This window comes from Pan paniscus, chromosome 1 (assembly GCF_029289425.2).
Source record: "Pan paniscus chromosome 1, NHGRI_mPanPan1-v2.0_pri, whole genome shotgun sequence".
NCBI lineage: Eukaryota > Metazoa > Chordata > Mammalia > Primates > Hominidae > Pan > Pan paniscus.
The window spans coordinates 166,905,970-166,966,917 of record NC_073249.2 but is presented as its reverse complement, the minus strand read 5'-3'; the positions used below and the strand labels follow the sequence as shown (position 1 = coordinate 166,966,917).

Here is a 60,948-nt window from a genome sequence, read left to right as displayed (position 1 = left end):
AACTGTTTTTGTCACCCTTACAGCCCATTGCCTACATTGAGGACTAATGGAAGAGGCAGAGAGGCTTCTGTGGTGAGGAGTGACAAAGACTTAGCTCCTCTAAACCCTCTAGGCATTGACCTTGGCATCTGTCCATGTTGGGCCTAATGGCCCAGTTGCAGCAAGTCAGTTTAGAGGCAACCCCTGACCCCTCGATATCTGATCCAAATATTCATCCCCCACCCTTGGTACCTGATCACTTGGGTTTGCCTTCAGCAAGAATCCTGTCCAGTGGATTTAGCCAGAATCTGTCCTTACCCCACAAATTTCCTCTTAGGTTTTCCATCCCCAACCCAGCTTCTTGGCTATAAATACCCACTTGTCGTCCATACTGTATTTGGAATTGAGCCCAGTTCTATACTGAAATCTCCTTTCCCCTATTGCAATAGTTCCTGACTAAAATTTGTTTTTACTGCTTTAAATGCAGTTCAGCTCTGGTTTTCATTGACAGGCAGATCCTCCTGACCTCCCACCCGTCTCCCACAAAGCAGGAGAGGTACATGGTTTCCCCTCACCAGCTGAGAGGCTTCAAGCCAAAAGGGAGTTACCTGTGCTCTATATTTCTCTGGGGACGCAAGAATCAGTGGCACACAGACACCTGAAAATTCCTCTAGGCAAGAGGTTGGGTGAGGCTCCAGTGGTAGCTAAGGAGTGGAGGCTCTGTTGGAGGAGACCGCACTGCTTCTCACACGGAGACAAGGGTGTGGGACTACATGTGGGCCCCATGGCACAGCCGGCGTGGGGTTGTCTTGGATCCCAACAAGAGGAGTCCTGGAGGGATAACGTATCCTGAAGAGGAGCTGCACTGGCAGATGCCCCAGAGTGGGAGAGCAACGTTAAGCTAAGGAAAAAACACTGTCCACGTCAAAGGCGCTGCACATGAAGGGCCCTGGTAGGATGGGGTGGGTGGTGGGTGAGGTAGGAATGCCCATGAAGGAGGGAGCACTGGACCAGAGAGAAGGGCTGGGGAGCCCCTGCCCACCCAGCCTGGAAACCTTCCAGTTCTAAAACTGAGTTGAAGGAAGCTAAATCAGTGAACATATGGAGTTATATGTTGCGGGAAGTCAGGGACCCCGAATGGAGGGACCGGCTGAAGCCATGGCAGAAGAACATAAATTGTGAAGATTTCATGGACACTTTATTACTTCCCCAATCAATACCCTTGTGATTTCCTATGCCTGTCTTTACTTTAATCTCTTAATCCCATCATCTTCATAAGCTGAGGAGGATGTATGTCGCCTCAGGACCTTGTGATGATTGCGTTAACTGAACAAATTGTTTGTAAAGCATGTGTGTTTGAACAATATGAAATCTGGGCACCTTGAAAAAAGAACAGCATAACAGCAATGTTCAGGAAACAAGAGAGATAACCTTAAATTCTGACCACCGGTGAGCCGGGCGGAACAGAGCCATATTTCTCTTCTTTCAAAAGCAAATGGGAGAAATATCACTGAATTCTTTTTCTCAGCAAGGAACATCCCTGAGAAAGAGAATACACCCCTGAGGGTAGGCCTTTAAAATGGCCGCTTCAGGGGGCAGCCATCTTTTATGGTTGGGCTGTAGGGATGAAATAAGCCCCAGTCTCCTGTAGCACTCCCAGGCTTATTAGGACAAGGAAATTCCTGCCTAATAAATTTTTGGTCAGACCAGTTGTCTGCTCTCAAACCCTGTCTCCTGATAAGATGTTATCAATGACAATGCATGCCCGAAACTTCCTTAGCAATTTTAATTTCGCCCCAGTCCTGTGGTCCTGTGATCTCGCTCTGCCTCCATTTGCCTTGTGATATTCTATTACCTTGTGAAGCACGTGATCTCTGTGACCCACACCCTATTCGTACACTCCCTCCCCTTTTGAAATCACTAATAAAAACTTGCTGGTTTTGTGGCTTGTGGGGCATCACGGAACCTGCCAACATGTGATGTCTCCCCCGGACACCCAGCTTTAAAATTTATCTCTTTTGTACTCTGTCCCTTTATTTCTCAGACTGGCAGACACTTAAGGAAAATAGAAAAGAACCTACATGAAATATCGGGGGTGAATTTCGCCCAATATCTGGCTGAATTTCCCCCAATAGTTATATAAATTGTATATTTATTGGACTGCAAATTGTAAGGACCAAAATGACACATGAAGGAGTATGAGGACATGGACGTTTGTCATATCAGAAATGTAATGAGCCTTGCCTGAAATTTGATTCAGAGGCAAAACAGACATAGTTTACAGACTGTGGTGGCAGGATGGGGTAGAAATAAAGCCACTTTTGTCTTGCACTCTAATGAGCCTTATTCCCCTTCATTCTGTTACACAGACAAAATTTCATGTTTTCATATTTACCCTTATTACCACGTAGTGAGGTACTGTTTTAGAGGAAGAAATTGGAGGCTTGAAGGTTTACATATCTTGCTCAAAGTCACAGTAAGGGGCTGTGGAGTGACAAATCAGGATAACCCTGGACACTCATACCTAATACCCTATCTCTTTCCTTTTGATGGCTGAGAAAAAACTTGGCTCAGCAGGCTTGATTGAGCTCAAGGGATGTACAGCTTGACACTAGGGGTGTCCAAAGTTTCCCCATTCTAACAAAGCCGCTTCTTCACCCAGGAAGCTGTTCTTGCTACTTAGTCACCTAGTCAGCCCTGCCTCCTGTCTATAAATATGTAGGGCACTGTATTAGTCCATTTTCATGCTGCTGATAAAGACATTCCTAGGAATGTGCAATTTACAAAAAGAAAGAAGTTTAATGGACTCACAGTTCCAAGTGGCTGGGGAGGTCTCACAATCATGGCAGAAGGCAAAAGGCACATCTCACATGGCGGCAGACAAGAGAAGAGAGCTTGTGCAGGGAAACTCCCCTTTATGAAATAATCAGATCTTGTGAGAACTCACTATCAAAAGAATAGCACAGGAAAGACCCACCCCCATAATTCAATTATCTCACACTCGGTCCCTCCCACAACACGTAGAAATTGTGGGAGCTACTATTCAAGATGAGATTTGGGTGGGGACACAGCCAAACCATATCATTCTGCCCCAGCCCCTCCAAAATCTCACATCCTCACATTTCAAAACCAATCATGCCTTCCCAACAGTCCTTCAAAGTCTTAACTCATTTCAGCATTAACTCAAAAGTCCACAGTCCAAAGTCTCATTTAAGACAAGCCAAGTCCCTTCTGCCTATGAGCCTGTAAAATGAAAAGCAAGTTAGTTACTTCCTAGGTACAATGCAGGTACAGGCATGGAGTAAATACCGATGTTCCAAATGGGAGAAATTGGCCAAAACAAAGTGGCTATAAGCCCCATGCCAGTCCAGAATCCAGCAGAGCAGTCAAATCTTAAAGCTACAAAATGATCTCCCTTGACTCCATGTCTTACATCCAGGTCATACTAATGCAAGAGGTGGGTTCCCATGGTCTTGGGCAGCTCCACCCCTGTGGCTTTGCAGGGAATAGCTTCCTTCTTGGCTGCTTTCACAGGCTGGCATTGAGTGCCTGCAGCTTTTCCAGGCACACGGTGCAAGCTGTCAGTGGATCTACCATTCTGGGGTCTGGAGGACAGTGGCCCTCTTCTCACAGGTCCACTAGCCAGTGCCCCAGTGGAGATTCTCTGTGGGGTCTTCAACCCCACATTGCTCTTCCACACTGCCCTGGCAGAGGTTCTCCATGAGCACCCCACTTTTGCAGCAAACTTCTGCCTGGGCATCCAGGTATTTCCATACATCCTGTGAAATCTAGGCAGAGGTTCCCAAACCTCAGTTCTTGACTTCTGTGCACCCACAGGCTCAACTCCATGTGGAAGCTGTGAAGATTTGGGGCTTGCACCCTCTGAAGCCATGGCCTGAGCTGTACCTTGACCCCTTTCAGTCATGGCTGGAGCAGCTGGAATTCAGGGCACCAAGTCCCTAGGCTGCACATAGCAGAGGTACCCTGGGCCCAGCCCAGGAAACCATCTTTTCTTCCTATGCCTCCAGGCCTGTGATGGGAGGGACTGCTGTGAAGACCTCTGACAGTCCCTAGAGACATTTTCCCCATTGTCAGCTCCTTGTTACTTATGCAAATTTCTGCAGTCAATTGAATTTCTCCTCAGAAAATGGGATTTTCATTTCTGTCACATTGTCAGACTGGAAATTTTCCAAACTTTTATGATCTGCTTCCCTTATAAAACTGAATGCCTGTAACAGCACTCAAGTTACATCTTGAATGCTTTGCTGCTTAGAAATTTCTTCTGCCAGATATCCTAAATCATCTCTCTCAAGTTCAAAGTTCCACGAATCTCTATGGCAGGGGCAAAATGCTGCCAGTCTCGTTGCTAAAACATAACAAGAGTCACCTTTTCTCCAGTTCCAAACAAGTTCCTCATCTCCATCTGAGACCACCTCAGCCTGGAATTCATTGTCCATATCATTATCAGCACTTTGGTCAAAGCCATTCAACAAGTCTCTAGAAGGTTTCAAACTGTCCCACATTTTCCTGTCTTCTGAGCCCTCCAAACTGTTTCCACATCTGCCTGTTACCTAGTTTGAAATTTACTTCTACATTTTCGGGTATTTTTTCAGCAGCACCCCACTCTACTGGTAGCAATTTACTGTATTAGTCCATTTTCATACTGCTGACAAAGACATTCCTGAGAATGGGCAATTTACAAAAGAAGAGGTTTCATGGACTCACACAGTTCTAAGGGGCTGGGGAAGCCTCACAATTGTAGTGGAAGGTGAAAGGCACATCTCATATGGCAGCAGGCAAGAGAAGAGAACTTGTGCAGGGAAACTCCCCTTTATAAACCCATCAGATCACCTGAGACTTATTCACTATCATGAGAGTAGCATGAGAAAGACCTGCCCCCATGATTCAATTACCTCCCACCAGGTCCCTCCCACAACACATAGGATTTGTGGGAGCTAAAATTCAAGAAGAGATTTGGATGGGGACACAGCCAAACCATATCAGGCACTGTGAGGTCAGTCTCCCTCCTGGACCTCTCCTGGGTGCATGCAGCCCCACTATGCCTGACCCAGGCACACTTCCCTAACAACTCAGGGAATCCTGTGTGTCCTGCTCTTCCTCTGCTTTAAGCCCTGCAACCTCCAACCTGGTTTTAAATTTACACTGCAGCATGCATGTGTCTGCATCTCTTTGTAGGAGAGTAGTGGAGAGAAGATCCACAGCCTGAGTGCCTCTTGGTAAATCCATGCTTCATCCACAATACCACAGATCATGTTATGTTGCTTGCACACCATATGTCATCAGACCCCCTGATACAAGAGAAGGGGGTCAGGGGCCCTGGAGCTTCCAAAATAGATGGGGGAAAAAGAGAATTACAAACGTGCATATAGAACAAAATCTTTGTGTGGGACAGGAAGTGCTTGGACAAAACAGGGGCTCATATTTTAGAGCCTCTCCATGGGCTTTGAGAAAAAAGATATTTTATATGGCCAGAAAATTCAGTTACTCACAGTCATCTATTCCCCAAGGTTTCTGGTTAATTGTGCTCACATCCTATTTGGCCCTGGGTTCCATTGCATTTATCAGGTCAGGATGAGTTCCCAGTGGTTTTACACTTATTCCCCCAAGTAACAGGTATGTACTGCCCATCTAGAATCACAGAAAATGCACAGCAGAGTAGAAATGGAACTCAGAGATGACTTCAACAAAGTCCTTCATTTTACAAATGAGGAAACTGAGACACATGATGTATTTTGGCCAGTGTCCATTTGAGTCTCCTACTTGGGTGATCTGATTGGGGAAAAATGGAAGTCCTGGATGTTTGAGAAGTTCAAATTCAGGGCCTGATTTGATTGGTTTTATTCTCAGAATACCACATGGCCTGTTTTCTAGAGATGCAAATTTCTGGTGGGTTACCAAAAAAAAAAAAAAAAAAATGGGCATAGGTGGGGCTCTCACTTCTATTCTTTCTTTTACTAGGGAAGAAACAAAACCTCCTCCCACACATTAAAAACCCAACCATGCCTTCCAGACATACTCTTTTCTTGGCTCCCCAGCTAGATTAGCAGCAGTCAAACATTCCTCCCATCCTTTTCTGTTTCCCTTTCTCACAGTGTCAATTTAATTGGCTTTTCTCTGAATCCCAAACAGCAGGAAGAAAGAGCCCCGTGATTTCACGGCCCATTTTGTTTTAAGGTATTTAAATTATTTAGGTCTAACTGCTTTCTATGGTTTGGGTGTTTGTCCTCTCCAAAACTTATTTTGAAACTTGGTCCCCAATGTTGCAGTGTTGGAACATGGGGCCTAATGAAAGGTGATTGGGTTGTGAGGGCATGGCCCTCGTGAATGGATGGATGGCATTGTTATGGCAGTGGGTTCATTGTTGTGACAGTGGGCTGATATAAAGTGAGCCTGGCACCTCCTGCTTTCTGTCTTTTGCATGCACCTGCTTGTCCTTCTGCTTTTCTGTCATGTGATGACACAGTATGGAAGCCCTCACCAGAAGCTGCCACCATGCCCTTGGACATCCCAGCCTACAGAAATGTGAGACAAATAAACTCCTTTTCTTTATAAATACCCAGTCTCAGGTATTCTATTACAGCAACAGAAAACAGACTAAGACACCACCTTAGGAAAAAGGATCTTTTTATAAGGCTTAGCCCAGGTTCCCTGGGAGTTCATTTGTTTGCATTGGTATTGGGGTCAAAACTTCGTGTACTATCAGTGTTACCTGACCTTCTATTTCATAATCCTTATCTTCCTTCAGCAGCCACACCTAGAGTGAGTGAGCAGGATTTTGGCATTTCTGTTTTCCTGCTATAAAATACCAAGGTCGGCCAGGCACAGTGCCTCATGCCTGTAATCCCAGCACTTATGGAGGCCGAGGTGGGTGGATCACCTGAGTCTGGAGTTCTAGACCAGCCTGGCCAAAATGGTGAAACCCTATCTTTACTAAAAATACAAAAATTAGTGAGGTATGGTGGCATGTGCCTATAATCCCAGCTACTAGGGAAGCTGAGGCAGGTGAATCACTGGAACCCAGGAAGTGGATCACACCACTGCACTCCAGCCTGGGCAACGGAGCAAGACACTACCTCAAAAACAAACAAACAAACAAACAAAACAGGGCCCAGGGAGTTTAGGCTGGCAATAGCCACAAAAAGCTTACAGTCTAGTTGCAAGAAAAGATCACACCCACCATCGTTAAAGCCAGTGTGAAACAACATGGGAATAAGTGTCTGATGGAGGATTAAAGGCAAGAAGGTATTGTTAAGGATGAAAAATATTTCCACATTTGTTCCTGAAACCTGTTTCCCAGGTTGGTTAATTGTGGTCACATTCCACTTGGCCTTGGGTGTGTGCTTATGTAAACTACAGAAACTGTTTCAATGACACCTGCTTTCCCTGTCTCTAAATGAGGAATAAAACCTGCCCTGCTGACTTCTCAGAGGATCAGTCTGAGACAGAAACAAGATAAAGCATGCACAGTGCTACCAAACTGGGGAGTCTTCATAGCTCACTTCTGTGGCTGCTCCTAGGGCCCACTTTTAACTCTTATCAACTATTTTGCACCACTTTGACTTGAGCTTCTCAACAGGTCAGAAGCAAATACATATCTCACAAAGGAAGCAGGAAGGAGGCACACTACAGATAGAACTTTTATGATGTGTTTTATGGTTTACAAACCACTTAAAGCTCACCATTTCTTTTGATTCTTACAAGAACTTTCTTTATGGAAGGAATCATTATCCTCTTTTCATCTCCTAGATAAAAAGGTAAATTGTTTAGCATATAAATGATTTTCCCAAGGCTAATTTGGACGAGACAGTAGAGCTGGGATTTGGATCTAGTTTTCTCTGAGTCAAATTCCTCTGATCTTTCTTGAAAGTCACTTTCATTTTGTCCCAACACATCTGAGCAGACACCAGTGGTTTCAGAACACATGCCATGTCTTCTTACTTTCCTTGCCCCTTTCTTTCTTAACAATATTACACCCGAGGAACAGCGCAGAGGCGGTGACTGACTGGGGAAATGGTGATACCCATTCTAAACTTCAGGCTCAGCTTCTCATTGTTTGGGGGCCTGAAGGTAAATTTTTGCATAAGGGAAGTGAAGAAAATAAACAGCTCAGTCCTGGCCAACTGTTCTCCGAGGCATGCCCGCTTTCCTGTAAGACAAAATCAAAAGACGGGTTATCTTCTCAGGTGGCATTTGTGCCTAGCAGAGATTGCTATCCTCAATCATATCCCAAAAAAACTGGAGCAGAGGAAGGGCCTGTAGGCCCCAGGGTGTTATGGCCAGCAGCTTATTTAAGTCTGATAACCACTTGGGTTCATCAATGCATAGAAAGCAGAAGTCCAGGAACACGAAGTCAAATGCCATCAGGGGTCCGGCAGGCGAGCTTCCAGAATGAAGTTGCAGGGTGTAGGACCATAGAAGCGGAAGGCGTGGGCTGAGCTAGAAAGGGGATGTTTAGCCTAAGAGCTTTAAAAAAATCATTTAACAAACATGACAAAAAAAGACAACAAAAACAACCAAATATGTTCACTTTTTTAATCCTTAAAAAAATTGTTGAAAATATAAGGAATTAAATGTCAGAGCAGAGTTCCTAAGGTATAAGTCATCTTTTCCCTGTGCCACTTTTCCTCCTTAATCATGGGGGACCTACTGGCATGGGTGGCCCTCTGTATTGTGACTGCTTTGGCCTTCCTCCTTCAATGGTTCTTGTTATGCACAGTGGCCCTTTCCCTTTGCAGGCATTTCTTCTGAAGTGTGGCCCGAGGCTGGGTCCTGGTCTCCACAGCTGACACCTAGCACTGCCCTGACCTTGTCCCACTCCCTGTTATGTGTGGGTGAACTGGAGGCAGAAGGGCAGAGATTCAATTCAGCTTCTCCCACCTCCTAACCACGTGATTGGGGCAAATTAAACAACCTCTCTAGGAATCAGTGAAAATGTACATTGTGCATATTAGTGAAAATGAATATGTGTTTAACATGAGAACTTTATATATTGTGTGAGCTACATGCTGAATCCAAATAAGCTAAATAATTTAATAATTTATACCTCAAAACAAAGTATTTTAAAATGTCACCTAGGTAATAATAAACATAGCTGTACAATTGCTTATTATTAACTTGATCTGGTTAATTCTCAAAAAGCAGGAGAATACAATTTAAAAGATGACCTTTAAAGAAAATCTTTTGGGTGGTAGCATTACTCAAACAGCTTTCTGTATATTACAATTCTTTACTGTGATACTTTCCATAACAAGCCTTTTATTCTGAAATAATTTCAAATGTACAAAAAACTTGCAGAGATAGACAAAGAACTTGGCTCTTCTAAGTTGTTTGGAAGTAAATTGTCTACATTACCCATGAAATCTTCAGTATGTATTTTCTAAAAAGAAGGACATTCTCCAACATAGTCAAAATGCAACCATCCAAGCCAGGAAATTAACACTGATGCATGACCAACATCTTCTCCCGAGGTCCCACTCAGGGTTACCAGTTGTCCCAAAGTCCTTCATTAGAAAAGGGTCCAGTACAGCCAGTACATGATCATGGATTGCATTTAGCTGTCATGTCGCCTTAGTTCTTCAGTCTGGAATAAGTCCTCACTCTTTATACAACTTTCACGGCTTTGGCCTTTTTAAAGATTACAGACCAGTTGTTTTGTAAATGCCTCTCATGCTTCCTCATGATTGGATTCAGGCTGTGGAGTTTTCCATTTTGGGTAGGAATATCACCAAAGTGATACTGTATTCTTCTCATTTTATCCTATCAAGTGCTATACAATTGTGATGTGTTACATTATTGGTAATCACTTGATTAAGGTGGTGTCTACCAAGTTCTCTTGTAAAATTATTCTTTTTCTCTGTAACTAATAAGTACTTTGAGACTATGTCAACAAACCATTCTCATTAAACTGTGATCCACTCTTTTCCATTGCTATTTCTTGACCATATATATATATTTTTTTGATTTCTTTTTTAAATTTTTATTTATTATTATTATACTTTAAGTTTTAGGGTACATGTGCACAATGTGCAGGTTAGTTACTTATGTATATATGTGCCATGCTGGTGCACTGCACCCACTAACTCGTCATCTAGCATTAGGTATATCTCTTGACCATATTATTAATTGCTGATGGCTACCAAATCACGATTTTTAAAATTCTGTCATTTCTTCCACATTTATTAGTTAACACTTTACTAAGGGAAATGCTTGCTCCCCTCCCCATTTATTTATTCACTCATTTATTGATATCAGTTAAATGCATGGGATTCCTGTTTTTATTCAAAGGGTTATAATCTGTTACTATCATTACTTGTTCTGATGCTCAAAATATTCCAGATTTGACCATTAGATGCCCATTCAAGCTGATATTTCCTGACTTTTGGCACAGCAATCTATTCCAGGTTTATAATACTTTCCCTTCCCCAGCCCTGGAATCAGCCATTTTTTCCCAAAAGTCCTGGTTTCTTTTAGTGGATAATAATATGTAGAAATCAAGATCTGGGCATTAGGCATGCTCATTGCTCTCCAGATGTTGTTGCCCCTAGCTTATATCAGTGGGCAGAGCTAAGAAATATATGTATGTATATAATGTGGGTATATGTCCAAAAGTGTGTGTGTGTACATATATAAAATATATATATATACACACCAAGTATATATATATATATACGCCAAATATATATACCCATATTTACATCTACATTTCTACATTTATTGATTCACCTATTGAAAATCTGAGTTCATTGTAGATTACATCGGATTCCAATCCAACACCACAAAGTTCGATTTTCTCCCTTTCTTTATTTGCAACTTCCTCTCATTATCCTCAATATATTTACTTATTGGATCAGTATCCCTTGTATATAACTTACCTCTCATCACTGCCACAGCCACCCTGTGCAGACTCCACCTCATACCATTTGTGCTCTGAGACCAGCTCTCAGCTTCCACCACCCCCTCCCCTATGTGAATGTCCTCCTCACCCCACTTGGGCTACATTACCCCACACAAGTCACTACCACCGTCTCTATTGTGTGTATTTTTAGTAGCTTACTTTCTCCCTAAGTGGTACCTATTCACAGCAATAATTTTAAAAAGCATGAAAAAGAAAGTTATAAAGACAAAACCATAAAATGTTTGTAATCCCATAATCTAGACAAAACCATTGTCAACATTTTAACATATTTCCTCATTGTCCTTGTGGAGATTATCTGTACATCATAACAGATACTATTCCCTATAGTCAATTCTATTTGCCGCTTTTACTGCTTTATATTTTCCCATGTAATTTAATATTCGTGGAAATGTATGCATGCCTAAGTTTTGTCCTTTGTCTGTAACAGGTTGTTAAGGAAATAAAGTTAGATCATATATGCAAAAATGCTTAGTAAAGGCAAACATGCTTCATGGTTATGTTGTTATATTATTTGTGCCTGTGTTTCCCAACAGTGTGTGTCTAATTCATCTCGGTTCCCCTCACCTTTATCTCTTTATCCATCGCAAATAGTACAATTAGCAACATGCTAAAATGATACCAAGTCAGTTTATTGTAAATACCCAAGATTATCCTAAAAGAATCCATATATCATGACAAACTGGACCTAGCAAGTCAGGAACCAGGGTTAAAGAACTGGCTTCATCAGTAACCAACTGTATGACTATTAGTAAACCATTCATTCTCGCAAAACTAAACTTATCTCATTTGTCACATACATGAAATAACTTCTCTCCTAACCATGTTACACGGCTAGGCAAGGATCCCAATGCAATGGCAGATATGAATTTGCTTTTAAAAGCATGGAAACTAGGACTGTTAGGTGTCAAAGCTTTGGCCTGGAAGAAAGGATACTTGGCTCCCCTCCCTGGTGCTTCCACAAACTGACTATCACTAACCAACCAGGCCAGTTACCTCAGTAGTAAAATGAGAGAACTGACTTACAATTTTGGCAAAGTTCTTTCCAGCCCTATCTCCTAGAATCTAATGATTTTAACTGGAAAGAGAGGAACTGGGCTCATGTATTTCATAAAGCTGCTTGCTGCTTTGATGGATCAAACAGGAAGAATTTAAATGAGGAAAAGTAAATATAAATTTGCAATAAAAACTTTGAAACCTGTCTTGATTATGCACACTTTAGAAGCTGTTACATCTTCTAAAGTGAGGACTTCGGAAGAGTCCTCTAGAAGACTCTTTACCAAGAGTAAAGGAACAGCAAGGAAAAGCAACTGCATGCCAAAAAATGGGCATGTGATGAAAAAAACAGACAGTTGTGTTGATGTTTTGTCAACCCTTTGGATTCTTCAGATTTCTATCTCCTGATCCATTTAAATGGTCCTCATCCTATCACATCTTCTTTGGGACATCCCAGATAAATTGTTTGCCTTCTATGAATTTCATTCTTCTCAGTCAGAAAGAGAGATGGTAAGAACAAAGCAGCCTCAATTTTCCCCTCTCCTTGGATCCACATCATTTGCAATGCGATGTCATAGCTCTTCTCATCAAAAATTGTAGTAATATCCCCTCCCCTTAAACTGGGGCTGGCCTTATGATTGGTGTTGGAAAACATAATGCAATGGAAGTGATGGTGTGTCAGTTCCCAGTCTGGACCTTAAGAGGCCTGTGTGCTTCCATTCTCCCTCTTTTGACCTTATCACCACCATGTAACTAAGCCAGGACAGCTTGCTGGAGGATGAGGGATAATGTGAGAAGGGCCCCACTGTCCCAGGTGAAGATATCCTAGATCAGCCATCAGCCTGTTGACCACTGGCCAAGATCAGAGATATCCAGGGGGCCGAGCCAAGATGGGCAGAGCCACATATCTGACTTATAGACTTGTGAGCAATAACATGCTTACTGTTTTAAGCTGCAGAGTTTTGGACTGTTTGTTATGTAGCAATATGCTAACTGATGCATATGTTATGAAATTAGTGAATCTTAGGCCTTTAAATGGGGAAGTAAGCTACATTCTAGTCGTACTAGAGAGAACACTAGACTAGAAGTATAAAATCTTGAGTTTTAGGACCAGTTCTGCAAATTCCTTGAGCATATGATCTTGGATAAGAAAGAACTCTCTCTTATTTTTAGTTATCTTAAATTAAAAGGAGATACCTATCCATTTTCTGCCTAACTATTAATAACTGGGCTGTTGTAATGATTAAATTAGACAATTTTCTTGCAAATGAAGTCTCTAAGAGGGTGCAATACAACTCTCAATAGCAAAGCAGCAGTGAGTCACCATGCATAGTTTTTAAAAAGACTACTGCTAATTCAGATAATTTTTTTTAAAACAGGAGACATGAAGGAACTATGAGAAAGAGGCTTCTGTGATGTGAAGAAATGGTATCCAGGCATCACTTAGCCCAGAGGATCCCTTTTCCTTTTAAAACCACGGACTTCTAATAAGATTCCTCTCATCACAGTTGCAGCTGGCATTAGGTGAAGCATTTTTTGTGGAATGCAGAGGTCACATTTCTAGCATTTCCACATGGATGTTGTGCAAGAGCCAAAGAACAGGAATAATTAATTATAATAACTGGAACATAACAGCCGAAACTTTGTGCTATAATACAAAATTTCAAACTCTTGTAGACAGGAAGACTGGAAGACAGTCCTACATCCTATATCAGCTTTCATATTCTAAGTGAACTGTCCAGTGTGAGCGGAGGTGACAGAATTAGATGAAGAAAGATAAAGACAGCATCGATCATCAGAATCAGCCCAGAGACACCTAAGGCAACACAGCACAGGGGGAGAGCATGGGCTTTGGAGTCACACCAACATGGGTCATTCCGTTTCTGCCCTTTCTGAGCCTCAGTGTCATTCTCAGCAAAATGATCTTGTCTCGGAACATCAATACATATTTTAAATTAACAATAAGCAAACTATCGTGCATTCCACAGCGTGGGTCTGTGTAGTATTTAGTTATTTTCAGTAGATAGTGTTAGCAAGAACACCCACTTTAGTTTTTGATTAATCTGGTTGACATTGATCCTACCTCTGCCAGATGAGTTTTATGACTTTAGTTTCTATACTTGGTTAAGCCTCAGTTTCCTCATCACTAAAGTGGTTATAGTAATATAAACTTTATATGATTACACTAGAACATATGCACCATGGGAGCAGTTTTGTTTTGTTTTGGTTTCTGTTTCACTCATTCATTGTCATATCACTAGGGCTGAATGCTTGACACATAATAGATGCTCAATAAATATTGATGGAATTAAAGAATTGTGAAATTATTTGAAATAATCTATGCAACATATCTAACTCAAAACCTGGAACATACTAAGAAGTTTTGTTATTGATTTTTCAATGTCGTGAGTTAAAAATATATTTTTGGACCTGGCTATCTTAAAAACAAGAGAAAAAAAGAGAGTTTTCACTGCCTCTTCTTTCTTAATTTTCAAGTTACATATTATATAAATGTATTAATTAGATTTTAAAAAATGAATTAAAATTTACAAAGGCCAAATAACCTTTTCAAGGGAGTACTTAGAGAGTAGAATCCAATCAAGTTAAGCCACTGACTGATGCCCATGTGGCAAATAAGTTTCTCCTTCCCCTTGTCCCTCTCTATCTCCTTATTATAAATCAGCTCTATTTCTGTGTGAGTGGGCAGCCCTTAAAAAGAACTGAGGACATTTTAACATTTAGTAAGGATTGCAGCACCCGACCGGGTGCGGTGGCTCACATCTGTATCCCAGCACTTTGGCTTTGGGAGGCCGAGGCGGGTGGATCACCTGAGGTCAGGAGTTCGAGACCAGCCTGGCCAACATGGTGAAACCTCATCTCTACTAAAAATACAAAAAATTAGCCTGGCATGGTGGTGCATGCCTGTAATCCCAGCTACTAGGGAGGCTGAGGCAGGAGAATCGCTTGAACCTGGGAGGTGGAGGTTGCAGTGAGCTGAGATCATGGCATTGCATTCCAGCCTTGTGCAATAAGAGTGAAACTTCGTATCAAAAAAAGAAAAAAAATGGCAGCACCTAATCCTCTTTGTGAGCTGGTGGTGGAGTCTGGATCTCTGTCACCAGTTTTCCAGAGGACAGAACACAGGAAAGCTGAAATCTCTAGCAGAGGCAATGAATGGAGGGCTTAGGAAGTAAGGGCAGGCTGAAGCAATGCCCAGCCTTGGAAATCCCAGGGCTGCCCCCTACAGCAAGATGGAGTGAGTCGCACTGGCCATGCTGTCTGGAGACATTCCAATGAAAACAAGGGAAAACAGGAGAGAGCAGGGGAGGGCTGGGAGAGGGGCCCTGGACTCCCACACACCTGTTTACTACAACTTACCTATTGAGAAAGGCATAAAGGCTTCCCTTTTCTTAAACTGTCCATTCTCCAGAAAATGGTCCGGATTGAATGTGTCAGGGGTGGCCCACTCTGTGGGGTCCCTGTGCAGCGCCGTCAAATTGGTCAGGATCATGGTACCCTAGAGAAGGCAGCAGAGACTCAGGCAAGGCTTGACCCATGAAAAAGCACACCTATGCAGAGGGGTGGTCATCCTCAGGCTTCCATGCCGGGGGCCTGAACATACTGCCCCACCCTCCCCAATTGTGGTACACAGTCTCCTGTGTCCCCCAACCCAGGACCCTTCTCTTTGTCTGGGACAGCTTTCAAATTAGATTGGATTTCCCTGCTGGGAATTTTAACAAGGATGTCTGGCTACTCTTGACTGCAGGATCGAGCTTCCTTACAGGGACAGGTCAGTTTCGGTAGGGCTTGGAAGGAGGGGGCATGAATGCACTGATGAGAGAATAATCCAACAGTCAGTCTGCACTGTACCAAAACCAGCCCAGCTGCTCAGTGAAGCTATAAGGATGGCAGCTCTACAAAGGTAAAAGACATCTCATTCATCTTGGTTTCGCCATTCTCTTTCCTCCAATGTCTAGTACACGGCACCCCACTCCCCACGGTAGGTTTAGTAATAGAATCAGGTAGACCCATGCAAGGAGCCCCTGTCCATCCAGGTACATGCTAAGAAACACAGGAGTTCCCAGAGGGAGCTTTTCCTTTACTCTGTCGTTATCCAACCCATCAGTGAGACTGGTCAATTTTACTTTCACCTCCATTCCATGTCCACCAATGCTCACTTAGTCCAGACTTCTTCCTGGCTTGCCTGGACCCCTGTTATAGTTTCCTAACTGTGCCCCAAATCCTGTCACCCCTTTCAATCTGCTTCACACTCTGGAAGAGAGTGAGCTTCTAGCATGATTTAGTCATGTCATTCCCCACCTCCACAGCCCCCACTGCTCATACCTAGGACTTGACACACTTCAATAGTTACCCATTGCTCTCAGGGCAAAGACTCTTCACCTGGTCCTGGTCTGCACCACTCTCCCCCTCTGCCTGTACTCCCACTACAGGGCTCTTCTTTCAGTTTCTCAAACATGCCATTTTCCTACTTATTTCAACACCCTTTTTAAATGCTATTTGCCTTGCCAGGAATGTTCTTCCTCCCCACTTTGTCATCAAGCTAACTCTTGAAGCTAATCCTCAGCTCAAACATCACTTCCTTTTGGAAGCCTTCCCTGACCACTCCTGCTAGTCTGTGTTTTTGTAGACCACAGTGAGTTTTTTCCTTTGGGCAGTTATCATGTTTCTAAATATGTACTTGCATGACTACTTTTCTCAGGGTTGTTTTGCCAGACCTGAGCATTTCAGGTATGTAGTGTTTGTTGAATTCATTCAAATATTAATATATTAATATAATATTACTTCAAGGAATTAATATCAATGATTGTCAATATTAGTAATAACTTTTTTTTTTTAATACAGAATCTCACTCTGTCACCGAGGCTGGAGTGCAGTGTGTCGGCTCACTGCAACCTCCGTCTCCTGGGTTCAAGCAATTCTCCTGCCTCAGCCTCCCAAGTAGCTGGGATTACAGGTGCCCACCACCACGCCTGGCTAGTTTTTATATTTTTAGTAGAGACGGTTTTCACCATGTTGCCCAGGCTGATCTCGAACTCCTGACCTCAGGTGATCCACCCGCCTCAGCCTCCCAAAGTGCTGAGATTACGGATGTGAGCCACCATGCCCAGCCAATAATTGCTATTTTAAGCACTTTCTGTACTAAGTACTGGGTTAAATGCCCTACATGCATGATCTCATTTTACCTCCATGTGGATCTTGTTAAGTAGGTTTAAATGCATTTTTCAGATGAAGAAATTGAAGCTTTGAGAGGTAAAATAATGGGCCCAGAGTCAAAGAGTGGGAGGAGGCAGAGCCATGATTTGAATTAGGTCTATTTGATGTCAAAGTCATAGCTCGCAGACTGTGTAACACACGGTTATTTCAATTTGTCGGTGCCCAAGATGATTTTTAAAGCTGACAAAAATCAGCAGCAGAAGAAGTCAAGCTGGTTTCCTTGAGTTAAATAAATTGCTAGAAAAATGCAAATGGCACCTGGGGAATTTAGACCTCAGCCTTTATCCACTAGATGTTCAATCAGTAAGGAAATAGTAAATGTAACAGCTGCTTTTCCTGGCTCTGCAGGGATAGTAACCAAGTAGTGCCCAATGGGTAAGCTCTTCTGATTCTACTTCTCGAGATTTTCCCCAGGTATGACACACTCAGAGGTACTTAGACAGACTGGAATTGATCCACAGAGGCTGACCAAAGTGGTTAGAAAGCAAGGAAAGGAACTGAAAATGTGCAATGTGAGGAGAGGGCACTAGAGGGCACAGGATAGTTGTCTGCAGAGATCCTAAGAGTGGCGAGTGGAGTGACATCAGAATTCTGTTTGTCGCAGAAACAGAAAATGAAATACTGCATGTTCTTACTTATAATGGGAGGTAAACATCGGATAGACATGGACATAAAGATAGGAACAATAGACACTGGGGATTATTGGAGGAGAGAGCGGGGCAAGGGTTGAAAAATTACTAATTGGATACTATGCCAGTCACCTGGGTAATGGTTCAATCATACTCCAAACTTCAGCATCGTGCAATGTACCCTTGTAACGAGCCTACACATGTACTCCCTGAATCTAAAACAAAAGTTGAAAGAAAAAGAAAGAGTTCCACTTATGAGTACAGGGAAGTTAACTTAGACCAATTGAAAAAATAATAGGGAGATGCCTTTAAAGTCAAAGTAAAGCAACTCCTGTGAAGGGAGCATGGTGTCTCACAAAGAAACAGAACAGATCTGCTTCCAGATCCCAACTCTTCATAGTTGAGAGATCTCATGCAAACCTAATTTTTCTGAGCCTTGACTTCGCAATCCATAACATGGAAATAACAAGCCTCTTCTGAGTAAACTTACTCTGAGAATTGAATAAGATATTTTGAAAGAGACCACATTGTCCACAACCCATAATCATTGCTTAATACATGTTCGCTCCTTTCTTTCCCTTCCCAGTAATGAATATTGCACACGCTTAGATTGGCTTTCTTATAAGATAATAAATTATACATCTGTCAGAAGCAGTGGCTCACACCTGTAATCCCAGCACTTTGGGAGGCCGAGATGGGTGGATCACGAGGTCAAGAGATCGAGACCATCCTGGCCAACCAACATGGTGAAACCCCATCTCCACTAAAAATACAAAAATTAGCTGGGCATAGTGGCGCATGCTTGTAGTCCCAGCTACTTGGAAGCAACAGAGCGAGACTCCGTCTCAAATAAATAAATACATACATTAATTAATAAATTTTACATCACGGGACTATAAGAAATAACTGGAAAAATACCTGTGGGGATATTATGTTAAAAACACCAGCATTAATATGATGTTGTCCCAGGTGGTCTTAAATGTCCTTTCACATTTTAGCATTCTAGAACCCCAGGTTCATGAAGCAGAATTTCCCAAAGTTTGGCAGATCCCTAGTCTGGTGAGATGTTCTACCAAAACAAAGAAAAGTGTTCTGTGATAAAGTCTGACCTAGAACTGCTGCCTGCCACGTGCCCACAGACTCACAATGCACATTAGCATAGTAAAAACACTGAGAGGCCCCACAGGAAAGAAAAGCCAGTCTTTATCTAAACATATTTAACGTAGGGATCCTTCCTGCTCCCCTCCCCACAATACCTATTTATCTAGTTGAAGACTACACATGGAGAAAATCTAGTATTATATCAGGTATAAGACATCTTTTTCTTCCGTTTAAATGATTCCTCAGGACAAGAATAAATGTCACTTCTCAAGTTCAAGTTTCTACCCCATCTAAAAGATGGGCTTGAAGATCTGCTTAATTACCTTGGGCAGGTGGTACCCAGCCAAAGTGGTATCAACTGTCACTTCCCTGGGAACGTTCAGGGGGATGATGTTGCCCATTCTCTGCACCTCATGGATGACAGCATTGGTGTAGGGCATGGACTCCCGGGCGGCTGTGCTCGGCTGCTGCCCCTGGCCAATCACTCTGTCAATCTCAGCTTGTACTTTTTCTGGTAAACAGGGAAGGGTTCTATTACTTTTTAAACTTTTATGCTTTATTATAAAGAGGTATGAGTGGTCTCTAAGATGTCATCTGTTGTATTTCAATTAGTGATCAGGTTGCAAGAAATAAAATGGTTCTTAACCTTTTGAAAGGCTTATTCAGAAAACTACCACCTCTGTAAATCTCCTTGAGCCTGGTTAGGCTATGGGATGGAATGACCAGGATTAACATGGCTAAACTTCATCACATCAGACCCCAGCAGACTTGGTGTCTGGTGAAGACCCACTTTCTGGTATACAAATGGCACTTTCTCAGTGTGTCCTTACACAGTAGAAGGAGTGAGGCAGCTCTCTGGAGTCTCTTTTATAACAGTACTACTCCCATTCCTGAAGGCTAATTACCTCCCAAAGGCCCCACCTCCTAATATCATCACACTGGTAATGAGGTTTCAACATATAAATTTGGGCTGGGGTGGGCCCAAATATTCAACCCATAGCAGATCTACAGACTCTAATTTCTCAGGTAGATATATAAGAGTGGAAAGTGGGCCCTGAGGTAAGACCCATCAGGTTGCAAACTCTTGCTCTACAACATTGATGCTGCAAGTTACTTACACTCTTTAAACCTCAGTTCCTTATTTGATTAGTGAGGATAAATCTACCTTCATCTTAAGGATGTTTTGAGATTCACATGAACTGATGTTTTGAGATTTGTGTGACCAGATAGGACTGCTCCCAGTTTCTTTCATTGGTTGAGTGGTCACCTAGCCAAAGAGAGAAACTGTAGCAGTCTTATCTCTTTTCTCTTTTTCTAGAGTAATAGAGATTTTAGCTGGAGACCTGACTGCCCAGCTAAAGAATATATTTTCCTCACGCTTGTAATCCCAGCACTTTGGGAGGCCAAGGCAGGCGGATCACGAGGTCGGGAGATCAAGACCATCCTGGCTAACACGGTGAAATCCCATCTCTACTAAAAATACAAAAAATTAGCCAGGCGTGGTGGCGGGTGCCTGTAGTCCCAGCTACTCAGGAGGCTGAGGCAGGAGAATGGCATGAACCCGGGAGGCAGAGCTTGCAGTGAGCCGAGATGGTGCCACTGCACTCCAGCCTGGGTGACAGAGCGAGAAAAAAGAATATATTTTCCAGGTCCTATTGTAACTAAGTGTGACCATATTACTCAATTCTGGCTAATAGAATGTAAGCAGAAGTGATGTTTAATCCTTGGAACAGGTTCCTAAAGAAAGGATATGCACTTCCTTCCCCCTTTTGCTTCCTACTGGTGGAAAGCCTATTGGTGAGCTGTCTTACAGAGTGCTAACAAGGGCAGCATTCTAATCACAACAGAGCAACAAGTTGGAAGGAGCTGGGAACCCTAATGGCTTTGCAAAGCCTAGTTTGGATTTTTTTTTTTACCTGAAAGCGAAATAAATTATCATTTTTGAAAAACATCTTATTTGGGGGTAAAATACCCATAACATAAAATTTACCATGTTAGCATTTTTAAATGAACAGTTCAGTAGTATTAAATATATTCACATTGTTAGGCAATCACTCTCCAGAACTTTTTCATCTTGCAGAACTGAAGCTCTATATCCCCTCCCTCAGCCTCTGGCCACCATCATTCTACTTTGTGTCTCTAGGAATTTCACTATTCTTGATAACTCATGTAAGTGGAATCATACAGTGCTTATGTGTTTGTTACTAGCCTTTTTAACTGAGCATGACCCTGGATGCATATACCTAAATATATATATAAAGCATACGTTATGCAACTTCAGATGAAAAAAATAAAGTTCTGTAAACAAACTTACCTTAGTACATGGGAAGCACTCTGATCTTTTCTATTTTTATCTTAAGTAAAAAATATTGGTCTTGATTCACTAAATTGATTTTATGCCTCATTAATAAACAGTTACCCACAATTTGAAAAACTGTATTGTTAAGAGTTCCCACCCCCATATGTTCAAAATTTTCTGGAAGCTGGAGGAAGAAAAATGATGAGAACATCATTCTTGAGTGGACTATAGTCTGTGGGGAAGCTATATATAGATAATACATGATAAGCCTAGTAATAAAGGCACATTACATCATCTCTGGAGGGAGAAAATGCTAATAATTTCCTAGGGGAGCACAGAAACATCTTAGAGAGGTAGTACTTGAACAGATTCTTCAAGAAGAGCTAGGAGTTTACTATGTAGGAAAACTGGGCAAGTAGAGGGAAAAGCATATATCACGACATAGAGGCATAAATATAGACTGCAAAGAAAGTGACGTGTCACTTAGTGAGGCCACCATGGAGGGTAGGTGGGGCCAAGGCTAGACAGGCAGAAGGGGCATATCGGAGGTTAATATATACCAGACTAAAGTGCTTGAACATTATTCAGGAGGAAATTGGAAGGCATCACTTAAAAGAAGGGAAGGACACAACTAGACTTTCACATCAGAAAGTTAACTGTTTCCTGGAACTATCTCAATGTCGACTGACTTCGTTGATTTCCCTCTTGCCTCTGAGCTTCTTGACGACAGGGATTCTCTCTTACATTTGTATTACCTGGGCCCATCACAATTCAGACAGAAAATGTGAAGAATGTGCAGTTTCCAAGTCCTCATCACTCATAACTGTTCTGCCTCTCTTTTCATCCTACAATGCTATCTTCTGGCCCCGACTTCAGGCAGCACATCCCAGGAGGCACTATTCTGTCCTGGTTCAGGCTTACTCACCGACATGCTCACCTTGGGTTTCTGGGTAGAGGGCCATATAAAGCAGAGCCCATCGCAGAGTTGTGGAAGTTGTCTCGGTTCCGGCAAAGAAGAGGTCCAGGGTGCTGCAGATGAGGTTTTCTTCATGGAAACTTGAAGTAGGATTGCCTGTGTGCTAGAAAACACAATGTTTGATGTTATTTATTGGTTTATTCAGAGGATTCCTGATTGCTGTAACACACAGGGGCTTCATCCTAGGAGGACATTTGGAAGAAAAGGTCCCCAAAAGAAACAGTTTTCCCTTTGGCCTCTTCAGAAGGCAGACTCTTATTACAGCAATATCATTAGCACTGTCCTGCCCCAAGTGCTGGACACCTTTGGATGGATGAAAATCAAGACAATTATTTTCTTATGCCTATAATTTGGGGAAGCTTTTAGTACAGTGAAAGGAGAATGGGATGTGAACGAGACAGATTTGGCTTCCAATATTAACCACTTCAATTAGCAGCTGTGTGACCTAGGGCAAGTTACTTAACCTCCCTGTTCTTCAGTTTCCTGTTTTATATACTGGAAATAGGAGTGCACACCTCTTAAGAGGGCATTATGAATTATATGAATGCAAGGACACACAGCAAATACTCAACAAACACTTGTACTGATAACAGAAAAGGCAAATGGAATTTCTCTTATGAACAACAATTCTCATATCTCTTCATTCAGCTTTTTCTTTCCAATTTGAACCTCACTGATTCTACCAACCATTCCTCATGATACTCTGTCATCTTTACCATCATCTTCTGGAAACTTCAATTTGTCCAATGTTGCTCTTAATGTTAATGATCCCTTCCTTACCTGCACAACATATAGCGAGTCTCCTCCTCTGAGGAGAAAACAATACTTCTATAAATGTCATACCAATAAGGTGAAATAAGAGGGAAAGAAATCCACCATTCTTTCCACTCCAGAAGTAGGACCCAATTCCTGATGTGTAAAGATGACAGTATTGATGCAGTGATATGTGTTAACCAGAGGGGTAACTGTGTTAAAGGTCACGCATCCCATTTGGTTTCCTCCTCACCTCTGGCCTATAATGTTGGAAAGTGAAAGGTACAAAACAGAAGGGAAGGCAAAGCCCAACTCAGGCCTTAATAAAGTTGGCCTTTAAACTCTGGCATCCAACTCAGCTTTACTTGTGTTCTCTATGGGGGCTGCGAAAAGGGTAGGTCATTGGGTCCAGGCCCAACTAATGATAGAACAGAGCTTTGAGGATTAACTGCTATGTTCCCCCTTTGTGTATACCTCCAAATAACAGTAAAGGGTAGGGGATGGGGGATGAAAGGGCTGTATTTGGGCATTCACAGGACCTCAAAACAAATGCTATTAACCCTTGTCTTTATCTCTAATTGCATCATCAATCCTGAGTTAATGCTACCCTACATTTTCTGAAATATTGCCCCTATTTTTACTCCTGTAGCAGGCTGAGTAATGACCCACAAAGATATCCATCCACATCCTAATGTCTGGAACCTAGGGATGTTACTTTATAGGGAAAAAGGAACTTTGCAGATGTGGTTAAGGATTTTGAGATGGGCAGATTATCCTGGAACATTCCAGTGGGCCCAGTGTTATCATAATAGTCTTTATTAGCGGGAAATAAGAGGGTCAAAGTCAGAGAGAAAGAATGTCAGGATGGAAGCAGATACCAGAGAGAAGAGAAGATGCTGTGCTTCTGGCTTTGAAGATGAAGGAGGGGACAACAAACCAAGGGACATAGGCGGCTCTTAGAAGCTGGGAAAGTAATAGAAACAGATTCTTCGCCAGCACCTCCAAAGAGATCCAGCCTAGCCAAAACCTTACCTGTAATCCGGTGAAGCTGATTTCATACTTCTGATATCTAGAACTGTGAGAGAATCAATCTGTGCTATTTTAGGCACCAAGTTTGTGATCATATTTTACAGCAGCAGTTGGAAACTAATATACCCCTATTTGTGCTCTAAGAACAAAATACAAAATGACTTTGGTTTTCTCACCTTTGACATTTCTTTAAGGTAAGCATCAATAAAGTCTCTTGTTTCTGCAGGATTCCGGTCCTTTCTGTGTTTGTCAATCATATGAGAAACAAACAATTTCAGTTTTTTCCAGTTGCTGAAGAGAGTTTGGTGGGGTCCAGGCAGGAATTTCATTATCCATGGAAAGACATTGTAGAGCTAATTGAGAAAGACAAAATAATCATGCAGATAATATGGTGCCATTTTTTCACTTTTTAAGACAACAGAAACCATCTTCTCTTTCCGTCTCTTTTATTTGCTCACACTTAAACCTTGGTTATCCTTGACCCCTCTTTTCTCTCTCACCCCTCTAGCAAAACAGTTCAGCTCTCTGTCAAAAATATATCCAGCCTTGGACCACTTCTCACCACCCCAGCAGCTTGCCACCAAAGAAAAAATACTTATGAGACATCTGGGGACATCTGAGCACTGGTTGAGTGTTTGAAGGCATTAAATAACTATTGTTCATATTTTTCAGGCACAATGGTATTTTATTTTTGTTAAAATGGGTTTTTTTTAGAAATATATGCTGAAATATTTATGAATCAAATAATTGAGGTCTGTAATTTGCTCCAAAATAATTCAGGGACATTGGGAATGTGGTAGTAGGGCATAGATGCAGATACAGTGAAAATGGCCATGTGCTGATAATTGTTAGAGCTCATTGATGAGTACACAGTGATTCATGATTGTATTCTTTTATACACATTTGTAATTTTCAAAAATAAAGTCATTTTTTTAAACCGAGGAAATTTTTTAAAATTTTGATAATGGCATACTGCATAATTCAAGGGCACTCTTTCTACTGAAAACACCAAGAAAAGATGAAAAAGATACATGTGTAAACATTTAAGCACACATACATACAAATCAAGGTAGTGAGGTAGTTTCCAGGATAAGGCTTAGGGGAAGAAGAAAGCCCAGGGTATGAACTCAATACTTGGGGTCAACTTCTCCCCCCTCCCCCCGGCTCCCAGAAATGTCTTCCAAATTCCGAAAAGTCGAAAAGTGTCTGAGGAACCAAGAAACCGAGCAGAGTTTTTGACAAAGACTCAAAGGCTTAGAGGGACAAAAATTGTGGTGCAGGGCCCACCAAGGGAGAAGTGAGTTTGAACTCCAAATGGCTACACTCTATGGAATTAGAAGATTGATGATATTAAGTGCTGGTGGGCAGGCAAATAATGCAATGAGCTTGGCAATCTTTAAACATCTTTTATCTCCAGATACAGATATAAAAAATATGAGTGGATGTAACCACAAGAACACTTGTACAAGAATGTTCATGGCAGCTTTATTCATAGCATCCAAAACTTGGAAACAAATGTCCGTCAGTACAGAACAGATTGACAAAAAGTGGCACATTCATACAATGAAATACTAATCTGCATTAAAAAAGAGCAACCAGCACAGATGAATCTCAAAGCAACTTGCTGAGGAAGAAAGAGGATACAGAAGAGAACCTCTGAGGGAGGAGGGAAATGGACGAGTTGGGGAAGGACACAGAGAGGAGAGACTGAAGGGCAACAGCAATATTGTTTTTCTTTTTAAAAAGAACAACATAGGTGGATAGGCGTATGTCATATAACATGTTGTACTTTACATGCATGTTAGAAATGGTTTTTGCATATAAATATTCCATATTAGTTAAAAAACTAAAGTCAATAGATTGATTTCAAATAAGTTTGTGTTGAAATTAGTTTTGAAAGGTTATATTTTAACTTCAAAAACCCACAAAAAACTAAAAGGAAAAACCCATCTGTGGCTGACATTGGCCCCAATTTACTGAACAAAGATATGGAGAGACAGCTGCCTTACCTGGCATGTCTTTGAAGCCTCCAAGTATGTGACTTCATCCAGTAACTTCAGCAGCTGCTGAAACCAACTATCCTGGTACTCAAAGCGTTCTCCGAAGGTGATGGAGCAAATGATATTGGAAACTGCCTTGTTGATCTTGAAATGAGGGTCAAAAGGCTGTCCTGAAGGTGGAGGAAGGGCAAGATGGATCCTTCTGATGGATTTGTCTCCATTTCCTACTGAGAGTCTACTTTACATGGCATAAGACATACCTAGTGCAGAACCATATATGAGGAGCTGGCCACGTGACCTTACACTGCATCTGACATACAACAAGTATTCAGTCAACTCCAGGGAAGTCAAACTGCGGACCAGGGCTTAAATTCAGTAATGTGTTTAGTGCCCATCTTTGTGTATTTACTTCTAAAACTCTTTGAGGACAGAGTTGTTCACTGTTCTATCTTCCATTCCTAGCACAGTGCTGGGCATAGAACAAGCACTTACTCACTTAGTAAGTATCTGTCCAATGAACAAATGGGCCACAGTCTCTCACCTCTGTCATATGCAATGCTCACCGTTCTCCTCTTTTATTGCTTCAGTGAGGTGTTGGGCCTCCTCCTGAATGCGTTCCTCTAAGCTCTTCTTTCCTAAACCAAAGTTCCTTAGTGCTGTCAGAGTGAACCTTCTTTGCTCCTTCCATGCCTGGCCACTTGACATAATCAATCCTGGGAAAAAGAAAGTCAACATTACAGTATTCTGATTCCATAATATGAATATCCAGCAAATGATATGGGAATGTGTATCAGATGAAGGACAGGAGAAGATCATTAAGGCACTTGAAAACTGCCCAGAGAAATAATCCCAAAGCAATGGATATAATGGCTAATATTTACTGATTGCTTGCAATGGCAGGCACTTTAATATGCATTTTGTTGTGCATTATATAATTTAGTACTCATAGAAACTCTCTGGGATAGGTACAATTATTACCACCCCCACCCACACATTTTGCTAATGAAAAAACTGAGGAACAAGGGATAAAGGATAAAATACATTTTACAGGGTCTCACAGTAAGTAAGCAACTAAACAGGTATTCAATTTCAGGTCTGCCTTATTCCAAAGCCCATGCTTTGATTATTAGTTACATAAGTAAAGTTAAGTATTTATGTTATGCTAAACACTAGGAATGCACTAATGGTCAAGACAATGCCCATACTCTTAAAGAGGCTAAGGCTAAGAAAGGCTTTATAGGAGAGGTCCTATCTAACCTGGACATTAAAAGATGATGTAAGGAATCAAGAGATCAAGGAGGAGTGAAAGTTGCATACAGAAAGAAGAGTACAAGCAAAGAAAAAAAAATTTTTGTGTGTTTGACAGACCATCATTTGTTTTATAACACAGGTAATGCCATACTCCTTTCAATTTCTTCAATTCCAGAGCACTCCTCAACACCTTTTAATATCTGACTATGGCCTGCTCACCCACTGAATTGGTCCTCCTTGTTGTCATATCCAGGGATACCTTTTGACCTCGTCTTACTTGCAGCAGCAGTAGACACTTCTTTCTTGAAATACTGCCTTCCAGTGGTGCTCAGGATACCACTGTCTCCAGATTTTCTTTCTAATTCTCTGCCAGCAACTTCCTATATATTTTGCTGGTTCATCTTCTATTAAATCTTGAAATGGTGGAGTTCTTCAGGAACTTCTTCTTCATCTAAAACCTCTTCTTTTTCTCACCCTATACTCTATTTCTGGGAAATCTTATCAACTCCTAAAATTTTAAATAACATCTATTGATAGTGACCATCTATTTCTGTCCCTGAGCTCCAGAAGCATATATACAACGCTGCCTGCTTGACTTTGCTGACTTAAAGGTATTTTGAATTCGGCATATCCATGATTGAACTCACAGTTTTCTCCATATGACTTTTCACCCATGCCCAACTAAACCAAATACCTTGTACTCTTCTAAGTGTTCCTTCTTTCCATCATCTACCCATTTGAGTGTCACCTCAACACCTCCTTCTCCCTGCACCTACATCATCATGTCTTAAGAGGTGTACCTTCCTGGATATCTCAAATCCAGGTCTTCACTGCTACTATCTTGGACTAACCTACTGTTATTTCCCTACTGCTATTGGACCTTCCTAGCCTGAGCTACCACTGTCTGTAACCTAAAATGCTACAAAAGTCCCTTGCTCCCTTTCTTCTATTCTCTGAATGGCAGCCTAAATGAAACTTAAAAATACACAGTGTAAATATAATTCCCTTCTCTACTTAAAGCCATTCAAGAGCTTCCATTAATGTTAGGATAACAACTAGTATGCTTAACAGGAACCTGCGTGAACTATTCCTAGCCAAGCTCAGTAGCTTCATCTCCCTTTAATTATCTCCTTTTAATCCCCATGCTTGTCATGTTGGCCACCTTTCATTTCTTCAAGTTCCCTGTCCTTTTCACTTCAGGGACTTTTCATTTTTTATTCTGTCTGCCAGATTGTTTCACCAGTTTATTAAATGAATATTTATTTACTTTTTTCTGCATCCCAGGACTGCATTAATAAGTACATCCTGAACTTGACTTCATAACACTGTAGGCTTCTATTATAGTTAACTGATACTATTTTTCTTTCTGCATAGAATATAAACTACATAGGATATGGATTTTATCTATTCTTCTCACTGTTCCATCACTCATGCCTAGTACCATGCTTCACAAGGCAGATAATACAGTGAATGGATAAAGAATTAACTGATGAAATATTTCTAAGAATTGAGAAGCACCTTGTAGGGTAAAGAAAGAGAGATCAGACCGTTACTGTGTCTATGTAGAAAGGGAAGACACAAGAAATTCCATTTTGACCTGTACCCTGAACAATCACTTTGCCCTGAGATGCTGTTAATTTGTAACTTTTCCCCAACCTCTTTGCCCCAATCTCTTTGCCCCAACCTTGAGCTCACAAAAACATATGTTGTATGGAATCAATGTTTAAGGGATCTAGGGCTGTGCAGGATGTGCCTTGTTAACAAAATGCTTACAAGCAGTATTCTTGGTAAAATCATTGCCATTCTCTAGTCTTGACAAACCAGGGGCGCAATGCACTGTGAAAAGCTGCAGGGACCTCTCCCCTGGAAGCCGGGTATTGTCCAAGGTTTCTCCCCATGTGATAGTCTGAAATATGGCCTCATGGGATGAGAAAGACCTGACCGTCCCCCAGCCTGACACCCGTGAAGGGTCTGTGCTGGGGAGGATTAATAAAAGAGGAAAGCCCCTTGCAGTTGAGATAGAGGAAGGCCACTGTCTCCTGCCTGCCCTTGGGAATGGAATGTTTCGGTATAAAACCCGATTGTACATTTGTTCAATTCTGAGACAGGAGAAAAACCACCCTATGGCAGGAGGTGAGACATGTTGGCAGCAATGCTGCTCTGTTACTCTTTACTCTACTGAGATGTTTGGGTGGAGAAAAGCATAAATCTGGCCTACGTGCGTGTCCAGGCATAGTACCTTCCCTTGAACTTATTTGTGACACAGATTCCTTTGCTCACATGTTTTCTTGCTGACCTTCTCCCCACTATCACTCTGCTCTCCTGCCGCATTCCTCCTGCTGAGATACTGAAAATAGTAATTAATAAATACTGAGGGAAGTCAGAGACTGGTGCCAGTGCAGGTCCTTGGTATGCTGAGCGCCAGTCCCCTGGGCCCACTTTCCTTTCTCTATACTTTGTCTCTGTGTCTTATTTCTTTTCTCAGTCTCTTGTCCCACTTGATGAGAAATACCCATAGGTGTGGAAGGGCTGGCCCCCTTCACACCTAAAAGTGGTGATTTAATAGAATAATAGATTTGAGATTTTCATTTCAATTTTTAAATGTTTCATTATATTTAATGGTAATTTTAAGTGTTCATGCCAATCTGTTCATGCCAATCTGTTCTATCATAGACCAGAAGGCTCAAGATCCTCTGTGTGGCACAACCTTAATGAAAGAGAATAAGGAAATAGCAACAGGAAGAAGCAGCAGCAGAAGGAGGAAGATCCACATCCATTTTCCTAAGGAGAGAGGGTTGGAAGAGGAAAACAGAGAGAACACGTTCCTCTGCTATAAATGGGTAACGTGGTTACTTCATTATAAAAGCATCCAGAGTAGGTTTGGGCAGGGCATGTAGTTTCTCCCAAATCCCAGTGAGGGATGATCTTATCAAATCTTCTGAGGGAGTGACTTCAATCAGGAAATGTGAATATCCAGCTTTCTTTAGTGGCAGGAAGTTTATTATGGGGCTGGTTTCTAGGAGCGTTGGAAAATTACAGTCACCAAGGTGCCTTTAACAGATTATAGGACTATCAACATCAAACACTCACCTTTCGTTGGCCAAGAAACTTACCATTTTTCTTAAAGATATGTTCTCGTATAGGGGTCACGGGGCGGTTCCCAAAGTTTTGGTCCATGTGGATAAGGGCTTCTTTGATTAAGGGCAAGCCAGTAATAAGAACTGCAGATATGTCACCAAGCTCCAAGCTAAAAAGGTTCCCATATTTCTTCACAAACTGAAAAATAGTTAAATCGTAACAGTTGAATATGCACATGTCCATGTGTTCAGAAATGGAGGATGTGTGTAGCTGGAGGGGCTCATATTGAGAGGAGTGCGTGTGTCTGTGTCTGTGTGTGTACGTGTGTGTGTGTGTGTGAGTGAGTGTACATTGGTCTCACGGGAATGCTTTTATTTCCTTTTCTCCTTCTCTCAACAAGGCTCAGATTCAATTCACTTCAGAATGTGAATGTTTCTTTATAAATATCTATTTATGTATTCAACCAACATGAACTGAGTGAGCATCTATCATGTGTCCCTAGGGCAAGGCATGAGGATAAAACTGTAATAAAATAAATAAGTTCTGGCCATGTGCAGTGGCTCATGCCTGTAATCCCAACACGCTGGGGGGCCGAGGTAGGCAAATTGCTTGAGCCAAGGAGTTCGAGACCAGTCTGGGCAACATAGTGAGACCCTGTCTTTACAAAAACATAAAAATTAGCTGGGTATGGTGGTACATGCCTGTGGACCCAGCTACTCAGGAGGCTGAGGTGGGAAGGTCACTTGAGCCTGAGAGTTTGAGCCTGCGGTGAGCCATGATCGTGCCATGGCACTCCAACTTGGGTGACAGAGTGAAAGCCTGTCTCAATATATAGACATAGTAAACAAGATTTCTAACCCCAAGCATCCTAGAGTCTAGTGAATAGAGAGAATTCAGCACATCTGAATTCTCACCTGAACACTAATCATGTCTCAGCCACTTAAGAAGGCTGAGACATGATTAGTGTTAATCTGGTGTACCAAGCATGGACTTCTTAGTAAATCATAACTATCTGTTTAACCAAATGAGAATGTCCCCTTCCTAGACTGCGCATAGATAATAGAAACGTATGCTAGATAATACGAGGTGCATTTTAGGGCAGGGGCCAGGCATGGAGGAAAGCCCTCGAGCTCTGGAGTTATGTGACAATCTGGGCTGTATAGTTCAATCGTTTTCGGCTCTTGCGGAGGTTGCTTTATTTTTTGAGCCTCAACTCCCCAGCTATAAAAGGGAGAAAATTATTCCTCTCTCTTAAGGTTCTGTGAGGAAGAATGAGAGCAGCAATGTGAAAGGCACTTTGTTTTCTTGTTCCAGGCGCACAGCCACCCAGTGAGTCTCCGAGGAATGAACGAGCTCTGTGTGCAAAGGGCCGTGGATGCATTCTTATGGTGGCAAAGGGGACAGGAACCCACTGGTGTGTGGGAAGAAGGCACTCATGGTCATGGGCAGCCATTGCTAAGCACCTTTCATATTTTATCTCATTAATCTCACAACCACCCTACAGTAGTAATAGTTCTTATCTTTCAAGATGGAAAATGAGTTCTGGCTGAAACAACACAGCAAAGGTGACAAAGCTATTGAGTGGTGCAGGGAATTTCCCAGGCATTATGTAAGATTTGAGGACAAAGACGTGAGCCCAAGATGGCTCCAGAACCTGAGTGACAGAGTTTAGTGGGAGTGACAGAGTGAAAGTAAGAATGAGTGAGAGTGAGAGAGTTGGGGTGGGAGAGAGACAGAATGGGGATGTGTATGTTCATGAATGTGCACAAGCGTGCAAATATCTGCAAATGTAGGTTGGAGGACAGTGTACGGTCATGAATCAAAATCCTTCCTAATGTATCTGTTCAACAGAGGGTCCCAGGTAGACCCTGCCCCTGCCTTTTTTCTGCCTAGGTTGTGTCTAGCTGCAGGCAGTGGTAACAATCCGAAGGGCTTCATTTCCTTTAGGTGTTTGTGGCCTCTTCTCCACAATCCAGATGCCTTTGCACTTACACTCCACCATATTCCTCTTAGAGTCCTGTTCCTAATGGTCCCCATCGGAGCAAATACAGTGGATTCAGTCTTATCCCACCACCTTGCTCCCACATTAAAGTCCAAGCCTGAATTCAGTCCTTGTATTCTTTTGGCCCAGAGTCCTCCATCAATCTTTATCTCCTACACAGCATGTCCTGTCTTGCTAGGAAAAGCAGAGCTGAGATTCAATCTCAAGTCAGTTTGCTCCTAAAGTAAGCGTCTTTGCTTCTAAGAAATGGCAGTAATGGGACCATACACATCAAGCAATTTTTTTAATGTACCCTTGCTGAATTCCTGGATGAACTTCTTAGGCCTGACAAGAAGGATTTCTTGACTAATTTAGAACATTAAATAAGGATGTTTTTGGAAGAGCTGAAAAATCTCAGGTTAAAAAGGACTTCTAACTAGCAAAGTATACAGCCTAGAATCTCAGCTTGTACTTGGGAGGGATTCAGAACTCCATTACTATTTACTGAAATAAACTTCCTGAGAATTTTATCTCTACCAACTCTCTGCCACTGCATATTTTGAATTAAACAGAACTAGATAAAAAACTTGTATGGTGTTATCAACTGTTTAAACACGGGGTAGGAGCCCTGGGATGAGGATGGCGATGTCTAACAATTCTTACGTGCACCCTGTCAGTCATTTTATCCATTTCTTTAGAAAGATTAAATGACCCAGAGGGCCTCTGAGAAGACTTTGTAAGGCAGGGCACACTTTTCAATTGTATATCATTGAATGAGCCACGAAAAAAAAAAAAAAAACCTTAACAGAATAAAACAAAAGGAGATAAAAATAAGATGCCTTTTGAAAGGCAAAAACAGTCTTAAAATCAGAAATGAAAATAGAAAAAGAAAAGAACTGAAACAGAATCTATAAAAGTCAAACAAAAGCAATAGGAGACAGGAAATGTAATGCTAGGAATAAAAATTCCAAATGTAGCATAAGCATTTAAAAAAGGGTGGAACAAAATAAATGTTTACAGTAAAGAGGAAGAAGTAAAGGATTAGTGGGAGAAGAGACTGAACTATTGAACCATGGCTACCAAGAGATATAAAGTTTACAGAGATTCCACTGAATCTAAGTTCTTAAATTTAATAACCAACAGAACAAAGACATGAAAAGAGGAAAAGAAAAACAGGAAAAGAGTGTACTAATTCACACTCCTACCAGCAGTAGGTCAGAGGGTCTGTTCCCCTGAGCTGTGCCTCTGAGAGTGTGTGTGAGAGTGAGAGAGAGAGAGAGATCCTAAGAGGCACAAAAATGCATGCTGTTTCTGTATTTCTCTGAGGTTTAACATCTGTCCCTCAATCTGGATGTTGTATTTTTAAAGTCGTATGTTTATGTCTTTCAAACATTTCTGTATCAAGGTATTCAACATTTTTCTCATTGATACGTGGAATTTCTAATAAAAAGTTGGAAATATAATTTTATTTTCATTTACATACAAATCTGGAAAGATATCCACCAAGGTCCTATAGAGGTACCGCTGAGTGTATGTGTGTGTGTGCACATGTGCACGTGTGCACGCATACACAGTGGTGGCAGGATAGGCACAAGGACAGGTAAGATTCTCTCTCTCCTTAAACTGTATTTTAATATGTTGTCTCACTGTGTATGTATTGTTGCCTTTACAGTCAAAAAGCTTTTTTTAATCCAATAAAGAAAAAAAAATAAACAAGGAAATGGGAAATAAAGCTTTAAAACAGTGGTTCTTTACTTTTTTGAGTTATAGAATCCTTTGAAAATAGAATGTATATGATAGACCTGATCTCCAGTAAACACATACACAGCTATACACATAAAGAGCTTTGCATGCAGTTTCAGGAGTTACCAGTCCTCTGGGGCCCATGAACTCCTTCCAAGAATAATGGTCTCACAGGTAGTTCTTGGGGCTGCGACGGTTTCTGAGAACAGGCTGTGGAGATCAAATTCATGTTCAATTTAACAGGCTTTTATGAGATGCTTAAGAGTTGCCAGGCACCTTCTGGCACTGGCATATTATACATGGAGGTAATACAAAGATCAATATGATATGATGTGTTCCTAAAGTGTCAAAGTCTCTTGGGAGAGACTGACTGTGCGGAAAAAAAATGGAATGCACAGCAGATGACATGTGTTATTATGCTGATAGAGAGGGACATAAAGCTATCGCAAGAAGAGATGATTTTCCACCACAGATATAAGAAAAATATCTTTTTAAAGAGTAGATGGTATCTGAGCCAGATCTTAAATGAAAGTCAGGATGCCACCAAAAAACAGATAACAAACAAAAACCAACAACCCCCAAACCACAATGATAATAAAAAACATGTAGTAAGAAATCAAAGGCATTCTAGGTTGTGAGAACACCACATACAGATGTAAAGGGGAAATGCAGAAGGTGTTTGGGAGCAAGAGAGCTACCTTGTCTGACTGAAGCATAGGGTTCATTATTTAAAGAGCACTGACCATGTGGCAGGTCAATGCCAGGTGCTGGGGAGTGCAACAAGTCCTTCACTTCAAGAAGCTAACAATCTAATGGAGCATATAGATAAATAATCACTTCTCATTATTATCATTCTTTACAATAAAATATTTGATGGGAGGAAGTTAAGAACCACATAAGAGGACCAGGGTTGAGGAAGGCTCCTGGGAAAAGTGTCTTCTCAGTTGATAAGGGAGATGGGAGACAAGGCTGACACGGTAATCTGAACTAGGCTGAGGAGAGTCTTAATATCAGGTATAATATTTTGGATCTTGTTTGGTTTTCAATCAGAATTCTAAGATGTTTGAGTAGGGGAGGTGATGTAAGGGAGTGCTTAAGAGTTTGGATTTTGAAATTATACAAACTTGTTTGAATCCAGGTTCTGCTTCTTAGTTTCTGTGTGATTTGGGAGAAAGTTATTTAAGTTTTCTCTGTCTTAGTTTCCAAGTCTATAAAATGGAGGGTGTTATTAGTTCCCATGTTTAGTATTGTTGTGATAAGTAATCATAATACTAAAATTAATAATAAAATTATTATGGCTCAGACCATTTTCCCCTATGAAAAATCTTCTGTCCCTTTACTCCATTTAGCCACTTGCCAAAAATCAAAATTTCCTTTAAAATTTAGCCCAATTTCTTCCAACATTCTACAAAAGGTTATCCCCAGGGTTTCCATTCAGTGATCCAAACTCCTTATATCTCATTTGGTTACCAAGAGTGTACAGTATACATTTAGTCATATACAGCCTTGTATTTTGCCTGGCATATGATAAGCACTTAATAAATGTCTGTTGAGTGAATAAACATGTGAGTACATCAATTGTCCTCTAACCATGTCATGAAAAGTCAGGCAACATAAAGTAGATAACGGGTATATGCAGGGAGACCCCCTGAAACTATTGTTACGGAATAAAAGATGAAATGCTCCTGATTATTGTAAATGCAAAATTGCATGCAGGATTGTGTAAAGACAATGCCAGGTTGGGCTGCCAGAATGAGCCAACAGTGCGTGATGTGCTTCCCCCTGTAGAGAGCCTATAAATGGACATGCAGTCAGGGAGGTTTCACATCACCAAGATTCCTATCCCAGAAAAGCAGATGTTCATAGCTCTGGGAATGGAATGCAACCCTTGTGGAGAGCCTATAAATGGACCCATGAGGGGCATCTGTTCACATGGATAAGATAGGGTTATAAACGCCCTTATCTTGCCACGGCTCTTCTAGGTCTCTTTAGGGTTAAGGCATACTCCCTTCTGAGAATTTTTGGTCTAACCGGTTGTCTAGCAAAAGCTGGTTGCAAACAATCAGTAGAAACAGGACGTGAAGCTAGACAACCGGTTAGACCAAAAATTCTCAGAAGGGAGTATGCCTTAATCCTAAAGAGACCTAGAAGAGCCATGGCAAGATTAACCATGCTGATTAATATCTTGCTAATCATAGGTTATGGATAGACTGTGTTTCTGTTCTAAGGCTCTGTTAGAAATTGCTGATGCACACACTATATTGTAAATTCTTATCTCTGTATACTGTACTTCTGCAAACCGATGTTAAAGAATTACTTCATCCCCATGTGACCATCTCATCTCATAATCAAACAACCCTAAATCCCTCACTAACCTACCCCCGTCCTCACTAAACTTAATAGTAAATGCTGGTATATCCAGCGCACTGGCGGCATCGCAGGTCCAGAAGGTGGTGACCCCCCTGGACCCAGCTTTCACTATCTTGTGTGTGTCTTTTATTTCTCGACCTGCCGATCCACCTGGGAACAAAGAAAGAGCCCTGTTGCATTGCAGGCTGCTGGCCAGATCCCACAATAGATATACAAATCAAATAGTCTCGGGCTCAAATCCTTATTTGTTATCATTTAGCTGAATAACCTGGGCAGTTCACTGTTTGTTCTCGGTCAGTTTGCTCCATGGTAAAATGGAAGCACCACCAGATCACACCTAACTTGTGTGCCCATCATGAAGATGAAATGAAAACTGACATAAAAATACTTATGTAAGATCTATTAGTTAGTACTTAATGTTTCCCAATTGCAAGAATGTAAATTTAATTATAACTAAATTTCATAACTTAACTCCATTTGTTTTACACCCAGAAACATAAAAATGCAAACCTATATAAAATAAAAATAAATGATGACAGTGTGATAAGAAAATCACAGGGCCAAGGATGAGATCCCAGTCTCAGTTTTGTCACTGGCTAGTTTTGTGACATTAGGCAAGTCATTTAACCCCTCTTTTAACACCTATCTTAGGAATACAACAAAGGTGCAGATCAAGCTTCTTATTCCAGATAAGGTTGAAAAAAAGCATTCCATTTTACTTCTATTAATCATGACACCAATTAACACAGACAAAAATATCTTTAAGAAAAGTCTACTCTCTCTAGCCAGAGGACCAGGAAAAGGAAAACCCAACAGGACAAAAACCATTTAGCCTTTTTACTTCTTTGTTGTGGAGGCAAATACCATGAAAAACATTTGACCCTTCCCAACTCTAAAAGGTCCTACAGCACTGGAGTACATGGATAGTACCTTGTCTTTCAGCCTACTTTGCAATAATGAGGTAGTACCCTTCTCTGCTGAGTCTGTGAGCTGAATTGTGACTTCTATTCCTAAGCTGAAGTAAAGAAACTCCCTGCAGGAGTCAGAGGGCAAATTAGGCTTTCCAGCCTTCTTCTACAGTAATAAGGAGGTGCACTTCCCCTTGGAGGAGATATGGGCAGATCTCTGACACTCTTCCCTCCGTAGTAAAGCATAAGCTACTATGCCAGAGGGATCCCTGTCTTCTGTTCCATCTTCCTTTTCCCCAGCTTGCACTGATGAGAATGTGAGATGGGCTCCTGTGGGAGTCGGTAATAAAAGTGGAGTAGACCAGAATAGCACTGCAGAGGCTTTATAACCTGCATTGATATTTGAACTGCCACCCACAAAAGTGAGCATTCAGAATCTAAATAGGCTACATGCTAAAATAAAAGATCTGTATAGTATCCAGGGTAAGTCTTATAACAAATATATAAAATGTCCAGGATATAGTCCATAATTACTCACCTTACCAAGAATCAAGAGAACATCAATTGAGTGAGTTGACACCAACAGTGAGATGACACAGATGTTAGAAATATAGAATAATTAAATATTTAAAAGCAGCTGTTATAAAGCTTTTCCAATAACTATGAATAGTCTCAAAACAAACAAAAAATTAGGAAATTTTAACAAAGAAATAAAAGATAAAGAAGAACCAAGTGAAAGTTTTAGAACTGAAAATACAATAGAATAAATTTTAAAACTCAGTAAAATAGCTCAATAGCAGAATGGTAATGATAGCAGAATCTGTGAATTTGAAGACAGCTCAGAAGAACATATTCAAACTAAACAACACAGAGAAACTACATTGGAAACAACAAAAACAGAGTTTCAGGAACTTGTGGCACAACAAGAGACCTAACATTTGTGCCATCAGTATCCAAGAGTCCAAGAAAGAGAGGAAAAATAATGTGTAGCTGAAAAATATATGAAGAAAGAGTGGCAGAAGCTCCCCCAAACTGGCAAAAGACAAATCTATAGTTTCAGAAACCCAAACAGGATAGACCCAAAGAAAGTAGCACCAAGATGTATCATAATTAAACCTCTGAAAATTAAACAAAAACAAAAACAAAGAAAATTTCTTGAAGGAAGGCAGTGAGAAAAAGTTCATTACATATGGGGGATAACAATTCAGATGACAGTAGATTTCTTAACAGAAACCACAGAGGCCAAAAAGAAGAAGCATAAACTTTTAAAATGTTGAATGAAAGGAATTGTCAACCTAGAATTCTATGTCCAGTGCAAATATACTTCAGAAATGAAGGTGAAATAAAAACATTCTTAGATGAAGGAAAGCTAAGAGAATTTCTTGCCAGTACACCTGCACTAAAAGAATATCTAAAGATAGTTCTTCAGATCTGAAAGGATATGATAAGCTTGTAACATCAGAAATGAAAAAAGATAAATGAAAAGGGTAAATAAATGAGTAAATACAATAGACTATTATTCTCTTGAGTTTTCAAAATTGCATTTAACATTCAAAAGCAAAATTATAATATTATCTGATGTAGTTATCAATGTATATAGAGATAACACTTACAACAATTATGAAGTAGAGAGGGTAAAGGAACCTAAATGGTTGCAAGATATCTATATTTCACTTGAGGTAGTAAAATTTTTACACTAATAGACTGCAATCAGCTACATCTGCATATCGTAATCCTTAGAGCAATCACTTGTAAAACATAATACAAACAGAGCTGCTAAAAAACACCTCAGATAAATAAGAATAAAATTATTTTTAATATGTTCAAGTAATTCACAGGAAGATAGAAAAAGGAAAACAGAGGCATAAAAAACAGGAAAAACAAAATAAATAATAAAATGGTAGACAAATCTTAATATGTCAATAATTACATTAAATATAAATAGTCTACATTCACCAATTAAAAGACAGAGATTGCCAGAATGAAAAAAAAGACCCAAGTATATGCTGCCTTCAAGAAACTAATTTCAAGTATAATGATACAAGAAGGTTAAAAGTTAAAGAATAGAAATGCATATACCATGCACATACTAATCAGAAAAAAAGTTGTGGCTATATCAGATAAAGTACAGTTTAGGCAAATAAAATTATGAAGAATTAAGAGGGACATTACAGGATAAAAGGATCAATTCACTAAGAAGACATGATAATCTTAAATGTGTATGTGCAAAACAACAGAGTTTCTAAATACATGAAGGAAAAACTACTAGAACTGAATGGAGAAATAGATACTCTCAACTGTCCTTCAAAACTTCAACATTCTTCTTTCAGTAATTGATAGAATAAGTAGATAAGAAGTCAACAAGGATATAGGCAAACCAAACAATATCATTACCCAGTAAAATCAAATTGATATTGATATCAATTACTTCACCCAACAATAATTTATATCGATTATTCCACCCAACAATAGTCAAATACATATTTTTTCCAGCCTCCATGGCACATTTATCAAGATAGACTATATCTTGTGTCATTTAATCAACCTTAACATATTTAAAAGAACTGAAATTGTACATAGTATGATGTTTGACCACAATGGAGTCAAACTGGAAATAATTAACAGAATGATAACAAGAAAATCTCCACATACTTGGAAATTAAACAACATATTAATTAAATAAGGACACAGGTTTGGGGGCTTAGTTTTAACATTCTGTGGCTAATTCTGTCACTTAGTATTACCAATTGGGTATTTCTCCCATAAAGTGATAAAACTTTGTCTATCAATATTTGAGGGCAATATACAGCCATGTGTTTAAAGTACTGCAGGCATGTGCAGGGAAAGGGGAACTACTATTTGTTATGTACCAACTATATGTCAGTACTGACCATTCACTATTTTATCTAATCTTCATAATCACTTGTCACACTGTTGTCTCTCAGCAAGTTACCTGTGCTGAGTGTCAGGAAAACCAGTATTGGTTTCTTGAGATAGGGTTTGATGTCTGCGAGAACTTGAAAGAACTTGGTCACCAGAGTCGGGGAGCCCTGATAGGAGATTATTGTATAGAGGCGGAAAGAAGCTGCATCAAGAAGGGTCCCAGGTGGTTCAGTCAGGAGTCTGAACACCATTTGGCAAAAATTTAAGCAGAGGAAGAACATTTTAAAATTCTTACTTAGTGAGAGTGCACTGCAAGGGAAGGAGGTTGAAGCTGGGGGGCTCAGTTAGTGTAGTGGGAATAACTCAGTTGAGAAATGATCAAGATTGAGGTAGTATTATCACCACTTTATGTATGGGAAATGAAGTTTCTCAGAAAGAAAGTATAGCATTTTTAAGGCCAATCATATAAAAGAGGGCAAGGTAATCACATTACAAATAAGGTGCTCCAGTAATGTTTAACACGACAACATGCAAATAGTAAACATTTAATAATATTCCATCCCTAGAAAGTGCAGGTGGAATCATGACAGTTAATGGGTTAGGAAATGAAACTCAAAAGTGGGTTTTACCAGGTTACCAGCGTTAGCCACACCTCTTCCTGCCCTTCATCCCCCACCCCACCCACGTTGCCGGAACGTCCCTTGTGCTGCAGAACAGGGTTAGGGTCAGGACACGCCAGGCACCTTCTCCCGCTCCTACCAGCTGAACCTCCAGGTGCGACTGCTCGAAGTCCACAAGGAAGAAGTTGCCAAGGAAGGGCAGGCGCCAGGGCCCCGGCGGGTAGTTCTTTGGGCGCCGTCTTTTGAGAAAGTCAGCAGCGAGCAGAAAGGCGACAGTGCCCAGTAGGAGAGTCCGAGGATGGACCACTGCCCAGAGGGCAGCCGCCAGAGAGCCCATCGCCGCGAGCATAGCTCAGACGTCCTCCTGCTCTTCTGCGGTCCAAGCAGGCGGCGGTCCCAGCAGGCGACGGTCCCCGCCCCCCCTCGCTCCCAGCCGTGCCCCGCCTCCCAGCCCGCCCCTTCGCAGCACCCTGCGAAGATGCCAGGCGCTGGATTCCCGGGGGGACACGCACCGGTCTCAGAAAAGGCCAGGCTAGGAGCAGTTTCTTTTCTATTTAGAAAGCTCATGGGTTTACTGAGAGCGCCACAGACATTTGAGCCTCTGTTCGGTTCAATCACCGTCTCTCCTATGATTGGAACCGTGCCTGGTAAACAGCGATAACAACAGCAGTACCTAACATTTCTTGGACTCTTACTATATGCCAGGCAGCACATCCGCCTCTTTACATAGATTATTATTTCATTTTGACAAAATTATGAAGGAGAAGCTCTCGGTAGTCTCATCTTGCTGTTGAGGAAACAGAAAAGTTAAGTACTAAGTATGTGGGGAACAAATAAATCCACCCTTCTGAAACACATCTAAACGAGGTCCTGTATTTGAAAGTGTCTGGAAGATTAAAAGGCACTACACCAAAGCTGCTAGCACTGAGCAGCAGCCATAATAAGTGCTTAATTAACATTTGTTGAAGGAATGTCTTAGTTCTGATCCTTGCTGGTTTGCTCTATAAGGCTCCTCTCCAAAGCCCCAAGACTGTGGGACCTCCAGGTTCCAGCCTTTCCTACCATCTGGTGAGTGCCTGCTTGGGTCTCACAAATGGTGAGACTGAAAACATGAAACATAGCTCGGGAATAGTATAGTACACACTCATGCACTCAACATAGAGTCACATATTCTGCTTACAATATTTTATTTTATTTCTTTCTTTATTTTTGAGACAGAGTCTTGCTCTGTCACCCAGGCTGGAGTTCAGTGGCACCATCTCAGCTCACTGCAACCTCCACCTCCCAGGTTCAAGCGATTCTTCTGCTTCAGCCTCCCATGTAGCTGGGACTACAGGCACATGCCACCATGCCCGGCTAATTTTTGTATTTTTGGTACAGATGGGGTTTCGCCGTGTTGGTCAGGCTGGTCTCAATCTCCTGACCATAGGTGATCTGCCCACCTCAGCCACCTAAAGTGCTAGGATTACAGGTGTGAGCAAGAAATGAAATGAGAATTGAAGTCTCTTGTTCTCTTTCTAAGGTCCAGAGAGAAATACTAGTCAGAGCTTAGCTTGTATCCTTCTAGTCCACATTTTCCTGTTTTACTACAGCTGTTATGCATCCATACAATATTTCTAATATTTATATATGATATTTTTACACGAATTATTCTACAACTCAGTATTATGTGTTTGAGATTTATCCTGACTGATATATGTGGCTCTAATTCACTTAATTTAATAGATGGATAGTATTCTATTACTATGCCACAATTTATTTGCTCATTCCCATATCAGTGGACGTCAGGTTTGTTATATCTCTCCTTCCTTTTTATTTTTTGCATTAAAGAATGATGCAGGGGAATGACTTCCATAATGGCAGCATGAGAAACCCCACAGAACCTCTTCCTAGTAAAAAATTGTGATTGCTAAAAATTATTTATAAAACTAAAATAATTTAAGTCCCTGAAAATTGTTCTAAAGGCATACAGTAAATAAATAAATTTTATTTAAGAAGAATCTACTAAACGCTACTAAACACAGTAAGAGTCTGTGGCATTTGAGCCATAACTCACTCTTTCTCCTAGTCCCCAGATCAACGTGACAGAAACCCCATTCTAGACAGTTATATCCAAGAACACTTTCCCTAGCTCTCAAATGAAGGCTACAGTATCTCCCTGAGAGGGAAAAACTGCCAGCATTTCTTATACCCAGCCCCCAGAATGTCATGTTGCAGAAGCTCTATTCTAGGCAAGACTGGCTAAGAGGTCTAGGGATATCCTCCTCCATCCAGCCCTGACTTGTAAGGCAGAAATAATACCTACCCCGGGCCATAATTGCCCTCATCCCAGCTTTCTCATGAGATAGAGGTTCCACACTGGGAGAGGTTAGCCACAAACACCAGAGATGAATGCCTGAAACAATAGAGATTTTGGTGGTAAGCAATTAATAGGAGGCTGGTAATTCTACGAGAACAAGAGGATAAACCATAGGCTAACTAGAAGTTTACCAAAGTCGGTCAGCACAAGAGTTAGCTAGGAAGAACCCTCTTGGGACCAGAACAAATCTCAAAGTCTGGCCTTAAAGACTATTCCTGAGAAGAAGCCCAAATTTAATTGCATCAAATTGTGAAGTAATGTATGCCCCAAGGCATTGTTGAAAACAGTAGAGCAATCAGCTGGAAGTCAGCAGAGACTGTGTGTAATACCAACAGGGGCAGACAGTTTTAAATACGGAACAGAGAAAAAGTCAAAGACAGCCCTGCTAAAGCCAATGTCGTTGTATTGTGACTGTGTGCACACCCAAGTCCATGCCCTCAGGTAAGTGATGTCAGAGGCTTTACACTGTGGGGAAAATATATTTCACTAAATTAGTCAGTCCTGTCAAGTCAGTAAACAAATGAAAGTACAAACAAAAAGAATTGGGAGAGAAGAGCAGATCATTAGCCATAATTGCCATAATATATTATCTAAAATGTACAGTTTTCACCAAAAAATGATAAGACATGCAAAGAAGCAGGAAAGTGTGACCCAGCACAGGAAAGAAAGTAGGCAACTGAAACTGCCTGTGAGAGAGCCAGATGTCAAACGTAGCAAAGACTGTAAAGCAACTTAATTATAAATATGTCCAAAGAACTAAACAAAATCATGGTGAAGAAAGTAAAGTAAGGTATGAGACAATGTCTCAACAGATAGAGGATATCAATAATGAGATAGAAATTATAAAAAAGTGGAATTTTGAATTGAAAATTGCAATAACTGAAATTTTAAAAATCACTATAGGGGATCAACAGTAGATGTAAAGTAGAAGAGGAAAGAATCAGTGAACTGGAAGATAGCTTGATAGAGATTATGCAACATAGAAAACAGAGACAGAAAAAAAGAACAAACAATCTCAGAGAAATGTGGGACATCACTAAACACACCAGCATATATGTAATCAGAATACCATAGAATACAATGGCGAGAAAAGAGCAGAAACATATTTGAAGAAATAATACCTGTAAAATTTCCAAAATTTCACGAAAAACATTAATCCACGTATCCAAAAATTTCAGTGAGCTCCAAGTAGGATAAATGCAAAGGAATCCACACTCAAATACATCATAGTAAAAATACTGAAAGACAAAGACAAAGAGGAAATCCTGCAAGCAGCATGAGAGAAATAGTTCATCCAATAAGTTGGAACTCCAAAAAGATTAACGGCCAACTTGTAATTAGAGAAAACGGAGACCAAAAGGCAGTAGGATGATATATTCAAAGTGCTAAAAGAAAAGAAAAAAACTCAGAAAACTGTTAACCCACTTGAGTTGTGTCCACCTGTTGGTTATTGTGAATACTGCTGCTACAAATGAGGGTGTGTAAATATCTCTGAGATTCTGCTTTCAATTCTTTTGAGTGTGTTCCCAGAGACAGAGTTGCTGGATCATATGGTAGCTCTATTTCTTAATATTTGTAGGAACTACCATGCTGTTTTTCATAGTGATTACACCATTTCGCATTCCTAGAAGCTGTGCCCAAGATTTTCAATATCTCCACCACTTCATCTGTATTTGTTATCTTCTGTTATACTATTCATCCTAATATGTGTAAAGTAGCATCTTATTGTGATTTTGATCTTAATTTCCCTAATAATTAGTGATGCTAAGTATATTTTCATGTTCTGGTTGTTCATTTGTAGATCTTCTTTGGAAAAATGTGTATTCAGGTTCTTTGCCAATTTTTAATTGGGCTGTTTAATTTTTCACTGTTTAATTATGGGAGTTATTTATGTATTCTGTATATTAATCTTATCAAATATATGATTTGTGAGTGTTTTCTCCCTAAAAAAAGTGTCAGCCAAGAATCTTATATGAAGCAGATGGTTTATTTTTTTTTAAATGAAGGGAAAAACAGCTATCTCCAGATTAAAAAAATACAACAAATGAGAGAATTTATTGCTAGCAGACTTTAACAAATACTTAAGAAAGTCCTTAGATTGAAAGCAAATGACCCTAGGCAGTAATTAGACACTACGTGGAAACACAAATCGCAAAGTTCATTATGCAATTATAAAAGATGGCATAAATGCGTATTTCTTCTCCTTTCTCCTTTTAACTGCTATACAAAGTATTTCTAAATATGTCTGGTTTCCAGTCCAGTGTCAATGGAGCTTGGAAGTCATCACTCCTGTCTTCGCAACAAGAAAAAAGCTGAACAAACAGAAAGTTAACAACTCTTCTTAGATTGATCAGAAAAGTAAGATAACAGGGCAAACTTTTACTCCTAAAATTAGAGACACACAATCCGGGTAAATGCAAACAATCACAGGTTAATGGATCAGAGCCTAGGGAGCAGAAACCACCAGTACCACAGTAGGAAAATTTAAACTTTAAATTCAAAATTGAAATTTTATATTTAAGCTGTAATTGACAAATTGCTAGATGCTCAGTGTGAATGATTCAGAGTTTAGAAATTCTGGGGAGCCTAGTCTTAGAGGGACCCCATATTATCATTAGTTTTTCCTCTGGGAGCCCAACCAAGTTCTCAGCATTGTATTAACCAGTCCCCCAAATCATTGAGTTGATATTTAAAAAAGAAAGAAGAAAAAAAGCTTGACATTGTGTACATTTTTTTTTAAATTAAAGCACACACATGGAAAAATACAAGTGAAACTGAGTAGAACATATATAACATATTGGCTTAGTATTACTAGTGGGCAGAATAACAGACAGAAATTATCAGATTATTCCCTTTATTGGTCCTTATGCCACCCACATTTCTGAATAAGCCAATAACCCATTTATCAATCATTACTTGTGATTACAACTAAGAAGTTATATTTTCAGCATTAAAAACTGTTGAAAACCTGTTTATCCAAAAAAGTGAACTCTATACATATTAACATAAAATCTAGCTAGAATACTTCTAGGTATTAAATTATATACCAAAAATTTAAAGGAAATTTGAGATAAAAAAGTAAGGCATATTTCCCAAGCAACAATGATAATTTCTTATTTTGCAAATTTCTTATTTCGGAAATCAGGATAATTTGAGATTTAAAAATTTCTATTAGTGATCTTACATCTTCTTCCACAACATAGATACATTGACAACTAGAAGCCATAAATGTTTTTTGAATGCTTTAAGGATTTAGTTTAAACATTAATTGATATGGTGTATTATTTTTACTAAGTAGTAACTTGGTCATCATAACTTTTATGTTTGCTTAGGATTTATTTTTTATTATATAAAATTTGAAGGTATTTCTGTCATAACTGTAAGCAAATTTAACCTAAGTGTGTGAAAAGTGTTCTGAGGTACTCTGTATATTTTTAACGTCCGGAAAGTCTGAAGGCTAATCTATACAGGTATGTTTTAGGATATTCCATAGGAAAAAAATCATTACTTTTACTATCAACCTTTGAGATTTCATGAAGATTTTATTGAGGAGTAATAATACATGCTATAAGCATTGACAAAACTCTGAAAGTTTTTTTCTATAAGATATAAAATAATATCTAAATTGAGTCAGCCATAGGAGATTCAATTTAGAGTGTTTTGTGTTTTATATTCGTCTAATAATGTTCAAATTGCAACTATAACATTTCAATATTTGTCAACATGCTTTTATAAAAGTAAATTCTAAGTTTCTAAGCTTCAAAAAAGTGAAGAAGTAGTAAAAAGCAAAAATTGAGGGAGTTTTTTACTAGTAGACATGCCTTACGAGAACTAGTAAAAGAAGTTCTTTGGAAAGAAGGAAAAATATTTAGGCCAGAAACTCAGATATACATACAGAAAGGAAGAATACCAGAGAAGAGATAAATGAAAGTAAGATAAATATTTTATTTTCTTATTCTATTTTTTTTTTTTTTTTTGAGACAGAGTTTTGCTCTGTTGCCCAGGCTGGATGGAGTGCAGTGGTGCAATCATGGCTCACTGCAGCCTCTGCCTTCCAGGTTCGAGCAATTCTTGTGCCTCAGCCCCCTGAGTAGCTGGGATTACAAGCACATGGCATCATGCTTGGCTAATTTCTGTATTTTTAGTAGAGACAGGGTTTCACCATGTTGGCCCAGCTGGTCTCGAAGTCCTGACCTCTAGTGATCTGCCCTCTTCACCCTCCCAAAGGATTTTTCTTATTCTTAATTGATTTAGCAGATAAGTTTGCTCCAAGTAAAAATAACAGCAATGTATTCAGTGATTATAGCTTATTGATAAGTGAAATGAATGATGCAATGTTACAAAGAATGCATGGAACAAATCAGAAAAATTCTATTATAAGGTACTTGCACTACCCATAAAGCAGTATAGTATTATTTGAAATGATTTCAATCAGTTGGAAATGTGTAGTGCCAACTCTAAGGCAACCTTAAACAAGTTTAATAAAAGAAATACAATTGATATGCTAAGAAAGGAAAGAAAGCAGAATCATATAAAATGCTCAATTAAAATGACACAAGGCTAAAAATGAGTGCAAGACAGAAAAGAAACAAAAACAAGAGCAATGAGTAGAAAACAGATAAGAATAGGGTAGATATTAACCCAACTACATCAATAATCATTTTAAGTGTCAATAATCTAAATACACCAATTAAAAGATATAGTCTATCAGAGTGGATTAAAAAATATCCCTTTCAGATTGTTTGTTGTTAGTGTATAGAAACACAGCTGATTTTTGCATGTTGATTTTGTATCCTAAAACTTTGCTGAATTTGCTTATTAGTTCTAAGAGTTTTTTGGGGGGTGGTGTGTGGAATCTTTAGAGTTTTCTACATGTAAGATTATGTCATCTGTGAACAGAGATAATTTACTTCAGCATTAAAAAGAACAGACTTAACTAAGGAGACAAAAGATTTGTGCATTGAAAACTGCAAGACATCGCTAAAAGAAATTAAAAGACACAAATAAATGGAAAGACATCCCATGTTCATAGATTGAAAGACTTAATATTGTTAAAATGTCCATATTACCGAAATTAATTTGCAGATTTAATGTCATCCATATCAAAATCCTCTTGACTTGTCCTTTTTTGCAGAAGAAATTAAAAAATATTCTAAAATTTATATGGACCTACAAAAGACCCTGAAAAAGTGAAACAATTTTGAGAAACAAAAACAAAGCTGCAGGCACAAAACTTTCCTAATTCCAAAACATTACAAACTACAGTAACCAAATAAATCTGATACTGGCATAAAGACAGACCTAGAGACCAATGAAACAGAATAGACAGCCCAGAAACAAATCCATGCATATATGAGCAAATGGTCTTCAACAAGGATATCAATACTACATAATGGGGAAAGGACAGTCTCTTCAACAATGGTGTGGCAAAACTGTATAACCACATGTAAAAGAATGAAATTGAACCCTTATTATATAACACAGACAAAAATAAACTCAAAATGGATTAAAAACCTAAACATATGACGTGAAACCCTAAAGCTCCTAGAAGAAAACACAGGGGAAAGACTTCATAACAGTGGTCTTAGCAATGATTTGGATATAACATCAAAAGCAGAGGCAACAAAAGCAAAAACATACAAGTGAGAATATCAAACTAAAGCTTCTTCACAACAAAGGAAACAATCAATGCAGTGAAAATATATGCAAATCGTGTATCTGATAGGGGGTTGATATAAAAATATGTAAGAAATTCCTACAAATTGAGAGCAAAAAATCCCCAAATAACCTGATTTTAAATGGGCAAATGACTTGAATAGATATTTTACTAAGGAAGACATACAAGTGGGTGAACAGGTATATGAAATGATGCTCAATGTCACTAATCATCAAGGAAATGCAAATCACACTCATGATGAGGTATCACCTCATACATGTTAAGATAACTATTATCAAAATGTCAAAAGATAATATGGGTTGGCTAGGATATGGAGAAAATAGAATCCTTGTGCACTGTTGGTGGGAATGCAAACTGGTACAACCATTATGAAATATGGAGTTTCTTTTAAACATTAAAAATAGGATTACCATATGACCCAGCAATCCCACATCTGGTTATATATCCAAAGGAAATGAAATCACTGTGTTGAAGAGATAACTGCATTGCTATATTCATTATCCCATTATTTATAACAGCCAAGATATAGAAACAACCTAAGTGCCTCCTGATAGATGAAGGGATAAAGAAAATGATTATATATATATATATATATATATATATATATATATATATAACAGAATATTATTCAGTCTTTAAAAAGGAGGACATCCTGCCATTTTCAACAACGTGGACGAATGTGGAGGACATTATGCTAAATGAAATAAGCCAGCTACAGAAAGGCAAATACTGTATGATTTCAATTTTATGTGGAATCCAAAAAAGTTAAACTCAATGAAACAGAGTGAAAGGGTAGTTTACTAGGGATTGCAGGTGGGGAAAGGGGAGATGTTGGTTAAAGGGTACACACCTGCAGTTATAAGACATGTAAGTTTGGAGACCTAATGTACAGAATGGTGACTATAGTTAACAGTGCATTGTATACTTGAAATTTGGTTAAGAGAGTAGATCTTAAGTATTCTCACCACACACATGCACATGCATGTAACTATATGAGGTGATGAATATGATAAGCAGCTTGATATCAGTAATCACTTCATAATGTATACCTATATCAAAGCATCACATTGTTCACCTTGAATCTTACAAATTTTATTTACCAATTATATTTCAATAAAGCAGAAAAACATAAAAGATCACCCAAAAGAAAAGAGAAATAGTTATATATCTAGCAAAACATATAAAAATAGATATTAAGTAAACTACAAAACTCTGATGAAAGAAATCATAGGAGGTGTAAATAAGTGAAGCGATATTCCACGTACATGGGTAGAAAGACTCAATATCATCAGGATGTCAGTCTGATATCATCTTTTCAGCCTGGAAAAACTTTACTTCTATGTGATGGAGTTTTGCTCTTGTCACCCAGGCTGAAGTGCAATGGCACGATCTTGGCTCACTGCAACCTCCTTCTCCCAGGTTCAAGTGATTCTCCTGCCTCAGCCTCCTGAGTAGCTGGGATTACTGGTGCCTGCCACCATGCCTGGCTAATTTTTTTGTGTTTTTAGTACACAAAAAAGTTTGGCCAGGCTTGTCTTGAACTCCTGACCTCAGGTGATCCACCTGCCTCAGCCTCCCAAAGTGCTGGATTACAGGCGTGAGCCACTGGGTCCGGCCCAGAATATACTCTCTTACACTTGAGATGTGAATATTAATCCACCACTTACCTATGTGCTGAATGTCATAATGGGACTTTTTACAGTAACTATTTCACTAAATTCTTAGGACAGACTTCAGATGTAGGTGCTATTGTCTTAATTTTTAAGATTAGGAAACTGAAGTTTGTGTATTTGAAATCATTTGTTTAAGTTTAAAATGCCAGTGAGTGGCAAAGCAAAAAATCAAACCCATCTGTGCTTGACAGCAGAATTTGTGTTGTTTTCCTAAACTATAAAATCAGGAGTGAATTCCTTTACCCTGCGTCACACGTGAACACCTCTGCTTAGTCTCCCAAAACTCCATAATCATGCCACACTTGCTCTTCCGCCTAGCCCTCTGATTGAATCATCAATTATTTTGAACCATGCACTTTAGCCCTAGTGACTCCACCCTTTCATCTGAATAAATATTTTTACCTTTAAACACATGCACCTTGGACTTCCTTGGGGTGCCGTCTCTAGTCCTTCTATTAATCTAAATCCTGTTCATCTTCAATTTAGGTCCTACTTCCTCCAGGACATTAGCTATTTTTGTACCTTGCTCTATGTTGATTATTTACTTTTGTTTTTTTCTCCTGCTGTCTCTGCCTAGAATAAATATTGAAATTCTGCACAAACATCAAGGGCCAGGTCAAAGGCTCACTGTCCCAGGACATGGGATCAGATATTCCCTGATGGAGTGATATCTGGAACCAGTTTTCAAAGGAATTGTTAACTGGCCAGTGAGGTGTCAAGCAGATTACATACTAACTTTAGGAATAAATGTTCAGTTATTATGGTCACATATCATAAATACAAATTGATTTCTACTCAGAGTAACTCAGGTTACTTATTGGTTTATAAAAAGCAATGAGAGTACTGAATATTAGCTCAGGCATAGGGTAAGCTGCTGTAGCAATGATCCCAAATGCATGTGATTCAAACAAGATTAAAATTTATCTCTAACAGAACATTCCAGAGATTGGCAGCTGGTCCGGCCACCAGACAGGTGGTTCTGTTCCACGAACCCTCCAGGGTTCCAGTTGCTTTCCATCTTGTTACCTCTCCATTTCCTATGATGGAGTCTTTATCCCCAAATGCATATCTGGTTCAACAGCACAACAGCCATATTCTAGTCTATTGGAAGAAAAACATTAAAATGGCAAGCATCTATTTTTTGAAAGCCATGATCTGAAAATTGTCTTCATCACTTACACTCATATCCCATTGTCCAGAATCTGGTAATAATGGCTATGGCTAGTTAGCAAGGGAGACTGGCAAATGTAGTTTCTAGCTAGCAGTCGTGTGTCTATTAAAACCCAAGGCATTCTATTACTAAAAGAAAAAAAAAAAGGAAAATCGATATTTAAGGGAGTAATTAGTGTTAGCCATAGGCTCTGTGCCAAGCTCATTGGGAACTAACTTAAACACAGTTAGGAATCTTCTTCTTTGGGTTAAATCTGCTTAGCGTTCTGTAATTTTCTTGTTCTATATAACCTTCTTGGATATTGATCTCTTTCTCTAGGTTTGGGGAGCTCTTTGTTATTATCCCTTTGAATAAAGTTTCTACCCCTATCTCTTTCTCTATCTCATCTTTCAGGCCAATAACTCTTAGATTTGCCCTTTTGATGCTATTTTCTAGATTCTTAGGCATGCTTTATTGTGCTTTATTCTTCATTCTTTTGTTTCTTCTGATGTGTATTGTCAAATACCCCATCTTTGAGGTCACTAATTCTTTCTTCTGCTTGATCAACTCTGCTATTAAAAGACTCTGAAGTATTCTTCAGTATGTCAATTACATTTTTCAGCTCCAGAATTTCTGCTTGATTCTTTTTAATTATCTCTATCTTTTTGTTACATTTATCTGATGCAATTCTGAATTCCTTCTCTGTGTTATCTTGACTTTCTTTGAGTTTCCTCAAAATAACTATTTTGAATTCTCTGTGTAAAATGTCACATATCTTCGTTTCTCTAGGATTGGTCCCTGGTGCCTATTTAGTTCATTTGGTGAAGGCATGTTTTCCTGGATTGTCTTCATATTTGTGGATGGTTATCTGTCTCTGGACATTGAATGAAGGGGGCCAGCCCCTCCACACCTGTGGGTATTTCTCGTCAGGTGGGACGAGAGACTGAAAAAAGAAATAAGACAAAGAGACAAAGTATGGAGAAAGAACAGTGGGCCCAGGGGACTGGCGCTCAGCATGCGGAGGACCTGCACTGGCACCGGTCTCTGAGTTCCCTCAGTATTTAATTACTATTTTCAGTATCTCAGCAAGAGAAATGTGGTAGGAGAGCAGGGTGATAGTGAGGAGAAGGTCAGCAAGAAAACACGTGAGCAAAGGAATCTGTGTCACAAATAAGTTCAAGGGAAGGTACTATGCCTGGATTTATGCTTCTCTCCACCCAAACACCTCAGTGGAGTAAAGAGTAACAAAGCAGCATTGCTGCCAACATGTCTCGCCTCCCGCCATAGGGCGGTTTTTCTCCTATCTCACAATTGAACAAATGTACAATCGGGTTTTATACCGAGACATTCCGTTCCCAGGGGCAGGCAGGAGAAAGAGGCCTTCCTCTATCTCAACTGCAGGAGGCTTTCCTCTTTTACTAATCCTCCTCAGCACAGACCCTTCACGGGTGTCAGGCTGGGGGACGGTCAGGTCTTGCCCATCCCACGAGGCCATATTTCAGGCTATAACATGGGGAGAAACCTTGGACAATACCCGGCTTTCCAGGGCAGAGGTCCCTGCGGCTTTCTGCAGTGCATTGTGCCCCTGGTTTATTGAGACTAGAGAATGGCGATGACTTTTACCAAGCATACTGCTTGTAAACATTTTAACAAAGCACATCCTGCATAGCCCTAGATCCCTTAAACCTTGATTCTATACAATGCATGTTTTTGCGAGTTCCAGGTTGGGGCAAAGAGGTTGGAGCAAAGTTACAGATTAACAGCATCTCAGGGCAAAGCAATTGCTTAGGGTACAGGTCAAAATGGAATTTCTTATGTCTTCCCTTTTTACACAGACACAGTAACAGTCTGATCTCTCTTTCTTTTCCCTACAATTGAATGATTAGGTATTTATTGTAGTCTTCACAGTCTTGGCTTGTTTGTATCCGTTCTTCCTGGGAAGAATTTCCAGGTATCTGAAAAAACTTAGATGTTGTGATCGTAGCTGTATCTGCATTAGGGGGCGCCCCAAGCCCAGTAACACTGTGGTTCTTGCAGGCTCATAGAAGTAATGCCTTGATGGTCTTAGACAAGATCTCGAAGAATTCTCAGGCTTACAAGTAAAAAACTCTTGTTCTCTGCTCTTAGTTCCTCTCAAACAAATAGAGTCTCTCTCTCTCTGTTCCAAGCTGCCTAGAGTTGGGGGTGGAGTGACAAAAACACCCCTGTGGCCGCCACCACTAGGATTGCACTGGTTCAGACCTAATCCAGCCCAGCACTGGATCTCACCTAAGGTCTGCTATAACCACTCCCTGGCTACCACCTATGTTTACGCAAGGCTCTGGGGCTGTAGATGTCAAAGCCAGCCAGGTTTGTGTTCTTCCCTTCAGGGGTCAAGTTCCTCTAAGCCTGGGGCAGGTCCAGAGGTACTGTTCAGGAGCCAGGGACTAAAGTCAAAAGCCTTAGAAGTCTACCTGATGTTCTATTGCACTGCACCTGAGCTGGAACTAAAACCACAAGACATAGCTCTTCCCATTTTTCCCTCCTATTTTCAAAGGCAGAAGAGCCTTATCCCATGGCCAACCGCCACCACAGGCCCATGGAGAGTACTGCCGGGCTACCACCAATGTTTCCTTATGGCCTGAGGGCTTTTCAGTCAGCTTGTGGTGAATGCTGCCTGGCCTGGGACTCACCTTTTAGGGCAGTGGGTTCCCTCCTGGGCCAAGGAAGGTCCAGAAGTGCCATCCAAGAGCCAAGGCCTGGAATCGCAGACTCCCAAGAGCTCACTTTGTGCTCTACCCCCTGCGGCAGAGCTGGAACTTAAGGTGCCAAAGTGCCCTTTATTTTTCCCTCACTTTTCTCAAGAAGAAGGAGTTTCTTCCCATAGCCACCACCGCTGGGAATTTGCTAAGTCTCTCCTAAAGCCAGCAAGTCGCAGTCTCACCCAAGGCCCACAATTTACTACCTGTGTATTGCTGCTGGTTATAAGGGCCCAAGGACTCTTCAGTTAGCAAGTGATGACTCCTGGACTGGATCTTTCCTTTCAAGGCAGCAAGTTCCCTTCTGATGCAGGCTGTGTCTAGAAAAGTCATCTGGTAGCTAAGTCCTGGAAAGGCGGTCTCATGACTCTGACTGGTGCCCTGTCCTACTGTCTTGCATCTTGGATACCAGCCAAACTCTTAAGGGCTATTAAAATAATGGCCATTACTTTTAATTGCAAAAACCGCAATTACTTTTGCACCAAACTAATAGTACAACCTTTAGGGAAAACAGTATGGAGATTTCACAAAGAACTAAAAATAGAACTACCCTTCAATCCAGCAGTCCAACTACTGAGTGCATACTCACAGGGAAATAAATAATTACATCAAAAAGATACCTGCATTTGTATGTTTACCACTGCACTATTCGTAATAGCAAACATGTGAAATCAATATATCTATTGATCTGTTAGTACAATTAGACAAGTGTCCATCAATAGATTAGTAGATAAAGAAAATGTAGTATATATACACAATGGAAAACTATTTGCCCATAAAAAATGAAATCATGTCATTTTTAGCAATATGGATGGAACTGGAAGTTATTATATTAAGTGAAATAAGCCAGGCACAGAAAGACAAATATATTCCCACTTATATGTGGGAGCTTAAAAAGTTGACCTTATGGAAGTAGAGAGTAGAATGATAGTTACCAGAGTCTTGGAATGGTGTGTGTTTGGGTAAAAGGGATGAAGGAGAAAGAGAGGTAGCTTAATGGGTACAAATATACAGTTCAGTAGAAGGAATACATTCTAATGTTGGATAGCAGAGTAAGGTAACTATAGTTAAAAACAATGTACTCTGTGACAGATTGAACTCTAACACACCTTTTCCTGATGTTTGAGCACTTCAAAGTTTGAGGAGAGTGTCTTCTGCTGGCCTGGCTTAGGTTATGTGCAGTCACACACTGCAAAATGATGTTTCAGTCAGTGATGGCCTGCCTATATGACAGTGGTCCCATACAATTATAATGGAGCTGAAAAATTCCTATCTCCTAGTGATGTTGTAGCTATTGTAATGGCATAGTGCAACACATTACTCACATATTTGTGATAATGCTGATGTGAACGGACCTGTTGTGCTGTCAGTCATATAAAAGTATAATACAAATAATTATGTACAGTACATAATGCTTGCTAATGATAAACAACTATGTTACTAGTTTATGTACTTACTATACTTTTTAATCATCACTTTAGAGTGTACTCCTTCTACTTATTAAAAAAAAGTTAACTGTAAAATAGTCCCAGGCAGGTCTTTCAGAAGGTATTCCAGAAGAAGGCACTGTTATCATAAGAGGTGCATTGTTATTGCCCTGAAGATCTTCCAGTGGGAGAAGATGTGGAGGTGGAAGACAGTGATATTGATGATTCTGACCCTGTGTAGGCCTAGGCTAATGAGTGTGCTGGTGTCTTAGTTTTTAATAAAAATGTTTTAAAAGTTTAAAAAAAATAAAAAATTAAAAAAATAGAAAAACATGTATAGAATAATGACATAAAGAAATGAAACATTTTTGTACAGCTGCACAGTATGTGTTTTAAGCTGTGCTACTGAGTGAAAAGTTCAACAAATTTAAAAGTTTATAAATAAAAAAACTTACAGTAAGCTAAGATTAATTTATTATTGGCGGAAAAAATTATAAAGCCTACAGTCAAGTATAGTAGTGTCCTAGGCCTTCACATTCACTCTCCACTCACACACTGACTCACCCAGAACAATGTTCAGTGTTGCAAGCGCCATTCGTGATAAGTGCCTTATACAGGTGTACCTTTTTTAATTTTTTGTATTTTGTACCACATTTTTTGTGAAACTTATGTTCTGGCTGGAGGCAGCTGATAATAAACCAATAAACCAAAAATTAAAAATCAGATAATTCAGAGAATTATCCAGAAAAATAAAATAAAGCTATGTGAAAGAAAGTGACTGGTGTCTGCTTGAGGTTTGGTGACCTAGGAGGGTCTTGTGAGCAGGAATAGCAATTTACCCCTGAATGCCAAGAAGGAGCCAGAAATAGAGCTAGTTATAGTTGAGGGGAGGGGGAAGCATTCCATGGAGAAGGACTAGATAGTGTAAAGATTCGCCTAAAAGATTCTTCTCCTAAAATGGGAAGAATCTTGGCATATTCCTGTGGCGGGGCAGAGTGTGTGAAGGAGAGGGAGGAGTGGGGCAATCTTTCAGGGTTGGAGGATAGACATCAGGTAGTTCAAGGAATGCGTAAGCCAGGGTCAGTTTGGTTTATATTTTAAGTTTGATTAGAAGCCGTTGAAGCTTTTTAATCAAGGAGTGACATGATCTGATTTTTTTTTTCTGCTAAATTTCCTTAAAGATTGTGGACTGTAGGTGTGAGAGCAGAAGTAGGAGAGACAGGTTAGGAGATCATTGTAGTGAACAGGTTGGTGGATGGCATTGGCTTAGATTAGCAGTAGCAGAGGGAGGGAAGAAAAGCAGATGGAATTCAAGAAATGTTTTTGGAAGTAGAGTTAAAACGAGCTTGTTGATGAGAAGAGAGTAATAAAAAATAATGATAATAACAATAATATCTTTTAAGAACCTACTATGTGCTGGGCACAGAGTAACTCACTTAACTGCATAACCATATTCTGAAGTAGGTACTCTTATGAACCCCGTTTTACAAAATGAAGAAACTAAAGGTAAAGTATCTAATTTTTAACAACTAAGTAAAAATAGTTAATGTTTCAATTTTGGGTGGTGGTGCTATTTGTTGATACGAGAAAAAAATGAAAGGAGAACAGGTTTAAGTGGAACAATAAAGAATTCTCTTCTGGCCATTTTAAATTTGATGTATTTATTAGTTATCCAAGCGGACGTGTCAAGTAGAAAGCTGATTATTCAGGTCTGATGATTTAGGAAGAAGTATTTTTAGGTCACGGGACTAGATGAAATCACCTAGGAAGAATACAGAGAGAGAATCAAGAGGTACTGAAAGACTCTTAGATCTGCCAAAGCTTAGAAGTAGAAGAGAGGAGAAGGAGCCAGCAAGAGTCCTGAAATAAAGACCAGCCAAATGGAGAAAGAGAGAGGAAACCTTTCATAACTGCTAGCAGGAGGGAGGGCCTGGAAGTACAACTCGTCTTCACCCCTGGTGATTAACTGATGTTTTCTGGGCACATAGATTTCTTGTGAGACAATACGGATGGAGAGAGAGGAATATGTTGTTGGGGCAATGCAGAGATTAGCACGAGTGGTCAGAATTAGACAGGCTACAGGTAAACAAGTCCAGGAAAGTATGGTCTGTAGTTGAAGTTTAGCAAGGAAACAGTCAATTTTAGCAAGTTCAATGAGTATATGCCATGATTTTGGGTTTAGCAAGATAACTGAGTTCAAGAGCTTTCAAAAGTATTGCAGAAAATATCTGAAGCAGTTTTTTTCCCCCCCACAAAAAAGGTTGTAGGGAAAGAAGGGAAACTCCGACATCATCACCAAGGATGTAAGAGAAAAGATCTTCAAAAAGAAGGGATTGGTCAGTGTGTTGAATTTGCGGAGAAAAAATGAGATAAGAACAGAGAAGTGGTACTTGGAGTTATCAGTGTGGAAGTCACTGGTGATCTCAGAGTATCTCAGGTGAGTGGCTAGAAAGGAAGCTTGATTGTGGTATGCTGAAGAAATGGGAGTTGAAGTGGAGACAGCAACTAAAGGTAATTCCTTCAAAATGTAGCTTCATATATACATATATGCATTTGTATACTTAGTGGCCCCTTTAATGTAGAAATTGTTGCTTGCTTGCTAGAGATATGATCCTAAGCCTTGCAATTCTAGTTTAATAAAATATCTTAGCCGTTTTTTAAGTATGTATAGATTTCTACAGTTTAAAAAATGACTACATATAATGTCTCATACAATGAGCATTAGTATTGTGTCTAGCTGTCTAAAGTTATAAACAATGCTTCAGAGAAGGTGTTTGTAGTCATATTTATTTATTTATTTATGTATTTTGAGACAGGGTCTCGCTTTGTCACCCAGGCTGGAATACAATGGTGTGATCTCGGCTTACTGCAGCTTCAACTTCCCAGGCTCAACAGATCCTCCCACCTCAGCTCGCCAAGCAGCTGGGACTACAGGCATGCGCCACCATGGCTGGTTAATTTTTGCATTTTTAGTAGAGCTGGGGTTTCACCATGTTGGACAGGCTGGTCTTGAACTGCTGGACTCAAGTGATCTGCCCACCTTGGCCTCCCAAATTACCGGGATTACAAGCATGAGCCACCGTGCCTGGCCTAAAAATTCTTGAGTATGTCTGTAGGACAAATTCATAAAAGGAGAACTATTGGGCAAAAGGGTATTTTCATTTAAATACCGATAAATATGACTGGATTTCCTTGCCAAGAGTCTCTATTTCCTATGTACAAGAACATCTGTTTCTTCCTTGCTTGCCAATTCAGAGCTTGTGGTTATTTGCCAGTTGGATTAGTAAAAAATGACATTTAGTTTCAATTTTATTATTTATTATTTTTAATTACATTATTTTAAAGCTCAAAAAATTTTAAATTTCAAAAAATGCATTATTTTAATTGCATTATTTTAAATGCCACTTTAAAAAACGCCATTTGCATTTTTTTTTTCCTGAAATCATGACCTTCACCCAGATTTCTTCTATTGGGTAGTTGATCCTTTTCTTGTTGGCTTGTATATACCATAATACACTAAGATAACTAGATATTTATCTATTATTTATGTTGCTAGTATTTTCTTTACATTTTTTCTGGTCTTTGAACTTGACTATAGTATTTTTACCATGTAGAAATTTTGTTTTTAAAATGTAGCCAGGATTACCAAACTTTTTTGGGGAGTGGGGCTTCACAGCTTTGTGTCATGCTTAATTGACACTATTAAGAAAATGGTTAAAAAAATGGTTAAGAAACACCATTTTTACTGCAATAATATTATGTCGCCAAATTTTCTCTGAATTCTTTTGTGGTTTAATTTTTGCTGTAATATTTTTGGCCCATCTGACACTATTTTATTATGAGACGAAGAGAGAGATCTAACTTCATTTTTTTTTCTACCATGGCTATTCAATTTGCTAACTAATCTATCTTCTTCCTACTGCTTTAAAATGCTATCTTAATCAGAAAGTAAAATTCTCTCTATCTCTTTCTGTCATCTATCTATCTATCTATCTATCTATCTATCTATCTATCTACTTATCTATCCAGTTAAAACTATTTGGGGCCTCCATGGGCTCTATTGAGCTTTCTGTCTACTTATATGCTAATATGAGCCTTTTTTAAATTATAGAAGCATAATTATTATCTTCCATAAATTTTAGACTTAGTCCCCATACTTCCCAATTTCCTTTTCTTCAGAATTTCCTGGCTATTCTTTAAATTTCAATTTTCATTATACACTTGAGAATCAGCTGCTCTAGCCAATTACGAGAAAAGTCCTGTTGGCAACTTGAATAGGTTCCTATCAAACCTGCTCCTCTCTCAGTCTTCTATATCCTAGAAATGAAAACTCCATCCTTCTGGCTTCTCAGGCTAAGAATTTTGGAATCATCCTATTTTTTCTCATTCTTATACTTCAAGTGTTAATTGGCAAATCTACTTCAGTCTACCTTGTGTATCTATCCAGAAGCCAATCATTTTTCACTGCCTCCACTGCTAGCATCTTTTCACAAATCATCCTTATCTCTCATCTCCATTATTGCAAAGGCCTGCTTTAACAGTCTTCCTGCTTTTATGGCTGCCCTGTGAACATTCATGCACAATCGTGCCAGAGTTTAAAAACAAAATCAGATCATGTCATTCCATTGCTAAAGTACCTGTCTAATGCCTTCCCATCTTACTCAAAGTAAAAGCCACCATCCTCATGATGTTCTGAAAGGCTCTATATGGCTTGGCTTTTGTGATCTCTCTGACTTGATCTAGGATTCTCACCCTCTTTTAGTCTACTGCTGGCACCCTGTCCTCCTTAAATGTGCCAGGTACCCTCCTGACTCAGAGCCTCTGCTCCGTTCTTTCCTCTGCCTGCAAAGCTGTTTCCCAAGATAGCTGTATGTCCTTTTTCCTAATCTCTTTCTGGTCTTTGCTCAGAAATTATCACCTCAATAAGAATTTTTTTCTGACTACTCTGTGTAAAACTGCAACTCCTTTCTTTCCTACTTTATTTTTTTCTTACACCATTAATTCCCATTTAGCATATGACATGCACTGATAGTTATTCTTCCTCTGCTCCCCACACTAGAATGTGAGCTCCATGAGGGGAAAGGTTTTTGTCTGTTTTGTTCACTGCTATGTCACCAATGATCGGTACACAGTAAATATTCAGCAAACATTTGTTGACTG

General features: G+C 39.9%; 1 protein-coding gene across 2 annotated transcripts; it reads right to left on the bottom strand.

Moving 5' to 3' along the window:
• Positions 1-4,037: 4,037 nt before the first annotated feature.
• Positions 4,038-41,172, bottom strand: CYP2J2 (cytochrome P450 family 2 subfamily J member 2). Of its 2 annotated transcripts, none has more exons than XM_034966262.3 (9): positions 40,904-41,172; positions 30,295-30,457; positions 26,494-26,643; positions 25,940-26,100; positions 24,107-24,283; positions 22,098-22,251; positions 19,197-19,384; positions 15,287-15,425; positions 4,038-8,146 (listed from the first exon to the last, which is right to left on the bottom strand). In XM_034966262.3, exons 1-9 carry the CDS (start codon positions 41,111-41,113, stop codon positions 7,968-7,970), a joined length of 1,521 nt encoding a protein of 506 aa, XP_034822153.1. In that variant the 5' UTR covers positions 41,114-41,172; the 3' UTR covers positions 4,038-7,967. The 2 variants fall into 2 exon arrangements, with proteins under 2 accessions (XP_034822153.1, XP_008976230.2); XM_008977982.4 differs by having other exon boundaries at positions 22,110-22,251.
• Between the last annotated feature and the right edge of the window lie 19,776 nt (positions 41,173-60,948).

What these genes read in the sequence shown, in the direction of transcription:
- CYP2J2 (XM_034966262.3), bottom strand. Translation starts at nt 41,113, where the DNA reads ATGCTCGCGGCGATGGGCTCTCTGGCGGCTGCCCTCTGGGCAGTGGTC. An exon ending in AGCAATAAAAGAGGAGAACG is followed by an intron (nt 26,101 to 26,493) that starts GTGAGCATTGCA and finishes CTCCACCTTCAG; the next exon opens with GACAGCCTTTTGACCCTCAT. An exon ending in AGGCTTCAAAGACATGCCAG is followed by an intron (nt 24,284 to 25,939) that starts GTAAGGCAGCTG and finishes TTTCTCAATTAG; the next exon opens with CTCTACAATGTCTTTCCATG.